The following is a 55,597-nucleotide window of genomic DNA, read 5'->3' on the forward strand; positions in this document are numbered from 1 at the left end:
CCCATACTATTCTGTTAGGCTATTACTAACATATTATTAGTATGTACATGTATATTTTGGTCTTTGGGTATGTTCGAGCACCTGTCCAGATTCAGATACGGATCAGGACCCGATTTTGAAGTTTAGGAACCGTTCAGATGTTTTAAAATGTTGGATTTAGATTTAGACTGAATCAGATCTTTGGATCCTGATATTATTCCCAGACCTAATTTCATGGCATCTTTCTTTCTCATTTTGAGATAGAAGAGAAGAAACTGAAAAAACATATTTGTAAACCACTACTTAGGAGGTTAGATACCATCAGTTCTGAAAATATGTGACCCTAACCATCTGTTAATTACCATTAACCCTTTTTATCACTTTAAACAGGGTTCATCAGTTTAGATTGCGGGTTATCCCCGAATGAACTGTCTCCTTATATTGAGCTGGAAACTGGATTACAGTTCTCATCAGATTCAAGCTTCATCCGAAGTGGAAAGATTGGTAAAATTGATGCCAGTGTGGCGTGGAAGTACCCAAAGTCACGGACAACGCTGAGATACTTTCCAGACGGAATACGAAATTGTTATAATCTTAGCGTGCACCAAGAAACAAAATATTTGATTAGGGTCACAAGTAACTATGGAAATTACGATGGTCAAAACGTTTCTCCTAGATTTGATTTGTACATAGGCCCTAATTTCTGGGTAACAATAGATTTGGGGAAGCATGTAAATGGTGATACATGGAAGGAGATTATTCATATACCAAAGTCAAACTCTTTAGATGTGTGTCTTATAAAGACGGGCACATCAACGCCAATCATATCGGCCTTGGAACTAAGGTCTCTACCGAATGACACTTACAACACAAGATCAGGTTCTTTGAAGTCGATATTGAGGGCAGTTCTAAGTGAATCAACAAAAGTTATAAGGTACGTCACCGTTTAAATTGATATTGAGGCTTTTTTTTTTCTTTTACTCATTTCCGTAGGCCATTGTTGATAATACAAGAGTTTGGGAAGCCCAGGTACCCAAATGATTTCTACGATCGAATATGGGTTCCACACTTTGAGACGGAATGGAAGCAAATTTCTACCAATCTCAAAGTGAACAACTCCAATGGTTATCTTGTGCCGCAGGATGTGCTCATGACCGCCGCAATACCTGTGAATACTAGTGCTCCAATGAGTTTTACGGAGAATCTTGAGTTCCCTAATGATGAACTTTACTTCAACTTTCACTTCTCTGAGGTTCAAGCCTTAGAGGCCAACCAGACTAGAGAGTTCAGCATTTTGTGGAACGGAATAGTTATTTACAGCCCTTTGAGCCCTGAATATCTTCACGCCATCACTATGTTCAACCCGTCACCATCTCTTTGTGAAGTAGGGAAATGCTTATTAGAGCTTCAAAGAACTCAGAACTCAACTCTTCCGCCTCTTCTTAATGCCATTGAAGTTTTCACAGTGATCAATTTTCCGCAGTCTGAAACAAACGATGATGATGGTACTTGTTTTTTTTTTTTGGTCTTTACGAAATACTCAAAACATTTTATATGCTAAATCCAACATGTAAGTCGAAAAGTTTTATGACAGTGATTGCTATAACAAACATCAAAGACACCCACAGATTAAGTAGAATTTCATGGCAAGGAGATCCATGCGTCCCACGACAGTTTTTGTGGGATGGCCTAAGATGCAACGACACAGATGTGTCTAGCCCACCAAAAATCACTTCCTTGTGAGTTGTGAGACCTCCATAACACAACCCCCTTTAGACTTTAAACTTTTCCTAACTACACTTGTTAATTTTTTTCTTGTTTGGACTTATAAACAGAAACTTGTCTTCAAGTGGGTTAACAGGAACCATAGCAACTGGAATTCAAAATCTAACCAATCTCCAAAGGCTGTAAGTATGATCATTTGAGGAAAAAACATTATACACGTCCGCGACTTTTTTCATTGATTTCTTACAAACTTCAGGGACTTGTCAAATAACAATTTGACAGGAGTAGTGCCGGAATTTCTAGCTAACATGAAACCGTTGCTGTTCATGTAAGTTTCCTGACATGTTTTGGTGCTTTTTCTAACGGATCATCTTGACTTAAGGACGAAGATTTATCTGGTTTTTACAGAGACTTGAGGAAGAACAAACTGACTGGTTCAATTCCAAAGGCTCTACTTGATAGAGAAAAGAAAGGACTAAAATTATTGTAAGAAGGAAATTCATCCACGCAGATTTTCATAAGATCCCTTGGTTATGTGTCGGACAAGGCTTTTTATTCAAAATATTCACAAAGATCGATATATTCTTTTTGTAGTGTTGATGGAGATGATGATAATAAGTGTTTATCCAGTTCATGTCTCCCAAAAAAGAAATTTCCAATAATGGCTGTTGCATTATCTGTTTCTGCGGTTGTGGTCATTGCAGTGGTAATGATTCTCATTTTTCTGTTCAGAAATGGAAAGCGATCAAGTTTAGGTATTTGCAAAGAAACCAAAATTAATCACCAAACTATATGATTATAAAGTGTCACTGATATTGTTGTTTTACTAAATTTTTCTCTATATCTATTGTATATCTATTCCCTTTTCTTGTTATGCCACAAATAGGTATTACGTCAACTAGTATATCCGAAGAATCAATCGAGACAAAGAGGAGAAGATTTACTTATTCTGAAGTTGTGGAAATGACAAAAAAATTCCAAAAAACCTTAGGTGAAGGAGGTTTCGGAACCGTGTATTATGGTAATTTAAATGGTTCAGAGCAGGTAGCGGTTAAAGTACTCTCAAAATCATCATCACAGGGCTATAAACACTTTAAGGCAGAGGTATGATTTGCCACATATCGTATTTGAAAATTGCACAAAAAGAAACAAAACAATTATGATCTATATATTTAGCATGATGTGAAACCAATATGTTTTGTCATTGTTTGTTTGTAGGTCGAACTTCTTCTAAGAGTTCACCACATAAACTTGGTGAGCCTAGTTGGATATTGTGATGAAAGAGATCACTTGGCTCTAATCTACGAATGCATGTCTAATGGAGACTTAAAAGATCATTTGTCAGGTGAAAGATGTATATATATATATATATATACATATATACACATATATTTGTAAATATACGACGACTAATTTTGACAACATAATACAGGAAAACATGGTAACTCTGTTCTGAAATGGAGTACTAGACTAAGAATAGCTGTCGATGCTGCGCTAGGTTCGTACTAACTGAAAACAGTTTCATTTATACCCACTACTACTTGTTACTACTAATTAATAATATATCGACATACATATATGTATATACATCATAATATAAGTTAAAACATTGAATCTATATAAACTTTTTATAATAAAGTAATTGCATCCACAACTTACATTTGTTATACACTTAAATTATTTCCCACCAAATTTTACTCTCTCGAATTTCTGACATCATCAGCTAACATGAATGAGTCTCCTACATAGGATTGGAATACTTACATTATGGATGTCGACCATCGATAGTGCATAGAGATGTCAAAAGTACCAATATACTGCTGGACGATCAGTTCATGGCCAAAATTGCTGATTTTGGGCTTTCAAGATCGTTCCAAATCGGAGAAGAATCACAAGCTTCGACAGTTGTTGCTGGTACTCTTGGATATCTTGATCCCGAGTAAGTACCATTAGTTCACTCCCTTGATATATATAATTTGTAATTTAGGTCTCCATTTATCTTCATCGTTTATATTTGTATACATATAAATCCTACTTTATCTCTTTGTTTTCCAGATATTATAGAACATGTCGGTTACTTTATCTCTTTGTTTTCCAGATATTATAGAACATGTCGGTTGGCTGAGATGAGCGATGTCTACAGTTTCGGTATTTTATTACTAGAGATTATCACAAACCAAAATGTGATTGACCAAGGACGCGAAAAGGCTCACATTACAGAATGGGTGGCACTTGTGCTTAAGGGAGGAGATGTCGCTAAGATTGTTGATCCTAACCTTCACGGTGAATACAACTCTCGTTCAGTTTGGAGAGCTCTTGAATTGGCTATGTCATGCGCAAACCCTTCTTCAGAACATCGACCAAACATGTCACACGTTGTTACCGATCTAAAAGAATGCATCTCTTCTGAAAAACCGATGCAATGTATGGACCACGACATGAATTCTAATAGTTCCCTCGAACAAAGTTCAAACTTTGATACTGAGGTGGTCCCTAGTGCAAGATAGTATTTTGCGTAGACACCTTTCTTGCATTGATATATTTGTGCTTGTGGTATTGTTATTTGGTTTGGATCGGAGTGCTTAATTTTGTTTTTTTCAGACATCATAATTTCATTACTAAACAAGAGATGATAAATGCACCACTCCTTTGGTTTTGTATTTGATTTTTTTTGTTGTTTGGAATTTGAGTAGTTTATCTTCCACAATCATTAACAATATGATCATTACGAAATCAGAGTCAATAGCAAATTGTATGTATGGTTTTGTGTATGACTAAGCAAAGGGAAAAAAATATGATTCCCTTGAACATCACAAAAAAGAAAAGTGTTCGCACACATCGTAAAGGGCAGAAAGCCGACAATGATTTCAAGTTTTAATTAATAATCTTCAGGAGTTGTGTGCAATACAACGAAATCATTCTCTAGTGGTTGACATTTTTTTAACCTTGGGGGAGTGATTCTAAATAAGAAAAGTGCGACACAATAGGCAATTCTAGGGTTTTGAGAGTATCCTTCACGCTAGAGTTTCTGTGACGGCCACAGCCGGTGTGCGTACATGTCGGAGTTAGATCCTTCGGGTTCCCCACCGGGAGATGAGTCTTCTTCACAAAATAAGCAACAATCTTATGCAGCTGTGGTGAATAAGCGACCATCGCTTAAAAAACACGAGTATGAAGTTAGTTTGAATGATGTTGTTCTAACAATTGCGGTTCCTGATGCGGTGCTTCAGGATTCGGTTCCCTTATGGGATGATTTTCTGGTGGGTCGGTTCCCTTCTGCGGCTCCACACGTAGCGAAGATTCATGTGATTGTCAATAAGATCTGGCCTCTTGGTGATAAGTCTGTTCGAATAGATGTTTACGAGAACTCTGCAACCTTGGTCCGGTTTCGCATTCGTGATGAGACTATGAGGCTGCGAGTTTTGCGTAGAGGAATGTGGAATATTGCGGGTGTACCTATGATGCTGGCTAAATGGTCTCCCCTTCCAGAAGATGCGCAGCCAGTGATCTCCTCGATGCCCTTGTGGGTAACTTTGAAGAAAGTTCCCCACTCTCTTTTTTCATGGGAGGGCCTTGGCTTCTTAAATAGTCCAATTGGTACTCCTATTCGGCTGCATCCAGACACTGAGCTTTTTCGTAAGTTCGATGAGGCAAAAGTGTTTGTGGAAGTCAATCTAACCAAAACCTTACCTGCTACGTTTAAGTTTCAAACGACAAAGGAGGAGGATGTAACTGTGGAGTTTCTGTATCCATGGCTCCCACCGCGATGTTCTCACTGTCACATGTGGGGGCATGCTAATGATGGTTGTGTGACCGCTCCAGTATCGCCAAAAAAGGTTTCTGCAATTGTTCTTGAAGATGGGGAAATAGCTTCTCCAAAAAAGGTTCAAGAGCTAGAGGTAACACCTTCGGTTCCGGCTGATTCGTCTACAACTCCTGCTCACGAGGGAACGAGTTAAACCACTCCTCCTCAAGAGGATGGTACTGCAGGTTGGTCTGTTGTATCCCCAGGAAAGGGATGTAAGGGTGCTGACAAAGCTCGTAGTCCGTCTGCTGCAGGTCAAGGTCCTATACTCGGTTTTTCTAGATTCTCTGTTTTGGGTGATACAGAGGATGTTGGTGAGTCAGATACTGCAGTTGCAGTGACTACGGTTGACCATCAGATCTTGGCTACTGGCTTGGGTACTGCAGGAACAGCTCTTGTTCCCGTCAAGCAGGTTCCTGCGGTGGACGCCCCAATTCGTGCTTCATTACCGCGGCAATCGAAACAACACAAGGCTACTTCGGAGTCTTCTTCTTAGCAAGCTAGGGGGTTTCCTTCTGGCATATCGAGCAAGAAGAACTCCCGCAATCGTCATTAATGTCAGGTTTTTTCTGGAACATACGTGGCTTTAATAAATCAAAAAAGCATTCTATTGTTCGTGACTGGGTGCAAACAGAGTCCCTGCAGTTTGGATGTTTGCTTGAAACGCGTGTCCAGGAAGATAAGGCCCCTCGGATCATTTCTTCAGTATTTCGTGGCTGGTCGTCGATGACAAATTATGAGTTTAATCCTCTAGGGAGGATTTGGGTGGTCTGGAAGGATGATGTGAGAGTAACCCCAATTTTTAAGAGTGGTCAGGTTGTAACCTGTTTTGTCTTATTATATGGGAATACTATGGATTTTTTTTGTCTCTTTTGTCTATGCATACAATTTGGCTGAAGCAAGAAAATAGCTTTGGGAGGATCTCAGACATCATTTTGATTCTCCCTTGTTTGCTAATAAGGCTTGGTTGATTGCAAGAGATTTTAATGAAATACTTGATGGTGATGAGCACTCTAATTACGAGAATGATCCCTCTGTCACGACTGGCATGAGAGATTTTCAGAATGTCGTTCGACATTGTGCTCTAGTGGATATGCATTCACACGGTCCTCTGTTCACCTGGGAGAATAGGAGAGATGAGGGTCTCGTTTGTAAGAAACTGGATAGTATATTGGTTAGTGAAGCTTGGTGTCGGCTTTTTGTGGATGCATATGGGGTCTTCGAATCTGGGGGCTGCTCCGACCATCTAAGATGCAGATTTTTGGTGGGGAATCAAATTGGTAAGCCAAGGGGACCTTTTAAGTTTCAAATGCTATCCTGTCATTTCTAGAGTTTATGCCCACGTTGCAGTCTTTTTGGGGCAACACAAGCAGTCTATACCATTCTACATCTGCGATGTTTCTTTTTTCTAAGAAACTAAAAGCACTAAAACCACTTTTGCGGTCTCTCGGTCTTCAAAGGCTTAGTAACCTTTCTGAGCAGGTGGAGGATAAAACCCTTTGCGAATGTCAGCTCTCTACACTCACCAACCCAATGGTTGCAGCGGAGGAAACTGAGAAGCAGGCTTTCCAGCTATGGGATTTTGTCTCTGACTTGGAGGAGAGATTTCTGAAGCAACGATCCAAGTTGCATTGGCTACTGGTTGGTGACAAGAACAAAAAGTTTTTTCACAATGCTGTCAAGTCTCGACAATGTCATAATGCAATCCGTGAGATACTCTGTAGTGATGGTACCAATGTCAAAACACAGCCAGAGCTCAAAGCAGAGGCAGTACGTTTCTTTGAGGAGTTCCTACGGCATACACCACCAGATTATGTGGGTATGAGTGTTGATCAGCTAGTGGAATTGGTGACATTTCGCTGCTCCACAGTTGAGCACGAAGGCTTACTGAAGGTGGTCTCAGCAGATGAGATTCGTCAAACACTGTTTAAGATGCCAGCGAGTAAAGCACCTGGACCGGACGGTTACACGGTTGTATTCTTCAAGCAAGCATGTCCGATCTTGAGACCAGATTTTATCACTACTGTTCAATCTTTTTTTCCTCAAAGGTTTCCTTCCTAAAGGTGTCAATTCGACTATCTTGCCTCTTATACCTAAGAAGGCTGATTCTAAGGAAATGAAGGACTACCGCCCTATTTCTTGTTGTAATGTGTTATACAAGGTTGTATCCAAGATCCTTGCTAATCGTCTAAAGGTTATTTTTCCTTCCTTCATTGCTCCAAATCAGTCAGCTTTCATCAAGGATAGACTTATGATGGAAAACCTATTGCTAGCATCGGAGTTGGTTAAAGACTATCACAAGGACTCTATTTCTCCGCGATGCATGATGAAGATTGATATCTCCAAGGAGTTTGACTCAGTGCAATGGCCTTTTTTAATAAATATACTCAAGGCAATTAATCTCCCTAATGAATTCATTCACTGGATTGAGCTCTGCACTGGTACGGCTTCATTCTCTGTACAAGTGAATGGCGAGCTAACGGGTTATTTCCAAAGTACAAGAGGATTGAGAAAAGGTTGTTCGCTGTCTCCATATCTCTTTGTAATCTGTATGAATGTCCCGTCTCTTATGCTCGATAAGGCTGCAGCTCACCGATACATTGGCTACCATCCTCGCTGCAATACTATGAGTCTCACTCATCTCTCTGTTTTGCCGATGATATTCTCGTTTTCTCCGATGGAAGCTCACGCTCTGTTGCAGAAATTTTAGTTGTTTTTAACAAGTTTGCAGTCATCTCTGGTCTCAAAATCAGCTTGGAGAAATCTACCCTCTTTATGGCTGGTTCTTCTCTACAACATCAACAAGACATCCTCCAGCATTTCCCGTTTACGGTTGGCTCTCTTCCTGTGAGGTATTTGGGACTTCCCCTCCTCACATGTTCTATGACACATTCAGACTATTTACCTCTCATTGAGCGTATCCGCCTACGAATCACCTCTTGGACGAGTCGGTTCTTGTCTTTCGCGGGTAGACTTCAGTTGATCAAATCTGTGCTTTCAAGTCTCACCAACTTCTGGCTTTCTGCTTTTCTTTTGCCAAAAAAATGTCTTCAGGAGATTGATAGCCTTTTCTCGGCTTTCCTGTGGTCTGGACCGGACCTTAGCTCGAGGAAGGCTAAGATATCTTGGATTGATGTGTGTAAACCAAAGTCTAAGGGTGGTTTGGGGCTTCGTCGGTTGCGAGACACAAGTACAATGTCCATTTTGAAACTCATTTGGCGACTTGTGTCGGCTGGCAGCTCCGTTTGGGTAAACTGGGTCAGGCGAAACTTGATTAGAACTGGTTCCTTCTGGTCAGTTAATGAGAAAGGTGTTGGGGCTTCATGGATGTGGAGGAAGATTTTGAAATATCGACCAATTTCTGCGAGTTTACACAAGAAGGAGGTTACAACATGCCATGGTACATCATTCTGGTTCGATGATTGGAGCCCCCTTGGTCAGTTGTTTGGGCAGCTCGGGCAACGTGGTAGTATTGATATGGGAATCCCGCAGCAGAGTACATTGGCAGAGGCACTTTCATATCGGCGACGTCGACACCGGCTAGACATTCTGAACCAACTTGAAGATGTGCTTGACTCCTTTCGTGTATCAGTGCAACCAACATGTTATGATCGGCCTCTTGGGAAACAGAAGAACGGCTCTTTTAAGAGCAAATTTCTCTCGCACGATACTTGGGTTTTTATAAGGCAACCAAACCCCACCTGTGACTGAGATGCTGGTGTTTGGTTTCCCCAATTAACGCCTAAGTACTCTTTTATAACTTGGCTTGCTGTCCAAAACAGGCTCTCTACTGGTGACAAATTGGTTCAATGGAACGCTACTGCAAACGGGTCTTGTGTTCTCTGTTAGGGGCATAGGGAAACAAGGGATCATATTTTCTTCTCTTGCACGCACTCCTCTCAAGTCTGGTCTGTGCTGGCTCAAGGGTTACTTGGTGTCCGGTTTACCACGAACTAGGCCGATTTGATCTCTCTGCTTCTTGACTCGTCCATTCCACGGCTTCATCTATTTGTCCTCCGGTATGTTTTTCAGGCTGCTCTGCATAACCTTTGGCGAGAACGTAACGCTCGACGACATGGCAAAGCTCCAACACCACCTTTCAATCTCCCCAAGCTCATTGCAAAGCACGTCCGTAATCGCTTGCTCACTCTCGTAACTGCCTCTGGCTGTGAGGGTGGACTTCAATATTGGTTTCCAACCCATCCCATTTAATCAAGCTCTGGCTGTTTTTCTTCAAATGTTTTAGCTAATTACTTTAACTTTTAAGATGTAACTCTTTTGGACTACAGTCTTTTTTTGGTGAATATATTTTAACATTCATACAAAAAAAATACAACGAAATCGATCAAATGGGGTTTCACCTGACTATATGAACTGCACATAGTTTAAGTTCTCTTCGGATGCAACTTATATAATATGGAGTATTTTTACGAGAGTTATCTAAACGAATTTAGTAGGGTTTTTTTTTCTTTTCTGTTGGTAGGTTTGATTACCAGCAGTTGCATATGCAAAATTTCGATTATAAAGTTGAGAGTAAACAAGGGTATCAAATTGATACTATCAATGAAAGACTTCAGATTTTCAAATTAATAGTAAGAAAATAATAGTTTTAAACATTTTAAAGGAATTTAATGAATTTTGTCCAAATGACAGGTTAAATGGTCGGAAGACTCGGAATTGATACTTCACATGGGAACTTTCTATAATTTTTTTAAAAATGACATTATTATCGAAAAAATCAATATTGAACCAATATTTAACAAAATTTCAAAACTTGATTTATTGGATAAGATTAGAATTTAAAAGAATGTACAAGATTGAATAACACTAAAATTTTACCATGTAACGATTTACTCAATGGTCTTTCCCACCAGAATTTGAATCCACTAAATCACATTACTTTACATAGTAGAGAAATTGGGCCATGCATCGAGTTTTATCGATCCAAAAGGTGTAAAGAAGAAAATAACACTAAAATTTTATGGAAACTTGAATTAATGAACATGAATTTGTAATTTGATTGGTTTATAATATTTATTTCTATTAACATGTACCAGGTTTAGGTTATTGTCCTACAGTTATTTGGTAATTCGAAACTGATGCTTCCTATTGTTATTTTGTAACAAATAAAGTCAAATGTAAATACAAGCACTTAAACATGCATGGGAACTATTTAAGTCAACGACAACTAGACACCCTAACTTTTCTTTCTATATGAACATTTCTTGCGCCCTTCACGTTGGTGACAAGACAAGCTCCTACTTTATACTTATTGAGAAACAAACTAGAAATTTAAATATTATGTGTAAAACTTATGCATTAGAAAATGTATTTACTCATTCGTCAATTAAATTATTTTTGAACTCTTGTCGAAGTAAGACATGTTGATGTTCTCACGTTTCCAATGGAGCAACCCACTAAACTAATGATAGCAACCTACTAAGTACTTAAACCAAAATCATTCCTGCACTAGAGAAACTTTCAAAGTTTTTCAATCATTAAAATATTTATTTTTTAAATTATTGTTTATTAATTATTAAATTTCAAAAGTTATTAAATAACCAATTATTCAATTACTTATATTACATAAAAAAAGAAATCAAAAAATATTTTACAACAAAGAATCCAAAATACAAATATGATATGGTCAAGAAAAAAAATTAGAAAGAAGTTCCGAGTATACCACATACCATCCGTGGCCGTACAAACCTCTTTTGAGTTCAACTCATGAGAAAAGCTTTTGATGTCACCAACAAACCTCTTTCGTGGAGCACTTGTCATACGAAGTAAGGCTTGATAACGTGGTGATTCTGACTCTTTGGGATTTTCCCATTCATATGAATTCTAGAAAGATATATGTCAAGTCACCAAGATCACTTAAAAGTTAAAACTAATACACATAGGAAGAACCACTTAAGAAAATTATGTGATGGAGAATGGGGTACCTCCGGGGTGCAAAAGTCTGAATTTCTGAGAGGGCCAGAGCGACCAGATGACATCTCAGAGCGACCTGTGAAGTACCAACAAAAGAAAATTTGAGAAATAAGAACTAAAAAGGCAAAACTTAGAATCTAGTGTGTACCTGTTATTAGAATCTAGTCTGAATGTTGAACCCATCTCCACACCTCTCTTGTTGTGTAATGTGGCAGATACTGCTTCAACCCTATACCTGCTGCTTCACTAAAAATTCTAGTATTCTTTGGTTCCGCTTCAAGATGTGTTCAACTCCATCGTCCTTGCCTAGAACTGCCGATGTTAGGATCGCCACTAGGTAGAATATCTCTTCCTCCGGTGTTACTGCCGCCAAAGAACATGAGTATGAGCACTAAGCAGTATTAATTCTAAGTAAGCATTAACTCCTTCAGAGATCGAACCAAAGAGTCAAAGGCATAATAAAGCAGCCATTTGTATCTTAAAGCTGAACAACAAAGGAGCTCCAATCTCCAACAAAAAAATCACCTCTGTTCCCAAAACAAATCACAACCAACAAAGAAACTAACCCAAAAAAATGTAAGAGCTTCCTACTCCAAATCAAGAACTAAACAACACCAAATCCCAATTTTGCATGTACTTGTAGTCTTTTTATAAGAACATCAACCAATCCAACATAATCCAGTAACAACAATCAACAATTCCAAACAAAAGCAAGCGGATGAAACAACAATCTAAAACCTAAATCGAACCTATGAAACAACAATCAAGACAATGGACAGAATCACAGATTTCCAAGTTGGTAGTCCAATCATGAGCTAACACACAAGATCGTTGGTAGCTTTATCAACCGCCACCGTCGCCAAAGTTGAACAACTTCTTTGCGAGGCAGCGAGAGAGAGAGACGAAGTTATCGAGAGGATTCCGATTTGGTTCTATTCGGATTCGTTGGCTCGTCGAGGGAGGAAAAAGAGAGAGTCGGGAAAAGGAACGAAGAAAATAAGGGAAAAAAAAATATGTTTTATATTTTAATAACATCCAACCACAAGTGGCCACGTACCGTTTCTTCAAGGGTTCCTCCAATGCTTCTCAGAGCAACGGTTCTCAATTTTTGTGGGCTAATTTTTTAGTTTTTCTTTTCTTTTTGGCTGAGAAATTGTATGAGCACCCCTTAAAAAACACTACTGGACTTGCTCGTAAGGTTTTTTTTGCTTGAAATAGTTTCGAGGAAAATTTTCCAGACGATGTATGTATAAACAATAAAACGAGGACTGTCTTAACTTTGGTTCGAACAAAAGTGAATATGGAGAGACTCAAGAAGCTTTTGCTGGTCGCACTAATAGCGACTTCCGCCATTCACCTTGTTCAAGCTGAAGATCAAGACGGTACTATTATATATCTCAATGTTTCATTAGTTTCGTTTCTTAATTTTTACGATATTCTTTTTATAAGCTTTAGACACTACTGGTGGATACGGAACAAATATTTCATTTTTCTTTTTGTAATTCGTCCGTGCCGCCACCGCCAGGATTGATCTGATCGGTATCTAAACGTTAAAATCGACATATTCAGCTGTATATCCAACCTGTTCGTAAAAAAAAGTAAAAAAAAAAAAAAATCAAAACACGTAGGAAAAGAAGCTGAGATAAAATAACCAAAAAAATAAATGCAATATGCATACCAAATTTTTTCTTAAATTTTAAAATTCTGTCAGCTTAATAAGGTAGGTAGAGAAGATATGAAATTAGATAGGTCAAAAAGAGCTTTACTCAAATGTAAGAAAAATAAATAAAGGAAAGATTAATTTGTGAACAGAAAAGATCAAAAGATAGTAGATTTGATATTTCATAAATGAAAAATAGAGAAAACAACTCTCAGCTTATGTACATTGATGTTACAAACAAAAATTTAGACAAATTTTTACTTGCTAAAATATCTAATTACATGAGCTAATAAACGTTTTCTGAACACTATTATAGATCTACTAAGATGGAATCCAACTAATATATTTACGTTCAAATTAAAGTACGTGCGTTTTACTTTACTACGCAGAACTACTGTTATCCAAATTTTCGGATCAATTCCAAAAAAAAAACATAGTAAAGCGAATAGAATATTTTGACCAGCGTTGCTAGCACATATCAGTTACCATATTTGTAAAAAAAAAGTAATGGCAGAATACAACGTAATAGATTAAAGTTTGATGAGGACTTTAATATCTCTTTAGTTATAGTAATAAGAATTTTATTTCGTAACAGGATTTATTAGTGTGGACTGCGGGTTATCTCCGAATGACGTGTCTCCTTATATTGAGCCATTTACTGGACTACAATTCACAACGGATTCAAATTTCATTGAAACTGGAAAACTTGTTAGAATTGAGGCAAGCCTAGAGCCCATGTACCTAAAGTCGCAAACGACCTTGAGATACTTTCCTGATGGAATACGCAACTGTTACAATCTTACGGTGCAGCAGGGAACAAATTATCTGATTAGAGCTAGAGCTGTGTATGGAAACTACGACGGTCTTAACATTTTTTTAAAATTTGACTTGTACATAGGCCCTAATTTCTGGGTAACAATAGACCTAGGAGAGTACGTAAATGGTAAATGGGAGGAGATCATCTACATACCAAAATCAAATATGTTGGACGTGTGTCTCGTCAAGACAGGGACGTCCACGCCGATATTATCCTCCTTAGTGTTAAGGCCTCTTGCAAATGCTACTTACATTACTCAATCTGTTTGGTTGAAGACTTCAATGCGGGTTTATCTAAGCGACGACTCAAATGGTTTCATACGGTAAGTCTGTTGAGAGTTAAACTTGATTTTTAATCAAAATTAATTAAATCCAAGTTCTAGAGTTTTCTCTAGAAATATCAAGATCTCCACCTCCTTAAAAAAATATCTAGAAGTTCTAGAAAAATGTATCACCTCCTTAAACATAAAAAAAAATCTAGATATTTAATTAGAATTATATAGATAATTATAGTATTATAATCTAAATATTTTGATAGAATAATCTAGATTAAGGATTAAAATATTCTAGATATTTTGTAATATGGAGGCTATAAATACCTCCTCCTACTCTCATTTGTAACCAAGATGTTGTGAAGTTGTTCCAAGTTAAAATCAAAGTAATAAATGCTTTATTTCTAAACTATTCTCTCAAATACTCAAAACACTTTCTCCATCACTTCTAAAAGAATTTAGTTCCAACAAAGTCATCTTTCAAAAAAAAAAAAAACGTTGTTGGGGAATAGGAGAGTCACCAACCGATTGTTGCATGCTCTCTTGAACGTTTCTCTTAGCAACTTTTATGGCTACTAATTCGAAACCGTAATAATTGCATGTAGATATCCGGATGATGTCTTTTATCGTATATGGGGTTCATACTTTGAACCGGAGTGGAAGAAGATTTCTACTACACTTGGAGTGAACAGCTCTAGTGGATTTCTACCTCCACAAAGGGCACTCATGACTGCTGCATCTCCTGCCACTGCTAGTGCACCATTAGCTATTAGCGGTGCACTAGAGAAACCAAATGATAAACTGTACTTGTACCTTCACTTCTCTGAGATTCAAGTCTTAAAGGACAAAGAGAGTAGAGAGTTTGAAATCTTTTGGAATAAAAAGCTTGTATACAACGCCTATAGTCCTGCATATCTACAGACGACCAAGACTCTACGCAACACGTCTCCAGTTACTTGCGTAGGGGGAGAATGCACATTAGAGATGATCAAAACTATGAGGTCAACCCTCCCGCCTCTGCTTAACGCCGTTGAAATTTTCACAGTGGTTGAATTTCCTCAGCCGGAAACAGATGATAATGATGGTAAGTTTTCACTAGTGGCTTTACAATATTTTTATATGGTAAATCTAAATTTTCAAACATTGTTGAATTTATGATAGTGGTTGCTATGAAAAACATCAAGACATCTATGGTTTGGGTGAAGTCACATGGCAAGGAGATCCATGTGTTCCTCGACAGTTTTTGTGGAACGGTTTAAATTGCAACGAAACGACTTCACCTCCAAGAATCACTTCTTTGTGAGATTATTAAAGATATTTTCATAGTATAAGAAAACATTATCCAACTGCATTCTTACATGTTTTTTGTGCCATGACGTTTCTATAGGAACCTTCCTTCAAGAGGGTTAACGGGAAGCATATCAGTTGTTATTCAAAATCTCACCCATTTAGAAAAGTTGTAAGTATGAGGTTTGAGCCTTAGGCAAAAAAATAAAATAAAAACCCACCTACTTTATGAAGGTAACTAATTGAAGTAACTTCTAATTTCTTCCAAACTATAGGGATTTGTCAAATAACAACTTGACCGGAGAAGTTCCCGAATTCTTAGCAAACATTAAATTTATATTGTTCATGCAAGTTACTCTACATATAACAATATTTTGATTGGTGATATTCTTTTTGATCATGGTTACCTAATATATATATGTATGAATATTCCTCCGGTTGAACAGAAACTTGAGCAAGAACAATCTGAATGGTTTGATTCCTAAAGCTCTTCGTGATAGAGAAAATGAAGGACTTAAGTTATTGTAAGATGGAACTTGTCCCTCCTGAAAATTTCATTCAATATTTTACTAAATATCTTTTCCACAAAAATCTGAAATCTTTTTCTTTTTGTAGTGTAAACAAAAATGTGAACAACTGTTCATCTGGTTCATGCAACCAAAAAAATAAATTTCCTGTGGTGATTGTTGCGTTAGCTGTTTCTTCGATCGTTGTCATTACCGTGGTATTGGTTTTCATTTGTATGTTTAAGAAAAAGAAGACATCAAATGTGAAAGGTATTGCCCACACACTCATCATAATTAAAGTACACAAAATTTGTTCATGCACTAAACTGGGCTCTCTAGCTACAGCTCTACCCTCACATTCAATTCACCACAAGCAAATGATACATCCAACAGTATATCAGAAACATTTATTGCGACAAAAAGAAAAAGATTTACTCATTCGGAGGTTTTGGAAATGACAAATAACTTCCAAAGAGCTCTAGGTGAAGGAGGGTTTGGTGTCGTCTATCATGGTTATTTGAATGGTTCAGAGCAAGTAGCTGTCAAATTACTTTCACAATCATCAGCACATAATGAATGGCTATAAAGAATTCAAGGCAGAGGTATGAATTTTTTTCTTAAAAAAATTCAAACACATAATTATTTTTATATTTGTTAGACTAATGTGCTTGATTCATTTTTTTCTTAATTATTATTATTTTAAAAAAACACCTGATTCATTTTTTTTATTTGTATTTTTTGGTTTTTTAAACACTTGATTCATTGTTGTTTTAGGTTGAACTTCTTCTGAGGGTTCACCATATCAATTTGGTAAGCCTTGTTGGATATTGCGATGAACGTAATCAGTTGGCTCTCATCTACGAATACATGTCCAATGGAGACTTAAAACATCATTTGTCAGGTGAAACATGATCTATAACATTAACATTTTAATTAACTTTCAAATATTTTTATTATTAGAAACAGTTTATTTTGATGACTGATTATGAAGATCAGTTACAGGAATGCAAGGTGGTTCTGTTTTGAGTTGGAGTACTCGACTACAAATAGCTGTCGATGCTGCATTAGGTTTGTGCCACCTCATAACGATTTTAGTGACATTTTTTTCATGTGATCACCAGATGTAAATTTTTCAAATATACAAGTAGAGAGGACTCATACGTAAATAAAAAGGACATTTGCAAATATTGATAGGATTGGAATACTTACATATCGGCTCCAGGGCCGGTCCTATAGTTTATGTGGCCTAAAGCAAATTTATAGAAGTTTAATTGTTAAAACTTGTAAAACTTTAACATAGTAAATAAAAAAAAAATTGTTTCAGTAATATTTTTCAAGTTGTATATGTGATTAATAAAAGAATGAAGAAAATGGCAAAAAAAAAACTAAATTTGTGGAGGGAGAAGATTTTGGAAAATAAGAGGTGAAAAGAAAGAAAAAAACAAAACAAAATAGAAGATGGAAACCATGTGGAATCGAAACTGGGTGACTTCAAAGCTGCACCTAATGGTAATAATGTCACTAGACCAATAACATATTCAACATTGTGGTATAAATTTTTTACTTAATAATGTATGGCCTAAAGCATAGGTTTTGCCTGCCTTATGGTAGGGCCGGGCAATGGTGCATAGAGATGTCAAAAGTACGAATATTTTGTTGGGTGAGAAGTTCACAGCCAAGATGGCTGATTTTGGGCTTTCAAGGTCTTTCCAAATTGGAGATGACTCAGATGAGTCTCACAGTTTGACTGTTGTTGCTGGCACTCCTAGATATCTTGATCCCGAGTAAGTATTGTTACTCTACTCATAGATGTTAATGTTTTTTCTTCCATAACTAGGACTTTTACATAGACGTCTAAGTCAAACTAATGCTCCATGTAATCTATAACACGTAACAAATTACTGAAATTTGTGTCCGCATTTACTTTTAGCGTTTAAGAGTGAATCTTTTATCTATTTTCTTACCTTGCCAGTACTACAAAACAAGTCGGTTGGCCGAGACGAGCGATATCTACAGTTTTGGGATTGTGTTATCGGAAATTATTACAAACCAACCTGTGATTGATAAAACTCGTTTGAAGCCTCACATAACAGAATGGGCGGCATCTGTGCTTAGTAAAGGAGATATTACTAGAATTAATTGTTGATCCCAACCTTCATGGAAATTACAATTCTCGCTCTGTATGGAGAGCTCTTGAATTGGCTATGTCATGCGCAAACCCATCTTCAGAAAAACGACCAAACATGTCACAGGTTGTTATCCATCTAAAAGAATGTCTTAGGACTGAAAATTCAATGGGAAGTAAGAATGACATGGATTATCATAGTAGCATGTGCAACGAAGCCTCCGTCGCTTTGATGTATTTATGCTTGTGTTATTGTTCTTTCTTCGGGGAAGCTAGACCAATCGCTTCACAATCGCTTTGATGTATTTATGCATGTTATTATTTGATAAGATTGTGAGTTACAGTTCTCACTCTCTTATCCTCTGAACAGAGACGCAGCTCTGAACCCTAACAAACACACAGGTTTGTTACACACCTTTACACAATGATCACACAGGATGATCCTATATTTTTCCTCTCTACCTTTATTTATACTCTATCCTTCACATGCTTCTTCTCACTTTTAACATGTGCCTCTCACATGTGCTCTCTTATCAGGAAGTGTCATAATTTTAGTTTTTTATAACTATAGTGCTTAACTTTTTTTTAGACATCACAAATCTGTATACTGAATTTGATAAACTCATCGTCGTGATCTGTGTATGATTGGAGGAGCATTTTGGCGCCAGGGAGAGTATCACACGACTTCAAAATATGTTGTTTTTTATATACAAGTGTTGTGCTGAAATGACAAAAAAAAAACTTAGAAATATAAATTAAGGTCGAAACTTTAGTTAAATATGAAACAACAATGAGCCTCATGTCAAGTGAGTTGTCAAGTTGTGAAATGTAATAACGATGATATGTATTAATAGTTATATTTTGATTGGCTTTAGTTTTGTAATGAGGTGTCAACGTCTTATTCTTATAACACAAAATAGTTGATGCGTCGTTACAAGAGAGACACATTCGTTAATGAGAGGACAAATATTCTTTTGATCTCATATTCTCATGTATCTAACGTTATTATTTGAAATTTGAGGAGTTACCGTTCCACATTTCTTAGCTTCTTTATATCAAAAGCAAAGTTTTGGCTACTTACTCAACCGATGCACAGTAACTATTTCTACTAATATAGTTATCTAATTTTTTAATAATGATATATTAGTTATGACTTATGATGCATCATTTATATTTTTGTTGATAACTGTAGTTTCAGATCAAAACATATTTTTGTTTTGTCACAAATAGTTTGATTAGTTTTCGTAAGACAATGAAAGAATGCTTATATGTGTCAGATTAACTTATGCTAGATACTAATCAGCATTTTATACACATCCTTACAAATTAATTTTAAAACAAAATGTGTTATTCTTGCCAATGTCCTTTGAAAACTGAATATAATAATTGTTCGGAACATATTCAAATTATTGCAAAATCGGAAACTAATAAGACTTCAAAGAAAAAGTTACATTAACTTGACTTTTTCTTTTAAATCGGAATATAATAGTTGTTTCCAATGAGGCTTGACTTTTTTTCTTTAACCTTTTTTCTAATAAAAGCTATAAGGCATGATGGCTTGGTAATAAAAGCTGAGATATGACTTAATCAGCTCTTCCACTTAAAATGTCGAAATGACCGCACATAAGCTTTTTTTGTTAACTACCGTTCAGATCTTGCTTGGGAATTTAAGAGAATATGAAGAGTTCTCATAGGTTTTTGTTAGTGGCACTAATAGTAGCTTTTTCTATTATTGGTCTTGTTCAAGCTCAAGCAGGTAACCACATTTTAACTCAAACGTTTAGTATTTTTGTATACATTTTGAAACGAGTGAAATGTCTATCGTATTAATTGGCAATTCTTGTAAAACAGGATTCATCAGTTTGGATTGCGGATTATCCCCTAATGAGCAATCTCCTTATATTGAGCTGTGAAGATACATTGTGTTGACAGAATTGTAAAACTGACAACAAGGCGTAAAAGAGAAACTAGTGAAAAAGATAAGAGAAGACCACGATGACAGAATCCTCTCAAGGTAATGAAGATGCCAAAGTCTCAGTTACAACATGAAAGCTTGAAGATCATCAAATGCAAGTATAAAGAAAGCTTGAGTTCTATAACTCAGTAACAAAGGGAGAGATTGAAGATATATTGGTGTTGTTACTGGTTATAAGACTCAAGAGAGATGATAAAGAAGCAATGGGTAAACCTGATACAACTGAAAGTACAGACACAGATGCAGTGAACGTTGTAGTAAACAAGTCTGACACGATGCAGTGAACGTTGCAGTGAACAAGTCTGACACAAACATATGTTGAGACACATAAGCAGTGATCAAGTTGGAGCATGTTTAACCAGCTACAGACACAGATGCAATGATTCCTCATAGAGAATCAGAGAATCTACCACAGCCAAGACAGCTCAATGTAAAGTCACATGGAATGAAGTGATGTGTTGAACCTTGGAGTCTTATTGAGAAGATCCAAGAAGTGAGAGCTCAACCAATCATGCTTTAAGTTCATGAGAACAAGTCTTCCATTAGCAGCTGAGTAAACCTCAAAGCACAACAGAGCAGAAAGGAGGTAGCAGCTGCATAATACAATAGAGCAGAAATATGTTTTAGCAGCTGAGTTTACTTGAAGCGCAACGCAGAAGAAAACATAACAGACAACATGGAGTGACTGTGTAGTGCAACAGAGCTGATAACAGAGCAGACATTGTGTAGTGGCCGTGTAGTGAAATAGAGCGGAAAAGCTTTAAGTTGCAGCAAACATTGGAGCGGCTGTGTCAGAGGAAAGGCATGCTTGTGTTAGGTGCGACAGGAACAAAAGCATGGGTCAAGTTGACAAAAAGAGAACAAGCTTTTACCCAAAAGACAATAAGAAGAAGCTTGTGGAACCTAGGGTTTGTGGAGAACTCTAAGAGATATAAAAGGAAGAAGTGGTAACAAGAAGCAGTTCACACACCCTAGACCTAAAATTGAGAGAAGCACACATGTTGTGTGTAGTGTTCTCCCACCAGCAAGATAGGGAATCTGCTGGTGGTTTTTGTAGAGGTTCACACTCGTCAGAAAAGACAAAGAGTGATGGTTCCTTTAGTTTATGTAGATTAGAGTGGTAGGCACAAGTGTGTGCTAGATATCATTGACAAATGTGACTTTTGCGTTCTAATTCTAGTGAATGATTCTGGACTTGGTCCCGGAGATGTAGGTTATCTGAACCTCGTTAACAAATCTCTTGTGTCGTCTCTTCACTATCCTTTCATCTCTCTGTTAAGCATCACACATACAGATCTGTCATAAAAGTATGTAGATCTAGCACGCATCTCATTATTTCAAGCTGGAAACTGGATTACAGTTCTCATTAGATTCAAGCTTCATCCAAAGTGGAAAAACTGATAAAATTGATACAAGTCTTGAGTCGAAGTACCTAAGATCACAAATAACGTTGAGGTACTTTCCAGATGGAGTAAGAAACTGTTACAATCTTAGCGTTCATCAGGGAACAAATTATTTGATCAGGGCTACAAGTAACTACGGAAATTATGATGGTCTTAACATTTCGCCTAGATTTGATTTGTACATAGGCCCTAACTTTTGGGTAACAATAGATTTGGAAAAGCATGTAAATGGTGATACATGGGAGGAGATCATTCACATCCCAAAGTCAAACTCTTTGGATGTTTGTCCTATAAACACAGGCACATCAACGCCTATCATATCGGTATTGGAACTAAGGTCTCTACCAAATAGTACTTACATCACATAATCAGGTTCTTTGAAGTCGATACTAAGATCATACCTAAGTGAATCAACAAAATTTATAAGGCAAATCAACTTTAAATTTATATTAAAGTTATGTTACACTTTTTACTTATTCTCTTGTCTAGAACCGACCCAAACCCCAAGATGATGAAGCATTGGGTTGTGGCCATTTATTATATGAGTTAAATTCGGCCCTACAAATATTTACATACAAATAAAAAATGATGCAGTCAATTTTTTACACCTACCTTGTGACCTTGTTAAACTCAGAACTGGCAGGCTAATGATACACAGAATTTTGGTTACCGCAGGTACCCAGATGATTTCTATGATTGAAAATGGGTTCCAGACTTTGAGTCGGAATGGAGGCAAATTTCCACCACTCTCAAAGTGAACAACACCATTAATGGTTTTTTTGCACCGCAAGATGTGCTCATGACGGCCGCAGTACCTGCCAATGCTAGTGCACCGTTGACTTTTACCAAAGATCTTGAGATCCAAGCCTTGCAAGCCTTGCAAGCCTACCAGACTAGAGAGTTTAGCCTTTTGTGGAACAGAGAAGTTATTATTCCAAGTCTGAGCCCTAAATATCTGAAGGCCAGCACTCTTTACAGTGTGTCACCATTTGTTTGTGAAGTAGGGAAATGCTTATTAGAGCTGAAAAGAACTCAAAACTCAACTCTCCCGCCTCTACTTACCGCCATTGAAGTTTTCACAGTTATTGACTTTCCACAGTCTATAACAAACGAAGATGATGGTAAGTTTTTTGTTTTTTTAATGTATATTTAAGTACTTATTACGTAGTATGCTCTTTTGATGAAATACTCAAAACTTCTTACATGCTCAATCTAACACTAACGTCAGAAAAGTTTATGATAGTGATTGCTATCAATAACATCAAAGACACCCACAGATTGAGTAGAATCTCATGGCAAGGAGACCCATGCGTACCAAGACAGTTTTTGTGGGATGTTCTAAGTTGCAACGAAATGAATGTGTCTACTCCACCAAGAATAACTTCCTTGTGAGACATCTATTATTATTACTCAACCCTCGTTAAATATGTCAGAATATAATTTCTAACGACATTAGATTTTTTTCTTTTTCTTGTTTTATTTTGAACCTATAAATAGAAACTTGTCTTCAAGTGGCCTAATGGGAACCATATCAACTGTTATTTAAAATCTTACTCACCTCGAAAAGTTGTAAGTATCATCATTATTAATTGAAAGGAAAATGGTTTGTACATGTCAATGATTTTTTTTTTTAATTGATTTCTTACTAACATTATAGGGACTTGTCAAATAACAATTTAACAGGACTGGTGCCCGAATTTCTAGCTAACATGAAAACATTGATGTTCATGTAAGTTTTCCCACATGTTACTAAAGGTTTTTTTCATGGATCATGTTCACCTAAGTACGAAAATTTATTAGGTTTTAACAGAGACTTGAGGAAGTACAAACTGAGTGGGCCAATTCCAAAGACTCTTCGTGATAGAGAGAAGAAAGGACTAAAATTATTAGAAATAAATCCATATTTATACATATTTTTCGGTCAATATCTCCCTTGTGCATTCAGATTACTAAGAGATCCATATGTTTATTTTATTTTTGTATTTTGTAGTGTTGATGGCGATAATACGTGTTTATCCAATTCATGTGTCCCAAAAAAAAGAAATCCAATGATGATAGTTGCATTAGTTGCTTCTGCAGTAGTTGTCATCATAGTGGTAGTGATCTTCATTTACGTGTTCAAATAGAATAAGCGATCAGTTTATATGGAATGGAAGGTATTTGCATAGATTAATTACTAAACACTAATTTATGTACTGGAAGGTCAAAGGTGTCATCGTTATTGTTGTCTTACTGGATTGTTCTCTACACATCTTTATCCCCATCGCTAGTTATGCCAACAATGGATATTACGTCAAAGAACATATCGGAACAACTGATCAAGACAAAAAGGAGAAGGTTCATTTATTCAGAACTTGTAGAAATGACAAAAAATTTCCAAAAAGCTCTAGGGGAAGGTGTAACGACTGGCTCCCTCGGTACCGACGGTACATGAGATGGTACATACGCAGTACATGAGGTGGTACGTACGCGGTACATGACGTGATACGTACGCGGTACATGAGAAGGTACGTACGCAGTACANCTTGTCTTCAAGTGGCCTAATGGGAACCATATCAACTGTTATTTAAAATCTTACTCACCTCGAAAAGTTGTAAGTATCATCATTATTAATTGAAAGGAAAATGGTTTGTACATGTCAATGATTTTTTTTTTTAATTGATTTCTTACTAACATTATAGGGACTTGTCAAATAACAATTTAACAGGACTGGTGCCCGAATTTCTAGCTAACATGAAAACATTGATGTTCATGTAAGTTTTCCCACATGTTACTAAAGGTTTTTTTCATGGATCATGTTCACCTAAGTACGAAAATTTATTAGGTTTTAACAGAGACTTGAGGAAGTACAAACTGAGTGGGCCAATTCCAAAGACTCTTCGTGATAGAGAGAAGAAAGGACTAAAATTATTAGAAATAAATCCATATTTATACATATTTTTCGGTCAATATCTCCCTTGTGCATTCAGATTACTAAGAGATCCATATGTTTATTTTATTTTTGTATTTTGTAGTGTTGATGGCGATAATACGTGTTTATCCAATTCATGTGTCCCAAAAAAAAGAAATCCAATGATGATAGTTGCATTAGTTGCTTCTGCAGTAGTTGTCATCATAGTGGTAGTGATCTTCATTTACGTGTTCAAATAGAATAAGCGATCAGTTTATATGGAATGGAAGGTATTTGCATAGATTAATTACTAAACACTAATTTATGTACTGGAAGGTCAAAGGTGTCATCGTTATTGTTGTCTTACTGGATTGTTCTCTACACATCTTTATCCCCATCGCTAGTTATGCCAACAATGGATATTACGTCAAAGAACATATCGGAACAACTGATCAAGACAAAAAGGAGAAGGTTCATTTATTCAGAACTTGTAGAAATGACAAAAAATTTCCAAAAAGCTCTAGGGGAAGGTGTAACGACTGGCTCCCTCGGTACCGACGGTACATGAGATGGTACATACGCAGTACATGAGGTGGTACGTACGCGGTACATGACGTGATACGTACGCGGTACATGAGAAGGTACGTACGCAGTACATGAGATGGTACGTACGCGGTACATGAGATGGTACGTACGCGGTACATGAGAGTGGTACGGCAACCAATGCCGAGAAGTACCGAGAGTGGTACGGCAATCAGTGCCGAGAAGTACCAAGAGTGATATTGTAATGACCCTCACCAAGAAGTGAATTTCAAAAATAAAAGTCCATGGCCAAAGGATCAAAAAGGGCGTAAAAGGAAGGTAAGAAAGGGAGGTAGAAAAAGTACAGAAGAAATGTCCGAGAGATTCTGGACAGATCGAAAAATGGCCGATGGTACCATGTACCATGTGCCATGTACCATGTACTGTACCGGACGTCATGTACTGGACGTACCAGACGAACGCCGAAGGAAATTTGAGGAAGTAAGGACGGACCAAGTGATGGCCGAGCACCGGACGTACTGGCCATGTTGACCGGGACGTACAGGCCGTGTTGTCCGAGACGTACTGCCAGACCCAAGCGGGACGTACCGAGCGATAGTACCCGAGGAGTCAAGAGAACTGTCCGAGTAGTGCCGTAAAGGGAGCGTCCGGGCGAGACGAGAAAGGTCGAGGATGGACGAGGACACTGGACGAAGGGACGCATTCTGTCGGAAAAAGGAGGAGACGTACGCTTTGCGAAAACTGACCAATCGCGTTGCATGCATTCATGCAGAGATAATTTTGGTGTTTTGCATGGAGTGTCGAAAGCTCATTGGGCGGTGAATTACACGCGCCACATGCAAGCAAAGAAGGAGACACTTGTCGAATCGCACTAAGGAGAAAGGAGGAAGAATCGCGCCTATAAATAAGTGGTTTGCGACTTCATTTGATCATTTTCTTCCTTTTGCTCTCAAATTTCTCACGCATCCAAAGTCGTGTTTTCTCTAAAAATCGAGAGAGAGACCGTGAGTAATCGTCGAGAGGAGACCGAGGGAGAGATCGAGAAAGAGATCATAACCGTTCGCCGAGAGAAGACCGAGGAGAGAAGGAGTTGTGTCGAGAACGAGACGTTCAAGAGACGGAGTCTTGTCGAAAGAAATCTCGAGAAGAAGAAGGAGATCCTGTCGAGAAACCCATCGTTAAAGGACGGAGTTTGGTGGAAGAGATCGTCGAAAAGAACCGGAGTTCGTGACAAGAAAGAAAGATTAAGAGCAAGGTGTATCTGGTGATCGAAGAGGGCCGCGGACGAGTTGGCGGTTCCAGACCACGAAGCGAGACGCGGTACGGTTGAGTAAGGACGAGAGCGAGAAGCGGTCGTCGCGAAGATTGTCTGATCGAGTGGTGCGGTGAAGTCCGGCGAACATCAACGCGTAAAAAGGTGAGTTCTGTGGTGATGCATGTAGGTAAGTTCTGCATGTAGGTGAGTACTGCGGTATTGCATGCATGTAAGATTAGTTTAATTTGGTTGCATGCGGTTCATGGTAGACTTTATGAGAAGATAACCATGTGCATGTGAATTATGCGGTAGTGCATGTAGGTGAATCCTGCGGTAGTGCATGTAGACGAGTTTTGCGGTGATGCATGTAGATTATATGCATGAAAAACTGGTTAAATAGGATGCATGCGTAATATGGTAGGAATCATGTTGGTGAAATGTTTAAATGCACATCTAACATGAATCACCATGCGAATGAATTGGTTGCATTTTAAGTAAGATGGACACTTAAAATCTGGTTAAGAGGATTGCATGCATGATTGAAATCGGCGAAGTTCATTTGTTTTATTATTGCGTATTTTCGCGAGAGGTTAGCTTAAAGGCTTAGCGAATCATGAAGGATTAAATTGGTTAAACCGAAATGAACTTGCATGTTAAACCGGACAAGAAGATTTATGAGTTTAAATCGAAATGGCCATGCACGCTTAATCGGACTAAAAGAATTCAGTAGATTGAATTAAAAATTGGCCTTGCATGTGTAAATTGGGACTTAAGGATTTTAAATGGTTAAATCAAATGGTTGCATGCGTATTAGGACTTGTTGCATTTATTTTGCCTAAGTCGCTTAATTTGGTTGCATGCATGTAGAATAATCTTAAGTTGCTTGATTATATTCTTGCTTCTTGTTGATTAATGTATGCTGTAATTCTTGCTTGAGTTCAGGCTTGTTTGCTTGACCTAGCATTGCTTGATTTGTTGTGTGTTTTATTTTAGCTTAGTCTCTTGAATCTGTTTCTCGAGTCTTAGCTACAATAGAAGTCGATATCTGTTTCCAAATGCGGTTGTCACGCGTGAGTTCCCGACGACCACTCACGCGGGGACACTGTCACGGCTAGCTCGCTACTAGCGTGACCGCTACATGACGATGTAGCATAATTGTAGGCTCATTGTTGGTGACCTTTGTGGTCTCGGCATGGGAGATGGTATGGAACCGGAACAGATTATCGAGGGCCCTTAGGTGAAAAGAGTCTAGGGTATTCCAAGTGATCCTTGTAGTATTCTAGATGTCTTTATACGGTGGTAAGGTTAAGGAGTCTAGCGTATTTCAAGTGTTTCTTGTTTATACTAGTCGTCCTTGCGAGTCGTGTAAGAGTTAAGAGTCTATTGTGTCCAAGTGAGCATGCTTACGAGCAGTCCTTGCACCTTTAGTCATCTTTCTCTGTGAGTAGCGAGTCTAGATCGTTCGAGTCGAGTCGTAGTGATCTAATCCCTCTCGCTTGTGTATGGTTTATTTTTGCTTCCGCTATTGTTTCTGTTGCGTTGCTTTGATGTTTGGCTGTGTTTATTTGCTAGTTGGTTTAGCTGCTGTGATAGCTTGCTTGCTTGTTTATTACCTTGCTGGGATAGTCGGGTTGGGAAGTAGAATCCTGTTTAGGATAAAGGGTACCCAGGCTCACTGAGTAAACTTAGATTACTCATGATAATATTGTTGTTTTGCAGGAAGCCTAAGTGAGTCTAGAGCTGGAGCAAACGTTAGGGTACCGGATAGGGTCTTTCTTGTGTTCTTTGTAAAAACCCTATATTTTCATAAGTGATTTATGATTAATTTTCCGACTATCTCTATGTATTGCTTTAATGATTTATTTTAAATGTAATAAACTATTGAAGTAATATATTCGGTTTTCGGAAAAAGCATGGCAAGTTTGCAGATGGTACTCGGCCTTGTCCGGGTCAACACAACGCACCAGGCCACAAAGGTTGCAAAGCCTAAGTAGTCTCGGTTGCGGGTGGAATTGTGCCAGGGAGGACCGGTCGGGAAGTCTGCAGCTTCCGTCCCTCGACTGGATCACCTCGGTACAGTTCCCAAAGTAGCGTCCCGTGGCTGTCCGATGACCTGCGTGGTTATAGAACGGTTCGGGGGCGTTACAGGTATGGTAACTAGTGCCGATATGGATCGATAGCGGTACGCGAATGCGATCAATAACGGTACGAACCTCGGGCCAGAAATAGAACGAATCATGGTCCATAAAGGACGATGGCCATGGATCGCTAGTCCTTGGGACTTGGATAAAATAGAGAGTTTGAGACTACCAAAGTAGTGAACAGATGTTTGAACTGAAGAAAAGGAAGTCTTCGGCTTACCTTGTAGATGATGCAGGCATGCAAGTTTCTGGATGAAAATGGGAAGAATTCTGTACTTAGTCGGAGTGACAGTCCGAGTGATAGTGGGAGTGAAAGTCCTAGTGATGGTGATAGTAATAGTGAGAGTGATAGTGAAGTAGGACTATCCGGAAATGGTCGCATCGGTGAACGATGGACTGGGCCGATGGACGAGGATGAACCGATTAGATTTATGGGCCGATGGGTAGCCCGGGACCTCGGAATTTTGTGGAGATTTAAGCCGACTCACGGGAAAGGAAACCCGAGAGAAATGGAAACTCGCGGAAAAGGCAAAATAAGTTGGATAGGATAGATGCGAAAATATGGAAGTTGGGGGACGATAGTTACAAATTCAGTTTTGATAGCTTTGTCTTTGGTCCTTAAGCGTCGTCTTTTGATTCTAATTAAAATAACACAGTAACAAAATTTTCCTTCAACATTTTCTCACCAAATTGATTCTATCAAACTTAAACTGTAGTTATATATTTTTTTTCTTTTCTATTTATTCTGTTTGGTTTAATGTTCTTTTCCTAAAATTGCAATGTAATAAAAAAAATGTTTAAGAACTACAGTAGAACCTCTATAAATTAATACTCGCTATAAATTAATAAATTTTTCCGATTTCGGGTTGGGCCGGTGTAAAAAATGATACAATTCGATAAAATAATAAGATAATTATTTTTTTTGGAATCCTATGTAAAAATATGGTCCCATAAATATTATAAATTAATAATGATATAAAATAAATATATATATATATATCTAAGAAAATTTAGTGAATGTGACTCTATTGTTGTTTGTTTATTCTTGAATTTGCATTCTTGTTTGAGCTTATCTATAATCTTTCCCATTACATCAAAAACATTTTGTGTGGTTTTCTCAAATTGCATCAAAAAAATTGTGGAGCGTCCTAGATGCGATAGTTTCTTCGTTACATATAATTGGTTCTAAAGATACCGCAATATCTTCTTGTAATTCATCATGAAGGATAGTAACAGCGATTTATTCTAAACTTTGAACTTCTACACAATTATCATTTTCACCTGCATAATCTATTAAACTATTGACACCCATTATATTACGATAGCCAAAATTATAAATTAAGAAAACTTTATAAAAGTGTGAATTATAACAAAGTATCTTATTTTTAATAAAAACTGTTCAAAAATATGAAAATGGAAAAGTTCTTCGTAAATTAATATTTTATTATTTTATCGATAAATTAATAAATTAAAACTTCTATAAATTAATAAAATTTTGTGGTTCCGACCTTATTAATTTATAGAAGTTTTACTGTAATATTTGTTTTAATTTTTTTTTTTAGTTTTGTTATACGAAGATGTGATTAATTTTTGTGGACATTTTTATTTATTTAAAACTAAGGTATTTTATTTTTGTTAGCTTCTTATACTAATTAGTCTTCGCACGGTTCTGAGTTAGTGGTTCCGTACTATTATAGCATATACTTTTTTGTTATAAGTAGTATGATAGTATCTTTGTGATAAACTAGACCACTTGTATAAAGTATAAACTAACCAAAAACTGGCTTATCGGCCACTAGAACGTACTTAATCCTTAAATATATTTTTGCATTTTAATCATGTTCTCACGTTTTCAGACTTCACTTGGGAAAGTCTTTTTTTGATATCTCGAAAAATATTTTTGTGCTCCCCACTGCTTATATGTAAACATCATTGATTGTTCAAAACTTAGGCCATTGCATGTATTTTGCTTCGGAACTACGAGAATATGGAGAGTATCCAAGGAAGTTTGCTGCTCGCACTTATATCAGCTTTCTCTCTTATTCACCTTGTCCAAGCTCTAGATCCCGAAGGTACCGACGCTTCTATATTTCAATTTGAAAAACTTTTTTTCTTATAAAAAGATAGTTATATCGCTTTGGCGCCCCCTGATTATGAGACCTATGGGTGGTCGTAGTTAAAAATTATGTTTGCTAAGATCATCTAACACATTGTGTGCTTACTTACTAGCTTCTCCAAATTCAAGCTATAGTTATTTTCAATAACCATTGACATCTTTTAACTTAAACAGGGTTAGTAAGTCTCGAAATTCCGGTTCTCCAAATTCCAATGAAATTCATTGTACTTGCTTCTGCTATTGTGATCATTCTCGTTCTACTAGTTCTCATTTGTGTGTGCAGAAAGAAAAAAACACCAAGTCATGTCAAAGGTATAATTTTAAGAGACTCTCATCAACAAATTATATGTTACAAGGTTATCACATGTATTGTTTTTGTACTAAATATTTCTTTCTACAGACATACCCCCTTCACCAATTCCATCTACTTGTAGTAAATCAGACGACTCGATCGAAACAAAAAGGAAAAAGTTTACTTATTTAGAAGTTACAGAAATGACAAAGAACTTTCAAAGAGCTCTTGGTGAAGGAGGTTTTGGCATTGTCTATCATGGTTATTTGAATGGTTCAGAGGAAGTAGCTGTTAAAATACTCTCCCAAACATCATCACAAGGGTATAAACAAGTCAAGGCAGAAGCATGTAATCCTTTAAACATTCTGCAAAAGTTGTAACAAAAAATATGTATATTTTTATGCATCATGCATGCTAAGTTAATGTGTTTTATATATTTGTTAAATTGTTGGTATCCAGGTTGAACTTCTGCTGAGAGTTCACCACATTAACTTGGTTGGCCTTGTTGGGTATTGCGATGAACGAGATCACTTGGCTCTCATCTACGAATATATGTCCAACGTGGACTTAAAACATCATTTGTCATGTGAAAGATGCATATATGCATATATAACATTACTATTCCTTCGTTATTACAAGAATCATATACAATAACTTATTTTGATGATTTATTGTAGGAAAACATGATGTCTCTATTTTGAAGTGGAGTACTCGATTAAGAATAGCCATTGATGCCGCACTAGGTTTCTACTAACTCAAAATAGCTCTTAGTCACTTACCTTATTTAAACCAAAAGTTTATTGTAACCATTGAACATTCAACTAATACATCTTAACCTAACCTAAACAAGCCATATAAAACATTTCTAATGAAATATTTTCTAAACTCTTATTAATCAAATGTTAGTCACAATTTCAAATTTTTGTTATTGTGGTGTTAGTGTTGAGTTTCAAAATATTTGCATTGTGTAAATCTTAGTTATATGCGCGTTTGCTAATATTTTTAGGACTGGAATACTTACATATTGGTTGTCGGCCATCAATGGTACATAGAGATGTCAAAAGTACGAATATATTGTTGGACAAGCGATTCACTGCCAAAATTGCGGATTTTTGGCTTTCAAGATCCTTCAAACTTGGAGATGAATCTCATATTTCAACAGTTGTTGCTGGTACTCCTGGATATCTAGATCCTGAGTAAGTATTTTAGATTACGTACTTTTCTTTATAAGCAAAATTTTTTAGTCGATGCTTAACCATCCTAGATGTGAAACTCACCATTCCATGTTGAATATTAGTTGATGCTAAACCATCCTAGATGTGAAACTCACCATTCCAAGTTGAATTTTAAGTCCATATTCATATTAGTTGGTATACTGATCACATATGAATCATACTGCATATTCTCTTGCCTGCCAGGTATTATAGGACAGGTCGGTTGGCCGAGATGAGCGATGTCTACAGTTTTGGGATAGTGTTATTGGAGATGATGACAAACCAACGTGTGATTGAACAAAACCGCGAAAAGCGACATATAACAAAATGGGTTTCGCTTGTGCTTAACAGAGGAGATATCACCCGGATCATGGATCCTAATCTTTACGGAGATTACAACTCAAACTCTGTATGGAAAGCTCTTGAATTGGCTATGTCATGCGCAAACCCTTCTTCAGAAAAACGACCAAGTATGTCCCAAGTTATTAGCGTACTAAAAGAGTGTCTAACTTCAGAAAACTTGATGAGAAATAAGAATCAAGACATGGAGTACACTGATAGTTCCCTTGAAATGACCATGAACTTTGATACTGAAGTCCCTAGGGCAAGGTAGTTATTGTAAAAGAAGCCTCATTCATCAGGTAACCCACGTTGATGAATTGTTGTATAATCTTTCGTCAATGTTTTTGTTTGAGACATCATAACTAAAATTAAACGAAAAAGCAAAACTCTCTTTTGATCAGTATTGATATTTGTGTGCTGTATTGATATTTGCATAGTTAGTTATCTTCCACATTCGTAAGCTGGTTTTAGTTATAGGTTTTGAACCGATTAGTATTAAAAACATTTTGGTTAACCAAAAAATTCAGTTCAGTCCGGTTCTCGGTCAACCGATTCTTATTTTTTTGAGTAACTAGATTTTTTTTTTTTGAACAGAGAAAACATATAAGACTTGGTAGTTGGTTCAATAGCTAGCTACGAATGAGACTATTCCAATGATGGTGATCGCCCAGAGCAACACACCGCTGTCTGCCCCGGCAAAGGGGTATAGATCTGCTCTGCATATTCTTATTTTGAGGTTGTGTGATGCACCCCCTAGTCGACAAGTTCTGATGGACCAGATCCGGTAAACCAATTCCGGTGGACCGCCCAACTTGTCCACTTTACTAACTAATTTTGTCCATCATGCATATCTTCTAAAGCCGTAAGTGATCGATCAGAAGATAAAACAAGTGATACGTCTATGAAAGACATTGTCCACGATCTAACCAGGTTTACACTGTGGACCACACATTTGGCTGTAGATGGACCATATCCGGTAAACTAGTTCCAGTGGACCAATTATCTTCTTTATTCTGGTTTCATTTAGGGGGAAATATGCCAAAAGAGAATCTAAATTATATTTCAAGATAGTACTATACAAGTCATAAAACTTAGTATCTAAATGTAATTAAGTATAATTTGTCCACAAACAACAAAACCAATTTATCTACTAAAAAAATCAACTTGTCTACAGATCCGGACAAGTAGGAACTTGTATACATACTAATCAATAACGATGTGTCCATAGATCCAACAAATTAGAACTTGTGCATCACAATGAACTTGATAACTTGTCTATATGTTCAACTTGTCTACAGAAAATACCTTCTCTATAAATTCATCAAAAATAATTTATCTACAACCTTAACAAATCGGAACTTGTCTCTATCCATATTAACAAAGAAATTTATCTACATGAATAAACCAAAAAATAATTTGTCTACAGACGCATTTTACAAAACTTTTTTCTTTTTCTCAGCCCAGCGCTACAGTACATTAATAAATGCCAAGTTAGATATATTACAATCTAACCGTATGTTCAATTTTGTGCTCATATAAAGCAACACATTTTCTTTAAATTTCCATCTACTAAACAGAAGGATATTTTCAAGATTTGCAATGCCACTTGTGGTATAATGGAAAATGGCTGGAAAGTTTTATAACAAACTTGGTAGATTAGACTAAATTCTCATTAAAAAAAACAAAACCATGAGAAAGATTAAAATACCTCTGTATTTGAAAACTTATCATGGGCTAGGTATAGGGCTACAAAGCCCACTAAAGAAACGAGTCTTTTTACACAAAAACTGATTCAGATTTGACCTCTCTCCCTGACGCGAGAAGCAGTCATCAGACAACAACAACAACCTGAGAGAAATCGCTTCTGCAGAGAGAGAGATGAGATTGTTCGATCCATGGCCAGTGTTCTTCAAGAGAGAATGGAAACGCTGCTGGCCATTCCTCACCGGTTTCGCCGTCACCGGTGTCCTTATCACCAAGTTAACCGCCGGATTCACTGGTAAAAGTCGTCTTCCTCGGATCCATTAAATTTCTCCCATTTCAGCTGTGTTTACGGATTCAGATCGAGATTTATGCGGTTACTTTTTGTTCATCATATCTTAAATTTTGATTTTGGAAAAACCCTAATTTCCCGTAAAAAAATGTTTGCTTTATATAATGCAGAGGAAGATGCCAAGAACTCCAAGTTCGTTCAGCAACACAGGAGGTACTAACACCAAATTTGAATTACTAGTTTTTTTTTTGGTTAGATGATTTGATCTTTAGAGCATTTTGGAATCAAAAGGGCTGTTGAGGTTTCTAGGGTTGTTGTTATCAATGGATGATTTATTTCGTATTTAGGTTGTCTTATGATTGATTCATAGTGAGAAATGCATCTCTTACCACTAGTTATGTCTTGTTTGTTAGGTTTGTTCTGTTGTTTTTGCGTGATATCGTGGAAGCATTTGGTTGGTTACATTGCTTATTGACTATGCTTAAACTCGTAGCAAAACTCTAAAGGTTTTATCAACTTGTTTTTGTATTTTCAGGTGATGATGATGATTCACGAAAGTGTAGAAGCTAAGAGGCATATTGTTGGATGCTTTAGCTTAGAAACTTGTTCAATAACAAAAAAAAAAAAAGAGCATTCGATATACTCTTTTTCTTTTCTCTGAGTTTTGCAGTTCTTTTTCTGAAACTTAGCGATGCTATGGTTTTGTTCACTGTATCTTCTTCTTCCCATTGGAAATGGATTCAATAAGGCTTTGTCTCCCCCAATGAATATTAACTTTTTGTTCTAATAATCCTGTCAGTGGTTCCAATCTTAACCATTGTCTTTCAAAATGCTTTGCTTTTAGGTAGACTTTAGGTTGTGGCATAAACTAGATTCAGGTTTAGCTTTGGCCTTTGACGATCAATTACATTGCAAATTGTTTTTTTTTTTTGTAACATAGTCTCTACTGGTTTGCTGTGGTGATGAGTGGTTTCACCAAAGTTTTTTTGATGTCTAGAGATGAGTGACTTCACCAAAGTTGTTTACCTCATTTCAAGTTTTGAATTTCAAGATATGAAGAAATGGCTTCACTTTAACAGCGAACACTATGGCAAGAAAATATATATTTTTCCTTAAAATAAAATAAGCATTCGTTCATAATCTTTATTTTTCTCTACGGAGTTTTCCACTGTGGAAAGTGGATAAATATTATATGAAACCAGTCACCTGCGCAATGGAATCTGAAAAGTAGAACTGACTTGTAGGGCATCCACGTTTGCTTTTGATCCGTGACCAAGTTTTATTCTTTGGGGACTCCGAGCCTTAGCCTAAAGTCTTCTTCCATAAGGGGAAGACCTTCACGGAGTTTCACCTTTGGTTCCCATCCCAACACTTCTTTAGCCTTTGTGATGTCCGGCTTCCTCTGTCTTGGATCATCTGGTGTGTTCTCAACCATCTTTATCTCTATGCTCGGGTTAATCAGCTGAAAACAAAGCAACATGTCATTACCAGACACCCAAGATTTTCAAAGCACCTACTCATATCAATCAAGAGACCAAGACACTCACCTCCTTCACTGTCTCAGCTAGTTCCACCATGGTAAACTCACCTGAGAAACCAAAGATTCAGAAACTAAGCATAAGTTCAAGAGATAGGTTGGGTTGAGTTGTATTTTGTGTAATGGAGGACCGTTAGGGGATTTACCTGGGTTACCAATGTTGATGGGACCAGTGTCATCTCCTTCCATGAGGCGCATAAGTCCATCAACCATGTCAGATACATAACAGAAACTGCGAGTCTGTGTCCCTGGTTTCTGAACAGTCAATGCCTCACCCCTACATATTCATGGCAACAACAAGGCCAAGAGATGACTCATGAATCAGATTATAGCTCGCAAAGGAAAATTTGTTAGATGGATTGGTTAAAGTGGGCTCACCGTAGTGCTTGAGCAATGAAGTTGCTTACAACACGGCCATCATCGATGTTCATGCGTGGACCATAAGTGTTGAAGATTCTGGCAATGCGGATTTCTACAACGAACAACAAATACAAGGTAAGCAATAAAGGAGAGAGTCTTGATGAAATTATGAGAACAATGTTGACTCAAGAGCCATGAGATAATACAACTAACCAATTCCATGTTGCCTGTGGTAGTCAAACATCAAGGTCTCAGCCACGCGCTTGCCTTCATCATAACAGCTCCTAACCCCTTTTATCATAGCAACCACGTTATAAGACAGTGAATTGATACAGATAATATATTTATTTAAAGCTAATGAGTGTTTGAGCCTACCAATTGGGTTGACATTCCCCCAATAGCTTTCAGGCTGGGGATGGATCAGAGGATCTCCATACACTTCCGAGGTTGAGGTAAGCAAAATCCTGTTCGGAAGAAGGGTTAGTTAGTCACAAAGGTGAAGATCAACAGAAACAAGGTATAAACAATGGATCAATCTGCAAACCTTGCTCCAACACGTTTGGCAAGACCTAGCATGTTCAGTGTACCAATCACATTGGTCTTGATTGTCTTCACAGGGTTGTACTTGTAGAAGATGGGAGAAGCAGGACATGCGAGATGGTAAATCTGATCAACCTCGATCAAAAGTGGCTCCGTGACATCTGTTAAACCCAAAGCCAAATATAAACGAGGACAACAAATGACAGGAATATTCCATTCTCAACTGAAGCAACAAGCCAGAGAGTTTCGAGACCATACCGTGACGAATAAGCTCAAATCTCGGATGACCGATCCACTTCTTAAGGTTTTCCTTTGAACCAGTGAAATAGTTATCAGCAACAATCACCTGGGGAAAAAAGGTTTACACATCAACCCAAATCACACAAAAAACTATTTATGTATAGGATGGATACATGCATTTCAATGCTAACCTCATTCTTTTCATTTTCCATCAGCTTATCAACAAGGTGAGAGCCAATGAATCCAGCTCCTCCTGAGATCAAGATCCTCACATTGGACTGCACAAATGAAAAAAAAACTAAATCAGTTACCACATCTTATCAATACAAACTAAATCATAGTCATCCGGATGTAGAAGATAGAAGAATCAGAACATAGTACAATACAACTTAACAAAGCTCTCTCACAGACTCTTCCTGTTCTCAGTACAAGATTGTGACAACCTCAGATCTAAGTCAAATATTATCCAAGGAATTCAATCTCAAATGATCCTTGTGACTAATCAAAAGATCCCTAAAACCGTTTGATTCAATACAATGTCAACGAGATCAAATGATCAATTAACAAAACTGAACAAGGATCAAAACACGTGATTCATTCTCCAACCATATAAAAGTAGTAACACCTTTCACATGATTCAACGCATGAAATATAAATGGGTATGGCCAGAATCGAATAAAAATCATAACTTTTACCGGACAAAACTTGGAATTACGGAGAGGTGAAGGTGAAGGTGGAGGCTTTGGGCTTGTTTGTTTATCACTTGACGCCATTGATGAGAGATCACTCCACACAACCCTGAAATTTTTAGATTACAAAAAAAAAATCGCATCAAACAATAGAAAAAATGAAATCTTTCGATTAGAGAAAGAGAGGAATTGAGGAGATCGGTACCGTATCGATGAACCCTAAAAAAAAACGAAAACTTTGTGATCTGAAGAGTGGGAGAAGGATCGTATTATACTCGCACACANAAAAAAAAAAAAAAAAACGCATTAAAATTTTAGAAAAATGAAATCTTTCAATAAGAGAAAGAGATGAATTGAGGAGATCGGTACCGAATCGATGAACCCTAAAAAAAGAAAAAAAAACGAAAACTTTGTGATCTGAAGAGTGGGAGAAGGATCGTATTAATACTCTCACACAAGTGTCGGAAACTTCTTTCTTATGTCAAAGTTTGAATATATCTTGTAATTAAGATATTTGTTTTTTTCTGTTTATGAATCCTTTTTTTAGAATTTGTTTAATTTTTTTGTTGGATGAGATAAAGATTATAAAACAGACTTCAAAAACACGAAACGTGGATTAAATACAAAAGAGTAATAATAATGAGTGGTTTAGCTTACTCGATTACAATAACAACGTTTGACCCAAACGTATTATCTGATGTGGCAGTTTCTAAAACTTGTCAAGAAATTATATTTTATTTTCCAATTTTAGCAAAAACAAATTGATTTTCTGTTATACACGTTCCAATTTTTCTGTCTTATATCCATTTTTTAAGATTTGGGTTACGTATAAGCTGGGATATTTATTAGTCGTATTATCTCTTTAGATATTTATTTTTTTTTATAAATCGAAACTTGTTCAAAATTAATTAGAACTTTGGGGAAATATTTATTTTTGTTATATGGTGAATTCTTACATATTTCAAAATTTACTTGTGAAAAGACTGAAATAGTTTTTAAATTGATTTTTTGATCAAAAAAAAGTTTTTTAAAGTTACATATTGAGAAATCTACCATGTTCATATTATTATTATTACTGAAAAATTCTAAAAAATAAATTCAATCATCTAACTATTTTGATTTTGTTTTGTAATTCGAAATTTCTACTTTATTAGAAATAATCTGGATAACATTGTCATTTTTCATTTCAATTTATCAATTTTTTTCAATATTTTTCTTTCAATATCAGAAATATATTTATTGACTATTGAATATACAATAATTTATTTTATTAACATTTAACTTGAAATATAATAAACTTGTTGATCTATCAAAGAAACCTGGTAAAAAGATCCTAAGCTAAAAACAAAAATCTTGAGATATGATCCTTCAGATAAAAAAATTATTACTATTTTAGTATTTTTGTTTTGTTTTTAGAATTAAGAAAAGCTTGTTTTCTTGGCGACATAATCACTACTGATGACTTCAGTTTTGTACATTACCAGTTTAATAATATTTTTGCATCAGTTCTTCGGTTAATCATTTTAAATCGAAAACGTAAACGTTTTTAATCAAGGTAAACAATGAATAATCATTTTTCTTTTAAGAAAGGACAAATGTTAAAATAAAATAAATAATCGATTAAACAAAGTTTATGCACTAACCTATGATAATTTGCAGAAAGCAAAAAAACAAAATCTAATTTGGAAAGGAAAATAATCTTGGATTGAAAAACTATCATGAAATGATCCATGACTTTGGGTTAGCATGAGCTAATCTACTGTTTTACATAATCTTCAATTATTCTTTTCCTAGTTTTACAAAACTACTATTTATTTTTCTTATATATATTTATCATTATAAAGTTTTCAGATACATATTTCTCATCTTGGACAAATCTGACTTTTACAAAACATTACCAACAGTGACCAAAGTCTCAACATGATACTGAACCATAGTTTACTTAACTTACTTTCTCCCAAACGCAAAAATGTACTGAACCACAACCATTATCCCTAAATCAAGACCCATAACTAAGTTGAATCAATTGATTCTTATTACCCCTCCAGTGTAGATGGTTTATTCACTAATGAATATGTATATAACAACGCATATCACACATATACTATCACTATGTATACAGAAGACAGACGCATTTGCCTAAAATTCACTACTAACGACGATGGTTTTTACCTTATGGAAGCTTAAAAGGGTCTGCTCTCAGGATCGGCGAATCCAGCTAGAAGTGCACCGAAGACCCAAATCATGAGCACGAACACTACTGCTGTTCGAAGAACTTGGTTACATATGTTCAGGCTCGATTCATCCTCATATGCTAAATCAGGTGTCTGGACATTGTAACTCCAGTGGCCGTCTTCTAGCTTCTCTGTTTCTCTCGAGCTTCTACTCTTGCTTCTTTGGTGTGTTTGTGTTTGTGGTTGTGGTGGATCTTTTCCGTTGAGATTCGAGCATCTTTTGCAATTGCAGTCGCTGCCAAGGTATGAAGGAAGCGTCTGAAGATACTCAGAGAGAACTCGATGGAAAGTTTCCCCTTCAATTCTCAGCTTCTTGCGTGTGGTTGGTCTAAGAATCTATGAGAGAGGAACAAAATTTTAGGCAGGGGATATGCACCTATCATAGATCCAATTATAGATCCAAAAACGGAGACTAAGAAATCTGAAAAATTGAAGTTAGCTCAGGTAGATATTTTACTTGGATGAAAGTCTGGGAAATGACTCGGACAACAGGAGGGAGGCGAATGATGAATAGACAGCCAAGACGGTTAGGGAAGTGATCTTGAAGAATGGATGAACAAGATCTCATCATCTGCATGGGAATCCTCAGAGGAGATAATCCTTCACAATCGACTAACACTGTCAGTTCTGAATTCTCGGGGGTCAGAAGATGCAAAACGCCGTGCTCTACCTGAGATACTGAAACAATCGCAATACTGGAAAATTAAAAGGATGTCACAGAAAAGAAAATACTGGAAGATGTAGTAGAGCCACTAAGGACGTACTGATTGCTTGAGCAAAGCGAGGTCTTTCATGAGATGGCAACTTTAAGAAAGCAAGCCCCAAGCGGACAATGAGGCAAGGTCGTTGGTTCCTGTCATATCCATGCCAAAAGACTAAACTTGACCACGTCTCAAGTTCTTCTTCAGATAGGATTCTGTAAGTCTCCCTCCACTGGATTGTTTTTTTTATAGAAGATAGTAAGGATGTGAAGTCTCCATTTGACACTCTATAGAATCTATGGAGCTCGTCTTCATTGACTCTACATTAAAATGAGACTGGATGGTTATGATTTAATGCGGAAAATTTAAAGTTAAAACTCAAAGAAGGTAGCTCTTCTTCATATAACACTAGATTTGAGAGTACCTCTCGGGCAAGTTAAGTCTCTGTTTTTCCAGTTCTTCATAGAGTTGTCTAAGCCAGTCTTGTGAAGTTACAGGAAGTGGAGTCTCATCTTCAATTCTACATTTACAAAAAAAAAGTCGAGATATGTAGGAAGATAGAAATATGTAGATAATACTAAAAAAAGACGATGGAGCTTTAATAATTTCAAGGGATCTGCAACACTTCAAGTGCTTTAGATTAAAGTTGTACAGGGTCAGACTATTATAGTACAATACAACATGTAAGACTTTTAGATCCCATACCTTATATCTGATGGAGACTTTGACGTCTGTGGGTCAGATAGTGATTCTGAAGATGCATGAGAAGTGTTACCACCTGGGGTATCTTGCTTTAACTCTGACTGGTCTGTGAGAGCCTCAGCTATCGTGAGGACCAATAATGGCCGAGACAGCATCTGCACAAAGAATACACACAGTTATTGAGACTCACGGCAGATCAGTATGGTGAAAGAAATACAAAACAAGCACATCAAAGGACCCTACACATGTGATATGAGATGATATCTGGCATGACACATAAGCAAGGTTAAGAGTAAAAAAGATCACATAACTACTTGTGAACAGGATTCATCAAACTAGATTATAACACCAATCAATGTGTTGGCACCAAAGCATGATGTAGGAATAACTTCTGATTCAATCAAGTTGCAAAGTACAATGTGAGAAGGACGATCTTTGAAGCACAGAGAAGAAGACAATATATGTTAATTTCATCCAGAAAAATATATTATAAGTGACACATGTAGTTAAAGCGTACCTATACTCAGCATGTCTAACATAATAAAGTTGAGACTAGTGAAAAAAAGCCCAAAGACTTAGGACCTTCGATTCATTTAACAATGCTATGCGTTTCGAAATTTTCATGCTTTATAAACAGTTAGTTATAAAAAGCGACAAACGGAAGAAAAAGCACAGTAGCAAACCTGCATTGCCTTGATCAACTCCTTGAAAGGAGCCCATCTCTGAATCCACTTAAGAGGAGGATAACAAAGACACTGCAACGCCTGAAGACTAGTCCACAAATGAGGACACTTAGCCTTCGAAACCCTTCTAACAACTTCCAAAACAGCAACTTTAAGCAGAAACACAGCTGCATTACCCAAAGCCCCACTTCCTACTCCTCTACCATCATTCCCAAACGAAACATGCTTACAAATCGTCTGCTGAACTGCTCTTGGAATAGCAGCTACTAAGCTTCTCTTGGGTAACAACAACTCTTTCCCAGTTGCCATCATAGAGCTCCTACTTCTACCAGAATTATCTCCCATTATAATAAAATTCAAATCCCACAACACTGACTTCAACGATGAACCAATACGACACGAAAACTCAGAAATAACTCAGATCACACCAATTCCATTTCAAAACAACATCAATCTGCATTAATAAACACATTCCGATCATATGAAACGAAACCAAATCACTAATTTGAAGACGCAATTATAAAAAATTAAACAAAACGAACCACGAAATCTCTGTGATTTCTTCATCAACCTTCGAATTAATCGANGCTCTTGGAATAGCAGCTACTAAGCTTCTCGTAGGTAACAACAACTCTTTCCCAGTTGCCATCATAGAGCTCCTACTTCTACCAGAATTATCTCCCATTATAATAAAATTCAAATCCCACAACACTGACTTCAACGATGAACCAATACGACACGAAAACTCAGAAATAACTCAGATCACACCAATTCCATTTCAAAACAACATCAATCTGCATTAATAAACACATTCCGATCATATGAAACGAAACCAAATCACTAATTTGAAGACGCAATTATAAAAAATTAAACAAAACGAACCACGAAATCTCTGTGATTTCTTCATCAACCTTCGAATTAATCGACGAGCATCAGATCGGTAAGCGGAATCGATGTAGTGATCGGAGAATCACATTCTCACCGGCGAAAGAGAGATTTCATTTTTCTCTCCGAAGTTTTCACAAAGCTCAACGAAGCTTCGAAACAGAAAAAAAATAAAAATAAACACTTAAACAAGAGCAATACGGTGTGGGACACGTGTACTGCTCAACTGTTTTGATAACGATTGATAGGTAAATCAACGGTCCAGGATCGACTGCGTCACAAACCTATTTAATAACGTAGACCCTTGAGAGGCTAACATCATGCTGTTTCTTTATTACTCTACAAAAAACAAAAACGAACAAACTGTACGAAGTTTTATTACGGGAACGTAAGAACGGCGTGGAGTTTTCAGCGTACAAAACAAAAAAATGTAAAACACAAAGGTGCAACAAAGCTTCTTCAGTAGAAAACGTATGAATAATATTCTCTCCGTTTCAAAATATAAGATGTTTTAGCCAAAACATGCATAATAAAAAATGTTTACTTTTAAAAAGTTTAACCAATCAGAAACAAAACTGCATAAAATAAATAATAAGAAAATATAAAAATAATCTAAAAATTGCTTCAAAAATTAAAAACATCTTATATTATGAAACAAGCAAAAACCTCTAAAAACATCATATATTATGAAACGGAGGGAGTATAAATTTTAATGTCAGTTTCCTCAAGAACAACACCCTTTTTTCGAACAAACACTTCCATTTCACGTTGAGGAAACGCGATTAAAAGATGCAAAGACGGGTTTATTGCAAGTAGTGTTTGGACAGTTTTTAAATGAACTTTATGAACTCCAGAAGAAATTGGAGTTCAAAGTGTGAAATTGTTGTTTTTGTGTTGATCACAACATTTCTTGAGATTTTCTGACACAACGGCTCACTTTCTTCTTGAACTCGTCTCTCTTCTCTCTCCATTCTTTCTGCAAGAGGAAAAACACAGCGAGAATGGTTAAACGAGCGCAACCTCTAGTACATAAACCATATGCAAATCCAATGAGACGCAGTGTATAAATCTCATGAGATTATAGCTAACCGATAGAAAAATATACTCACAGCAGCTTCAACGTTTGCTGGAGATTCATCGTTTGGACCAGAGAGCATTGATATGATACTCAACATAATACTCTCAACCTGAAATAAGCATTGTGTTTTCAACTCATCATCAAATCTAAATGACATGATTCTTGTTCTTTAGAAAGTGAGATATGCATTTACAAACAATCATCATATTGGATCATTGTTAAAACGTACTGTGTGAACAGGTGTCCAACGCTCGCTAGCAAGCTCATACCCGCTCGGATCATCACCAGGAGGATGTAGAATAGATATACAAACACGCCCATCAGGATAAACTACAAAAAACCATAACAGAAACAAATTTCCAAATAAACACCTTAGCTATATCTCAAAACAAGATCAATGTCCAAGAGAAAAAGAACTAACCATTCGGATGCCAAATATCTGAAGTAAACCGCACAGTAGGTGGGCTATTAGGATAGTTTTGTGGGAATGACATAATGGCATTGAAAAAACCTCCTTCACTGCATTCATAAAAGTTACATAAAACTCAATAAAGAAACAGATATATAAAGCAATTCAATTTCAATTACAAAACAACAACAACAACAACACTACTCCAATGTATTTACAACTAAATCGATCCATTCAAAAGCTCAAAATCACAAATGGATCATCGAATCAAGAAGATAGAGAAAACGTACTAGAGAGTATCAGGAGGACCGATGATAGTAACGCTCCATTCGAATATATTCTTTTCATCAACTAGACCAGCAGAGAACCCATCTACAGGATGCTTACAAAGATCTGGAACACACAAATCGAATTCAATAACAGAGAACAACAACAAGAAACAGATTTGGTTAAAGAAAGATTCGCGGAGGAGATGGTACCTTTGAGCTGTTTCTGAAGAAGAAGACACGCTTGTGAGGTCATGGTGGATGATTTTAGAAATCGAGCTTGGAGCTTCCCCAGTGATCTGAGAATGAGAGAGATTGGTAAAATTGAATTGAGAGTTTTTTTTATTATATCGATAGAGAAAGGTTTTAGAAAAAAAAAAAAGATGGGATTTTTTTTAATTTGTTTTTCTTTTTTTTGGTTGGCATCGATGTTCATCAAGGGGAACACATGCGAGTGCAGAGATCTGCTACGGACGTGTCTTGTCTACTTTTTAAGATTCTATCCAATAGAAATTGTAATGTTTTTTGGTTCAAAGGTAAAAAACCAAAGTGGCCGACTAAAATCTTTCATTCACCTTTCGTGAACAACTTGCTTCTCTTTTCGTTCATTTCATACCTTGTTTAGTTGTTTATATATATATTTTTGCTAGCTAGGTACCACAAACAAAGAAAATTATGAAACAAAATATTCAAAGTTTTAATCAAGTTTCTCCTCGAAAATTAACCTAAACCCTTGACATGAGACTACTAAGTCACAAGTATTAGTAGTACCAACATAAAGCATTCCCATGGGTTTTGAATTTGACATTCATTGTTTCCCTGCTTTTTCTCAGGGATGATGAAGACATATTCCTGTTTTACATCTATGTACCACCAAGCCTGAGGTTTCTACGCTTCCCAACTATGAAGGTGAAGTCACCATTACTTTGCTCATGAAATGTCACTCCAAACTAGAAGTCTGGTGCATATACAGTCTTTAATTGTCTCCATCTTTATTGATATATATGGCTCTCTCTCCTCCGACATGCAAATACACGTTATAAATATATAGTTTGTTTGATTTGTGTTTAGGCTTTCTGAACAAACGAAAAGAACAAACAAGAGCCGAGATAATTGAGGGTAGCCCTCGGCGTTCGGGTACCCGAACCCGATCGGTTTCGGATCTTCGGATTTTCGGATCTTTAGAAATAGTACCCAATCGGGTATTTTATAGAAGCGGGTCGGGTTCGGATTTTATCCAATCAGTTTCGGATAATTTCGGATACACCTGAAGTTCGAAATGAATGTCGGATACCCGATGTATCTCGGGTATTTTTATCCGAAATTGATAAAAATACCCAAGAAATTGGCCTAAAAACCCGAACTCATAGTATAATACCCGAAGCATAATTAACTTAACTATCGAATATCAAAAATTTATGAGAATGAATAGAAATGAAAGTAGAATAACATAAAGATTGAAGTTCTAAATTCTGAAATTTGAAAGAGAGAAACAAGTAGAGAAAGCTAAAGTCATCTTCAAATATCCAAATAGACCAAAACACATAGTCCACACTCCACACTCCAGTCTCAAATCCAGTCTTCTACTCCACTTCTTCACATTCAAATTCTGAAAATAATCAAAGAAAACATTACAAACAATAACTAACTTGTCAGTAAGTAAAGAGATAATAAAAGTTACCTTTTGAAGCTCATCTTCAAACTCAACTTCTGCCAGAATTTGTACATTTGTAAGCACCTTTTCTTCAAACTTATGGGCTGTTATTGGAGATGTAATTTCTAAATCCATATGGAATTGTAAATTCTAGAAATCAAAACACATGGATTTTGAAATAACATGTTTTATCCTTGGATTTGAATCCTTCCATTTTACACTATCAAATCCATTTAAAACATAATGTAGATTTTGAAATCCAAGAACAAATCATTAAATGAATAACATTGGAATTTAATAAGTATTTGTAAATCATAGAACCAATAACACATAATTTTGATAAGTATTTTAAAATCAATGATTGAATAACACATGATTTTTGTTTAGATTTCTAAATCCATTAAAATCATAGAACCAATAACCCCCTCTTAATGTCTTGTTATAACCATTGTTCAGTACACATCAGAACCTCCACCATGTACTGCGTTAGAAAACTTCTATATGTATCTATTATCCTACCACTAGTACTAAAAGCACTTTCAGAAACAATAGATGATACTTGCATCGCAAATAAATCCTTAGCCATATGAGATAGAACAGGGTACCTTGCACTATTGACTTTCCACCAAGAGAGTACATCATACTCAACTCCCATCATCAAATCCGGATTCTCAACTTCTTCTCTCAGATATGTATCCAATTCATTAGTATCTCTAACTCCAATAGTTCTAAGCAATGTATCATATTTCTGCTCCATCGGGTTGTATCCATCAAACTCATCTTCGAGTGAGTCAAATACATCTTGATGTCTCTCTCGAGTACTTTGAGATGAGCATTGAGACTGAGTTTGTTCCGTAGATGTTGCTGCTTCTGCATATCTTTCACTATACTCCTGATACATATCATGCAATATAGCCTTAACTGAATCTTTCATCGCCACATCTTCTACAATATCTACCCCATACAACAAGGTTGCAAACTGCATCTTTTTCTCGGATCAAAAACACTAACAATGATCAACATCCTATTAATGTTCTTCAAGCCATCCCAATACTTATCAAATTTTTGAAATATTTTCTCAATATTTATCTTCACATCTTTATCCCCAGTAGCACAAAGTAACTGAAGCTTTATAGCTATGTTAACTATTTCACCATAACATTGATGTGCATTCATAGTTGTAGAGGTGGATACTACCAATGTAGCCTTACAGAAAACATTAAGGAACTTAACTAACCTCTCAATTTTACGCCAATCCGAGGTTTGAGGAGGTCCAATCCTTTTTACACCGTTCTCATACTCCAAGAAATGATCATTAAAAGGCTTATCTTCAAACTCCATTTTATCAAATGCGTCTTTGAACTTAACTGCCCTTGTCAGCATCAAATACGTTGAATTACATCTTGTTTGCACATCTAGTGGCATGTTACCCCTTGTGAATCTAACACCTTCCACTCTTCGCTGAAACGCCTTTCTTCGGATTGGTCCTGATCTGACATAGGAGATGCCATTACGGACTGTAGTCACACTATCATCGATTTCAGTCATCCAATCTTTCACTATCAAGTTTATAATAGGCCTGGGCACTAATACCCGTTACCCGTATTCGACCCGTTACTCGGTTTGTACCCGTCCCGAAAAAGGGTACCCACAACTTTAGGGTCGAGTAAAGGGTATTATAATTATATTACCTGTGAATAAGGGACGAATATAGAGTATTAGTCTAGTTTTCAATACCCGTCCCGTTACTCGTCCCTTTACCCGTTTTGTTACCCGACCCGTAAATACCCTTTAATATTTTGTATTATTATTATTTATTATTAATTTATAAATATATTATAGAGTTAAAGTTAAAGCCTAAGTTCAACTTAGTCTAACTGAAAATGATATATACGACGTCCAATTGAATTAATATTTTATTTTTATTTTTTAAGTTTGTAATTTTGTAATTTTCTAATTTTTTCTTTTAGGATTTTGGAATATGAAATTATTATTGCGATTATTGACAATTTTTTTATCGGATATTCATTTTTCCGGGTAAGAGTAAAGGGTCGGATGATATGTTACGGTTTTGACTCACTTTGACCCCGTTTATTTGATAGTTTTGTAGTTGTTTGAGTCCTTTTCAGGTTATAATAAGAGGCTAGGAAGCTAAAAGCAAGGATTGGAACAGCAGGAGCAATCAGAGTAGAAAGGAGTTGAATTGGAGCAGAAAAGCTGATTTTAGACCCAGGAGCACATGCTCCCGATTTCCGAGCACATGCTCCCAACTCTACGGTTTCATGACGACACGTGGCAAGCATCTAGGCGCCGATTCCCTGCCTAATTCCCCTTATTTTAGGCGATCCTTTGTGAGAGAAAGAGGGCTGAGATCGCTTTTTAATAGGGAGATTTGAATTTGGAATCTTTCCTTATTTTTCTCTACTTGTATGCTATTTAACCTAGGGTTTTTAGGAGAGAATATATACTTTTTCTTTTTGGTTTTTGAGCGACGTTTTTGGTGAGAGGAAGAAGAGCGGCTACCTTGTGGCATTCTCTGAACCCTTTTTATTTTTATGTCATTGAATTTCTCATCTTTTGCTATGATTCATTTCTCTATGTCTGAGTAGTTTTCTTTGCTAGATTAGGGGTTTCAAAAGGGGTTTCATGGGTTAGCAACAGAACACAAATAGGGCTTTTTATAATCGATTGTCTTCACTATTGTTAGACTTAATGCTTAGGTTGATTTGATCACCCAATCTATGATTCTAGGTTTATCTATTCATCAAAAGTGTAATAGGTTGCTAGAAAAGACATTAGTGGGCAAATTATCCTAGACCTGCGAAAGTTGATGTGTAGGTGATTTGTGAACTTATCATTCCTGTTCTTTAATGCTTGTCTGCGATTCTGGGCTCAAACGACAGTTTAGGGTTTATGGACCGCCGAGCATGTGCTCCGGATGTCTGAGCACGTGCTCCGCGTTTCCGCACAGAATCGATCAGATAGAGTTATTGATACCACGACAGTGGATCAGTTTATATTTATGTTTGAGTTCTAGACTGGTACTTAATCTATGCCCTGAATAGTTGTTTAGTTGCTATCTCTGAAATTCCCGAGAATTACCCCTGATCTAGTGTTTTGCTTATTGCCTTTTTATACCGTTTTAATCGCGTTACTGTTACCAAACAAACCCAACTTTGAATTGTCTTAGCTTGAAATTGAACCAATAGAACCATAGAGTAAAACTTGGTCTTCGTGGGATTCGACCCCTAAGTACTACTTCTTTGCTGTGCACTTGCAGTAGGAAAATAGGGTTTAAAACTCTGTGTATCATCGGGTATTTAAAGGATCAACTATTCTTTTCCGGGTACCTGTTTTTCCAGGTACTCGTTATTTAAGGGTCGAGTACAAGTAACTTTTTTCTATTACTCGTTAGGGTCGGGTCGGGTCGGGTCAACCGTCCATTGGGGACAAGGACAACCCGCATGTGTTCTACACCAACCGAGCGGCGATTGTTCCTCCCACCATCCAGAGACAAGATTTTGAGATCAAGCCACAGATGATCTCTCTAGTGAAGCAGCACCTATTTCACGGTCTCCCAGCTGAGATTCCGATGGACCACATCGAGAATTTTGAGGAGATATGTAGCACCACTGGTTCAAATGGGATACCGCCAGACTTTCTGAAGTGCAAGCTCTTTCCCTTCTCTCTTGCGGATAGAGCTACACGTTGGCTGAAGTCATTGCCACCTGGGTGTCTGACATCATGGGAACAGTGTAGATCAGCGTTTCTGGACCATTTCTACACCAAGGCTAAGACCGCTGCCCTGAGGAACAAGATTTCATCGTTCCAACAGCACACTGGAGAAGCCTTCTGCGAGGCTTGGGAGAGGTACAAAGAGTACCGTAGAGAGTGTCCGCACCATGGATTCAGTGATGAACAGATTCTGGGCATTTTCTATGATGGAGTTAACTGGGACTACAGAAACGCTCTCAACTCGGCCAGCAATGGGGATTTTATGACAAAGTCTAAGGAAGGAGCATATCAGTTGATTGAGAACCTAGCTGCAAGCTCCAGCAACAAGGCTCCTGAGTATGACAGGTCCGTGAAGGTCAACAGTGTCGATACGCAAAAGATTGACGAGTTGACAGCCAAGGTGAACCTTCTTCTGAAGGGGAGCCAGAAAACTGTCCATTTTGTCGATGAGACCGGAGACATGCCGCTAGCTCAGGAGATTTGTGATGGAGAGGATGAAACGATGGAGGTTAATTATGTGAGTGGGCAAGGTTTTGTGCAGAACAGGGGTTTCAACCCGAACTACAGAAGCCATCCGAATTTGTCCTACAGAAGCACCAACGTGGAGAATCCTCAGGATCAGGTGTATCCGCAGCAAGGAGCTCAGAATCAGATGGGTTATCAGAAAACCTTCTCAAACAACTTCCAAGGCAAACAGTTTGTGCCCACTCAAAACCGTTTCCAAGGGGGGAACCAGCAGGCATATACAAGCGCTCAGCAAGCACCGCCTTTCACCAACCAGCAGTTGGGATCTTCACCTGCTAGCAGCTCTCAGGATGAGCTGAAAAACATGATGCAACAACTCTTGGTGAATCAACAAAAAGCTTCAGTGGAAATCAACGCTAAGGTCGATACCATGTACAATGACCTTAATGGGAAGTATGAGGCAGTAATGTCACATGTGAAGAAGCTTGATGTTCAGGTTGCACAGACTGCTGAAGCCGTGAAAAGAACTCCTGGGACTCTGCCCGGAAAAGGGGAAGCAAACCCGCGGAACGAGTATGTCAATGCGATTGAGCTAAGGGGAGGAAAGAAGTTACCCCCTAGAGAAGCACCATCCGCTAGGCTTGACAAGGGCAAGGGTATTGCTGAAGAATACCTTCCTCAACATGCTGCTGAGACTCCACCGTTGAGTCAAAAAGAAGCCGAAGCATCCGGCGAGCATGTGCTCCCACCCAGCGAGCACGTGCTCCCGACTCCCGATCAGACCGTTCCTACTGAGGTACCTCCTGCACGCGTGTACACCCCTAGGGTTCCTTACCCTGTTCCTCCTAAGAAATCTCGCAAGGATTTGGAGGATGCAAAGTGCAAGGAGATGTTGAGAGAATTGACGGTAAAACTACCCCTAGCTGATGCTGTTCAGATGATACCTGCTTTGAAGAGATATGTGAAAGGGTTAGTTTCTGGGAGAGTGTCAGAGGAAGAGAACGTGATGATGGTTTCAAGAGAGTGCAGTGCTGTGCTGCAAAACAAAGTGCTAAAGAAGAGAGATGATCCAGGGCGATTTGTCTTATCCGTGAGAATCGGTAAAACGATTTTTGCAAACTCCCTCTGTGATCTAGGTTCCAGTGTGAACCTTATGCCATATTCAGTGGCTAAAAGGCTGGGATACACGAAGTTCAAGTCTACACGGATTTCGTTAGTATTCGCGGATAGATCCACCAAGCGCCCCATAGGAGTGTTGGAGGATTTACATGTCCAGATAGGGGACACGCTTATACCAGCAGACTTTGTGGTTCTGGAACTTGAAGAAGAACCACGTGACCCCCTGATCTTGGGTAGATCATTCTTATGCACAGCTGGTGCGATTATAGATGTGCAAGGGGGAGCGATCGATCTCCAGCTGGGGGATATGATCGCAAGGTTTGAGATGAATAAGCTGCTCAAGAAACCTATGATAGATGGTCAGACTTTTGTGGTTGATGATGGTTCAGAGGTTGCACATGAGGTTACCGATGAAGTTCTCACTCTCGACCCGTTGGAGGTTGCCTTGACAAAGGCAGAGGGTAAGTATGGATTCTTGAATGAGGAAGCTGATGGTTTTACACGCATTTTGGATGCAGGTACACGGTTCCAGCAACTGGTAGCTTACGCCAGCCTAGACGATGAGAACCAATCAGGGGAGGAATCCGCCGAGGGAGCACCTGCTCCGGATTCCGGAGCACATGCTCCAGTAAAGTCAGCGGACAGTCCTTGGAGCGAGTTAAGAGCTCCAAAGGTAGAGCTAAAACCACTTCCAGCCGGGATAAGGTACGCGTTCCTAGGTCCTAACTCTACATACCCCGTGATAGTGAACTCTGAACTAAACAATGTAGAGACCGCTTTGCTCCTTTGTGAACTTAGGAAGTATAGAAAGGCTCTAGGGTATTCACTAGATGACATCCCAGGAATCTCACCAGATCTTTGCATGCATAGGATACATCTAGAAGATGAATCAATGACTTCGGTAGAACATCAGAGGAGGTTGAACCCGAATCTAAAGGATGTTGTTAAGAAAGAGATAATGAAACTTCTAGATGCGGGTGTAATTTATGCTATTTCTGATAGTTCCTGGATTAGTCCAGTTCATGTAGTCCCTAAGAAAGGTGGAATTACAGTGGTTAAGAATGATAAGGATGAGTTGATTCCTACTAGGACAGTTACGGGACATCGCATGTGCATAGACTATAGAAAACTTAATGCTGCGACCCGTAAGGATCATTTTCCTTTGCCGTTTATTGATCAAATGCTTGAGAGATTGGCTAACCATCCTTACTACTGTTTCTTAGATGGCTATTCAGGTTTCTTTCAGATCCCAATCCATCCCGACGATCAAGAGAAGACCACATTCACATGTCCTTACGGCACCTTTGCTTACCGCAGAATGCCGTTTGGCTTGTGCAATGCACCAGCGACCTTCCAACGATGCATGATGTCCATTTTCACTGACCTGATTGAGGATATAATGGAAGTTTTCATGGACGATTTCTCCGTCTATGGGAGCTCCTTTTCCGTTTGTTTGTCTAATTTGTGCAGGGTGTTGCAGCGGTGTGAAGACAAACATCTGGTGCTGAATTGGGAGAAATGCCACTTCATGGTCAGAGATGGGATAGTGCTGGGACACAAGATTTCTGAAAAGGGGATTGAGGTTGACAAAGCCAAGGTTGAGGTGATGATGAGTTTACAACCGCCTAATTCGGTAAAAGGGATCCGCAGTTTCCTTGGCCACGCCGGTTTCTACAGACGGTTCATTAAGGATTTCTCCAAGATAGCAAGACCACTTACCCAGCTGTTGTGTAAGGAAGTGAAGTTTGATTTCGATTCTGCTTGCTTGGAAGCCTTTCACACGATCAAAGGAGCTTTGGTTAGCGCTCCGGTTGTGCAACCACCTGATTGGGACCTTCCCTTTGAGGTTATGACTGATGCGAGTGATTATACCGTGGGAGCGGTTCTGGGACAGAGAAAAGACAAGAAGCTGCACGTGATATACTATGCCAGCCGCACCTTGGATGAGGCTCAGTGCAAGTACGCTACAACCGAGAAAGAACTTTTAGCGGTTGTGTTTGCTTTTGAGAAGTTCCGATCATACCTTGTTGGTTCCAAAGTGGTTGTTCACACTGATCATGCAGCATTGAGGTATCTACTGACCAAGAAGGATGCAAAACCAAGGCTACTCCGTTGGATTTTGTTGCTTCAAGAGTTTGACTTGGAGATTAAAGACAAGAAGGGTATTGAGAACGGAGTTGCAGATCACTTGTCAAGAATGAGGATAGAAGAACAGCTACCCTTAGATGATAGCCTTCCTGAAGAACATGTTTACTCGATCGGCATCTTTGATCCCGCCGAGCACATGCTCCGCCTGGGAGCACATGCTCCGAAAACCCCGTGCAAGGCAATCGATACCAACAAACAGCCGAGTTTTCCTTGGTTTGGAGAGTATGCAAACTACCTAGCAGCAGAGAAAGAACCTACTGAGTTTGTGGGGAACAAGAAGAAGAAGTTCCTAAAAGACATAAGGCGGTATTTTTGGAAATGCCACTTCATGGTCAGAGACAAGGGAACATCAGCAGGAGGAATGAAATGCCTCAGAATTTCATCTTGGAGGTTGAGGTATTTGATGTTTGGGGAATTAACTTCATGGGACCTTTCCCGAACTCATTCGGCAATGAATACATATTGGTGGCTGTCGATTACGTGTCCAAGTGGGTAGAAGCTTTGGCCAGCCCCAATAATGATGCAAAGACCGTGCTCAAGATGTTCAAGTCGGTTATTTTCCCACGGTTTGGTGTCCCACGGGTAGTCATTAGCGATGGTGGATCGCATTTCATTAACAAGGTCTTTGAGAGTCTTCTCAAGAAGAATGGAGTGAGGCACAAGGTCGCCACCCCCTACCACCCACAAACAAGCGGCCAAGTTGAGATCTCTAACCGGGAGATCAAGAGCATTTTGCAAAAAACAGTGAACACAACAAGGAAGGATTGGTCTCTGAAGCTAGATGAGGCTCTATGGGCTTATAGAACCGCCTACAAAACACCCCTGGGGACTACACCGTTTCACTTGGTGTATGGTAAGGCGTGTCACCTTCCTGTTGAGCTAGAGTACATGGCTGCTTGGCCNATGCCTCAGAATTTCATCTTGGAGGTTGAGGTATTTGATGTTTGGGGAATTAACTTCATGGGACCTTTCCCGAACTCATTCGGCAATGAGTACATATTGGTGGCTGTCGATTACGTGTCCAAGTGGGTAGAAGCTTTGGCCAGCCCCAATAATGATGCAAAGACCGTGCTCAAGATGTTCAAGTCGGTTATTTTCCCACGGTTTGGTGTCCCACGGGTAGTCATTAGCGATGGTGGATCGCATTTCATTAACAAGGTCTTTGAGAGTCTTCTCAAGAAGAATGGAGTGAGGCACAAGGTCGCCACCCCCTACCACCCACAAACAAGCGGCCAAGTTGAGATCTCTAACCGGGAGATTAAGAGCATTTTGCAAAAAACAGTGAACACAACAAGGAAGGATTGGTCTCAGAAGCTAGATGAGGCTCTATGGGCTTATAGAACCGCCTACAAAACACCCCTGGGGACTACACCGTTTCACTTGGTGTATGGTAAGGCGTGTCACCTTCCTGTTGAGCTAGAGTACAAGGCTGCTTGGGCAGTGAAAATGCTGAACTTTGACACTAAGAGCGCCCATGAAAGGAGGAAGATGCAACTGCATGAGCTAGAGGAGATTAGGCACCTCGCCTATGAAAACTCAAAACTCTACAAGGAGCGTACCAAAGCCTACCATGACAAGCGGATCCTCACTAGGACCTTTGCTCCTAATGATCAAGTCTTGTTGTTCAACTCTAGGCTGAAACTGTTTCCCGGAAAGCTAAGATCACGATGGTCCGGACCCTTCACCATCAAGGAGATTAGACCATATGGGGCTGTTGTGTTGCTGGACACAAAAGGAGGAGAATTTGTGGTGAATGGACAGAGGCTGAAGCCGTATCTTGCTGTCTCTGAGCATGCAAGGGGTGAGACCGTCGCCCTAGGCGATCCTCCTACTGCCTAAGGAGCTTTCGAGTCAAGCTAATGACTTAAAAAAATCGCTG

At 37.8% G+C, this 55,597-nt stretch overlaps 5 protein-coding genes, 1 long non-coding RNA gene and 2 pseudogenes across 11 annotated transcripts in view; 4 read left to right on the forward strand and 4 right to left on the reverse strand.

Moving 5' to 3' along the window:
• The window catches only part of LOC104698913 (putative receptor-like protein kinase At3g46340), a 10,125-nt gene extending 5,828 nt beyond the window's left edge, over positions 1-4,297 (forward strand). The window contains exons 2-13 of one of the 4 annotated variants that reach the window (XM_019246512.1): positions 368-913; positions 1,009-1,484; positions 1,574-1,718; positions 1,815-1,886; positions 1,961-2,032; positions 2,113-2,190; positions 2,299-2,462; positions 2,558-2,808; positions 2,923-3,049; positions 3,137-3,202; positions 3,454-3,643; positions 3,803-4,297. In XM_019246512.1, coding sequence (XP_019102057.1) covers positions 368-913; positions 1,009-1,484; positions 1,574-1,718; positions 1,815-1,886; positions 1,961-2,032; positions 2,113-2,190; positions 2,299-2,462; positions 2,558-2,808; positions 2,923-3,049; positions 3,137-3,202; positions 3,454-3,643; positions 3,803-4,211 — 2,596 coding nt within the window. In that variant the 3' untranslated portion in view covers positions 4,212-4,297. Of the gene's footprint in view, positions 1-367; positions 914-1,008; positions 1,485-1,573; positions 1,719-1,814; positions 1,887-1,960; positions 2,033-2,112; positions 2,191-2,298; positions 2,463-2,557; positions 2,809-2,922; positions 3,050-3,136; positions 3,203-3,453; positions 3,644-3,802 lie in introns of those variants that run through there. The other 3 variants (XM_019246514.1, XM_019246513.1, XM_019246515.1) reach the window with 3 other exon arrangements.
• On the reverse strand, positions 11,218-12,416 carry LOC104790864. Of its 2 annotated transcripts, XR_768827.2 has the most exons (4): positions 12,193-12,416; positions 11,592-11,806; positions 11,455-11,519; positions 11,218-11,353 (listed from the first exon to the last, which is right to left on the reverse strand). It is a non-coding gene; the product is annotated as an uncharacterized LOC104790864 (long non-coding RNA). The 2 variants fall into 2 exon arrangements; XR_768826.2 differs by having other exon boundaries at positions 11,592-12,416.
• On the forward strand, positions 12,744-18,410 carry LOC104698915 (annotated as a pseudogene).
• Positions 19,787-32,551, forward strand: LOC109133430 (annotated as a pseudogene).
• LOC104790865 lies at positions 34,074-35,087 on the forward strand. The gene is made up of 3 exons (XM_019246714.1): positions 34,074-34,279; positions 34,444-34,486; positions 34,809-35,087. Exons 1-3 carry the CDS (start codon positions 34,159-34,161, stop codon positions 34,810-34,812), a joined length of 168 nt encoding a protein of 55 aa, XP_019102259.1. The 5' UTR covers positions 34,074-34,158; the 3' UTR covers positions 34,813-35,087.
• LOC104790866 (UDP-glucuronic acid decarboxylase 5) lies at positions 35,360-38,166 on the reverse strand. Of its 2 annotated transcripts, none has more exons than XM_010516661.2 (11): positions 38,009-38,166; positions 37,646-37,748; positions 37,142-37,228; positions 36,969-37,056; positions 36,715-36,871; positions 36,546-36,634; positions 36,384-36,461; positions 36,189-36,282; positions 35,957-36,087; positions 35,821-35,861; positions 35,360-35,735 (listed from the first exon to the last, which is right to left on the reverse strand). In XM_010516661.2, exons 2-11 carry the CDS (start codon positions 37,721-37,723, stop codon positions 35,553-35,555), a joined length of 1,026 nt encoding a protein of 341 aa, XP_010514963.1. In that variant the 5' UTR covers positions 37,724-37,748; positions 38,009-38,166; the 3' UTR covers positions 35,360-35,552. The 2 variants fall into 2 exon arrangements, with proteins under 2 accessions (XP_010514963.1, XP_010514964.1); XM_010516662.1 differs by lacking the exon at positions 38,009-38,166 and adding an exon at positions 37,845-37,928.
• LOC104790867 lies at positions 39,507-42,536 on the reverse strand. Its single transcript, XM_010516663.2, has 7 exons — positions 42,502-42,536; positions 41,960-42,413; positions 41,280-41,431; positions 40,999-41,094; positions 40,638-40,894; positions 40,331-40,551; positions 39,507-40,209 (listed from the first exon to the last, which is right to left on the reverse strand). The coding sequence occupies exons 2-7, from the start codon at positions 42,302-42,304 to the stop codon at positions 39,823-39,825; spliced, it is 1,458 nt and encodes a 485-aa protein (XP_010514965.1). The 5' UTR covers positions 42,305-42,413; positions 42,502-42,536; the 3' UTR covers positions 39,507-39,822.
• On the reverse strand, positions 43,508-45,013 carry LOC104790868 (ubiquitin-conjugating enzyme E2 13). Its single transcript, XM_010516665.2, has 6 exons — positions 44,811-45,013; positions 44,622-44,724; positions 44,344-44,441; positions 44,152-44,252; positions 43,954-44,031; positions 43,508-43,820 (listed from the first exon to the last, which is right to left on the reverse strand). Exons 1-6 carry the CDS (start codon positions 44,851-44,853, stop codon positions 43,743-43,745), a joined length of 501 nt encoding a protein of 166 aa, XP_010514967.1. The 5' UTR covers positions 44,854-45,013; the 3' UTR covers positions 43,508-43,742.

Source organism: Camelina sativa, chromosome 6 (assembly GCF_000633955.1).
Source record: "Camelina sativa cultivar DH55 chromosome 6, Cs, whole genome shotgun sequence".
NCBI classification, from domain to species: Eukaryota; Viridiplantae; Streptophyta; class Magnoliopsida; order Brassicales; family Brassicaceae; genus Camelina; species Camelina sativa.

Bases quoted from the DNA above. Each gene is read 5' to 3' on its own strand.
- LOC104790865 (XM_019246714.1), top strand. From the start codon at position 34,159: ATGAGATTGTTCGATCCATGGCCAGTGTTCTTCAAGAGAGAATGGAAA. The intron at 34,280-34,443 runs GTAAAAGTCGTC...TATATAATGCAG, and splicing joins GTTAACCGCCGGATTCACTG to AGGAAGATGCCAAGAACTCC.
- LOC104790866 (XM_010516661.2), bottom strand. From the start codon at position 37,723: ATGGCGTCAAGTGATAAACAAACAAGCCCAAAGCCTCCACCTTCACCT. The intron at 37,057-37,141 runs GTTAGCATTGAA...TTTTTTCCCCAG, and splicing joins TGGAAAATGAAAAGAATGAG to GTGATTGTTGCTGATAACTA. The intron at 36,283-36,383 runs GTTAGTTGTATT...TGTTCGTTGTAG, and splicing joins CCACAGGCAACATGGAATTG to AAATCCGCATTGCCAGAATC.
- LOC104790867 (XM_010516663.2), bottom strand. From the start codon at position 42,304: ATGGGAGATAATTCTGGTAGAAGTAGGAGCTCTATGATGGCAACTGGG. The intron at 40,895-40,998 runs GTACTCTCAAAT...ATTTTAATGTAG, and splicing joins AGACTTAACTTGCCCGAGAG to AGTCAATGAAGACGAGCTCC. The intron at 40,210-40,330 runs GTAAAATATCTA...CCTCTCTCATAG, and splicing joins TTTCCCAGACTTTCATCCAA to ATTCTTAGACCAACCACACG.
- LOC104790868 (XM_010516665.2), bottom strand. From the start codon at position 44,853: ATGACCTCACAAGCGTGTCTTCTTCTTCAGAAACAGCTCAAAG. The intron at 44,725-44,810 runs GTACCATCTCCT...TGTGTGTTCCAG, and splicing joins TCTTCAGAAACAGCTCAAAG to ATCTTTGTAAGCATCCTGTA. The intron at 44,442-44,621 runs GTACGTTTTCTC...TTATGAATGCAG, and splicing joins GGTCCTCCTGATACTCTCTA to TGAAGGAGGTTTTTTCAATG.